The sequence below is a fragment of the Triticum urartu genome, chromosome 4, assembly GCF_003073215.2.
Source record: "Triticum urartu cultivar G1812 chromosome 4, Tu2.1, whole genome shotgun sequence".
In the NCBI taxonomy this organism is placed as follows: domain Eukaryota; kingdom Viridiplantae; phylum Streptophyta; class Magnoliopsida; order Poales; family Poaceae; genus Triticum; species Triticum urartu.
In genome coordinates this window covers 610884183-610954216 of record NC_053025.1, presented here as the reverse complement: position 1 = coordinate 610954216, position 70034 = coordinate 610884183, and the positions used below count along the sequence as shown (strand labels likewise).

General features: G+C 44.8%; 7 protein-coding genes and 2 pseudogenes across 9 annotated transcripts; 7 read left to right on the top strand and 2 right to left on the bottom strand.

Annotated features, from left to right (window-relative positions):
* The first annotated feature begins 18970 nt into the window (after positions 1-18970).
* On the top strand, positions 18971-24782 carry LOC125553203 (U5 small nuclear ribonucleoprotein 40 kDa protein). The gene is made up of 7 exons (XM_048717000.1): positions 18971-19312; positions 19398-19755; positions 19864-20020; positions 20472-20516; positions 22497-22659; positions 23485-23846; positions 24050-24782. The coding sequence occupies exons 1-7, from the start codon at positions 19091-19093 to the stop codon at positions 24363-24365; spliced, it is 1623 nt and encodes a 540-aa protein (XP_048572957.1). The 5' UTR covers positions 18971-19090; the 3' UTR covers positions 24366-24782.
* Positions 24783-26932: 2150 nt separating this feature from the next.
* On the top strand, positions 26933-29129 carry LOC125553202 (ankyrin repeat domain-containing protein 2A-like). The gene is made up of 5 exons (XM_048716999.1): positions 26933-27153; positions 27274-27554; positions 27724-28109; positions 28212-28622; positions 28748-29129. Exons 1-5 carry the CDS (start codon positions 27138-27140, stop codon positions 28845-28847), a joined length of 1194 nt encoding a protein of 397 aa, XP_048572956.1. The 5' UTR covers positions 26933-27137; the 3' UTR covers positions 28848-29129.
* A 3284-nt stretch (positions 29130-32413) lies between these two features.
* Positions 32414-36029, top strand: LOC125553201 (pentatricopeptide repeat-containing protein At2g35030, mitochondrial-like). The gene is made up of 2 exons (XM_048716998.1): positions 32414-35357; positions 35443-36029. The coding sequence occupies exon 1, from the start codon at positions 32461-32463 to the stop codon at positions 34075-34077; it is 1617 nt and encodes a 538-aa protein (XP_048572955.1). The 5' UTR covers positions 32414-32460; the 3' UTR covers positions 34078-35357; positions 35443-36029.
* A 1082-nt stretch (positions 36030-37111) lies between these two features.
* Positions 37112-39914, top strand: LOC125553198 (pentatricopeptide repeat-containing protein At2g35030, mitochondrial-like). 3 transcript variants are annotated; one of them, XM_048716995.1, is made up of 3 exons: positions 37112-39556; positions 39656-39786; positions 39861-39914. In XM_048716995.1, the coding sequence occupies exon 1, from the start codon at positions 37211-37213 to the stop codon at positions 39113-39115; it is 1905 nt and encodes a 634-aa protein (XP_048572952.1). In that variant the 5' UTR covers positions 37112-37210; the 3' UTR covers positions 39116-39556; positions 39656-39786; positions 39861-39914. The 3 variants fall into 3 exon arrangements, with proteins under 3 accessions (XP_048572952.1, XP_048572951.1, XP_048572950.1); XM_048716994.1 differs by having other exon boundaries at positions 39652-39786; XM_048716993.1 differs by having other exon boundaries at positions 39648-39786.
* Positions 39915-40987: 1073 nt separating this feature from the next.
* Positions 40988-43844, top strand: LOC125553200 (pantoate--beta-alanine ligase). The gene is made up of 4 exons (XM_048716997.1): positions 40988-41682; positions 42266-42379; positions 42795-42929; positions 43567-43844. The coding sequence occupies exons 1-4, from the start codon at positions 41101-41103 to the stop codon at positions 43687-43689; spliced, it is 954 nt and encodes a 317-aa protein (XP_048572954.1). The 5' UTR covers positions 40988-41100; the 3' UTR covers positions 43690-43844.
* Positions 43845-44102: 258 nt separating this feature from the next.
* Positions 44103-49384, top strand: LOC125553199 (aspartyl protease family protein At5g10770-like). Its single transcript, XM_048716996.1, has one exon. The coding sequence runs from the start codon at positions 44274-44276 to the stop codon at positions 45510-45512; it is 1239 nt and encodes a 412-aa protein (XP_048572953.1). The 5' UTR covers positions 44103-44273; the 3' UTR covers positions 45513-49384.
* A 1891-nt stretch (positions 49385-51275) lies between these two features.
* LOC125554423 lies at positions 51276-52507 on the top strand (annotated as a pseudogene).
* Positions 52508-54278: 1771 nt separating this feature from the next.
* LOC125554422 (tropinone reductase homolog At2g29290-like) lies at positions 54279-56206 on the bottom strand. Its single transcript, XM_048717984.1, has 5 exons — positions 56121-56206; positions 55796-56003; positions 55374-55599; positions 55093-55208; positions 54279-54454 (listed from the first exon to the last, which is right to left on the bottom strand). The coding sequence occupies exons 1-5, from the start codon at positions 56204-56206 to the stop codon at positions 54290-54292; spliced, it is 801 nt and encodes a 266-aa protein (XP_048573941.1). The 3' UTR covers positions 54279-54289.
* A 4616-nt stretch (positions 56207-60822) lies between these two features.
* On the bottom strand, positions 60823-62884 carry LOC125554421 (annotated as a pseudogene).
* Positions 62885-70034: the final 7150 nt, after the last annotated feature.

Here is a 70034-nt window from a genome sequence, read left to right as displayed (position 1 = left end):
GCTTCTCTATATAGCAGGCTTCTGGGCCTAATTAACTAGGGCGCGCTGCCCTGTGAGCCTGCTGGCCCTTTTAGGCCTGCATTTGCACACCCTAGGTCTGGCAGGCCCACTGAGCAGCGCGTCAACAAATTTTTTATATAGTTTTTTTCTTTTCTGCATTATTTATTTTCTTCTATTTATTTTTGAGTAGTTTTTTATATAGTTTTTTCTTTTCTGCATTATTTATTTTCTTTTATTTATTTTTGAGTAATTTTTTTGTATAGTTTTTTCTTTTTTGCATTATTTATTTTCTTTTATTTATTTTTGAGTAATTTTTTTGTATAGTTTTTTTATTTTTTGCATTATTTATTTTCTTCTATTTATTTTTGAGTAATTTTTTTGTATAGTTTTTTTATTTTCTGCATGATTTCTTTTTTCTATTTATTGTCTTCTGGAAATTGAATGCTGCATACTGAACACAAAAAAAGTCCGGAGTTTAAATAAGTTTAAAAAACATTGAAGTGGCCATGTAACAGATGAGTTCTCGTCCGAAACCCTGATACTCCGAAAGAGTTTGTCCAGTTTGTACACGAAGTGCGTCCAGTTTTTGCCGTGACCCTCTCTACTCTTTCACGCATGCTATGCGGGTGATATGATGATACCATGCCAAGTTTCAACATTTTCAGGATTCATTTTGTAGTGATTTTCAATTTTACGGTCATTTAGCTCTCTAAACAATTAGGTAAATGACCGAAAAACAACAAATGATGTCAAAACATGTTGGAAATTGATGACATGGCTTTGAATGCTGCATACTGAACACAAAAGAAGTCCGGAGTTCAAATAATTTTAAAAAACATTGAAGTGGCCATGTAACAGATGAGTTCTCGTCCGAAACCCTGATACTCCGAAAGAGTTTGTCCAGTTTGTACACGAAGTGCGTCCAGTTTTTGCCGTGACCCTCTCTACTCTTTCGCGCATGGTATGCGGGTGATATGATGATACCATGCCAAGTTTTCAACATTTTCAGGATTCATTTTGTAGTGATTTTCAATTTCACGGTCATTTAGCTCTCTAAACAATTAGGTAAATGACCGAAAAACAACAAATGATGTCAGAACATGTTGGAAATTGATGGCATCGCTTTGAATGCTGCATATTGAACACAAAAGAAGTCCGGAGTTCAAATAAGTTTAAAAAATATTGAAGTGGTCGTGTAACAGATGAGTTCTCGTCTGAAACCCTGATACTCCGAAAGAGTTTGTCCAGTTTGTACACGAAGTGTGTCCAGTTTTTGCCGTGACCCTCTCTACTCTTTCTCGCATGCTATGCGGGTGATATGATGATACCATGCCAAGTTTCAACATTTTCAGGATTCATTTTGTAGTGATTTTCAATTTCACAGTCATTTAGCTCTCTAAACAATTAGGTAAATGACCGAAAAACAACAAATAATGTCAAAACATGTTGGAAATTGATGATGTCGCTTTGAATGCTGCATACTGAACACAAAAGAAGTCCGGAGTTCAAATAAGTTTTAAAAAACATTGAAGTGGCCGTGTAACAGATGAGTTCTCGTCCAAAACCCTGATACTCCGAAAGAGTTTGTCCAGTTTGTACACGAAGTGCGTCTAGTTTTTGCCGTGACCCTCTCTACTCTTTCGCGCATGCTATGCGGGTGATATGATGATACCATGCCAAGTTTTCAACATTTTCAGGATTCATTTTGTAGTGATTGTCAATTTCACGGTCATTTAGCTCTCTAAACAATTAGGTAAATGACCGAAAAACAACAAATGATGTCAGAACATGTTGGAAATTGATGGCGTCGCTTTGAATGCTGCATACTGAACACAAAAGAAGTCCGGAGTTCAAATAAGTTATTAAAAATAAAAAAGAGGTGCAATGCTGGTTAATTTGCTTCAAGCCATTCGGAATAGTGTAGACTGCACTGCACATAGCTCAGTGCAATCTATGCTATTCCGCAAGGCTTGAAGCTAATCAACATGTAGATGAGCATTGCAACTCTTCGTCATTGTCTGTGCACTCACGGCTTATAAACCGCTCATATTGCCTCTCTCTTGGCGAGGTGGGACTAAAAATCAGCTTACAAAGAAACTCTAGTACCAGTTCATGGCATGAACCGGTACTAAAGGTCTTCGTGGGCCCCCAGCCTGACCATAGCCTGATACAGCCTCATTAGTACCGGTTCGTGGCATGAACCGGTACTAAAGGTTGCCCATGAACCGGTACGAATGATGCCCACCCGCCTAGTCGTTGGAACTGGCACTAATGGTCACATTAGTGCCGGCTCAAATTCAAACCGGCACTAATGTGCTTCACATTTGACCCTTTTTCTACTAGTGAGTGTTTGTTGGGTTGGCACGAATCGAGACTGGGATTTTTCACTCCGTGTAACGGAGAGGTATCTCTAGGCCCACTCGGTAGGACATCATCATAATGTGCACAATGTGACCAAGGAGTTGATCATGGGATGATGTGTTACAGAACGAGTAAAGAGACATGCCGGTAACGAGATTGAACAAGGTATCGGGATACCGACGATCGAATCTCGGGCAAGTATCACACCAGTAGACAAAGGGAATTGTATACGGGATTGATTGAATCCTTGACATCGTGGTTCATCCGATGAGATTATCGTGGAACATGTGGGAGCCAACATGGGTATCCAGATCCCGCTGTTGGTTATTGACCAGAGAGATGTCTCGGTCATGTCTGCATGATTCCCGAACCCGTAGGGTCTACACACTTAAGGTTCGATGACGCTAGGGTTATAGGGAAAGTATGTATGCGGTTACTGAATGTTGTTCAGAGTCCCGGATGAGATCCCGGACGTCACGAGGAGTTCCGGAATGGTCTGGAGGTAAAGATTGACATATAGGAAGTGTGGATTTGGCCACCGGAAGTGTTCCGGGCATCACCGGTAATGTACCGGGACCACCGAAAGGGTTCCGAGGGTCCACCGGGAGGTGCCACCAGCCCCGGAGGCTTTCGTGGGCCAAGAGTGGGAAGGGACCAGCCCCTAGGTGGGCTGGGGCGCCTCCCACCAAGGCCCAAGGCGCCCTTAAGAGGAGAGGGGGCAAACCCTAGGGGCAGATGGGCCCTAAGGCCCACCCTAGGTGCGCCCCCCCTCTCTCCCCCTTGGCCGCCACCCAGATGGGATCTGGGGGCTGCCGCCACCCCTAGGTAGGGAACCCTAGGTGGGGGCGCAGCCCCTCCCCTCCCCCTATATATAATGGAGGTTTTGGGGCTGCCCAACACACGAGTCTCTCTCTCCCAAGGCGCAGCCCTACCTCTCTCCCTCCTTGTCTCTCGTAGTGCTTGGTGAAGCCCTGCTGGAGTACCGCGCTCCTCCACCACCACCACGTCGTCGTGTTGCTGCTGGACGGAGTCTTCCCCAACCTCTCCCTCTCTCCTTGCTGGATCAAGGCATGGGAGACGTCACCGGGCTGCACGTGTGTTGAACGTGGAGGCGCCGTTGTTCGGCGCTTAGATCGGAATCGACCGCGTTCTGAATCGCCACGAGTACGACTACCTCATCCGCGTTCTTGCAACGCTTCCGCTTAGCGATCTACAAGGGTATGTAGATGCACTCCCCTTCCCTTCGTTGCTAGATTACTCCATAGATTGATCTTGGTGATGCGTAGAAAATTTTAAATTTCTGCTACGATCCCCAACAGTGGTATCAGAGCTAGGTCCATGCGTAGTTTCTATGCACGAGTAGAACACAAGTTGTTGTGGGCATCGATTTTGTCAATTTACTTGCCGTTACTAGTCTTATCTTGATTCGACGATATCGTGGGATGAAGCGGCCCGGACCGACCTTACTCGTACTCTTACGTGAGATAGGTTCCACCGACTGACATGCACCAGTTGCATAAGGTGGCTAGCAGGTGTCTGTCTCTCCCACTTTAGTCGGATCAGATTCGATGAAAAGGGTCCTTATGAAGGGTAAATAGAAATTGGCATATCACGTTGTGGTTTTGGCATAGGTAAGAAACGTTCTTGCTAAGAAACCTATAGCAGCCACGTAAAATTTGCAACAACAATTAGAGGATGTCTAACTTGTTTTTGCAGCATATGTCGTGTGATGTGATATGGCCAAAAGGATGTGATGAATGATATATGTGATGTATGAGATTGATCATGTTCTTGTAATAGGAATCACGACTTGCATGTCGATGAGTATGACAACCGGCAGGAGCCATAGGAGTTGTCTTAATTTATTTATGACCTGCGTGTCAACATAAACGTCATGTAATTACTTTACTTTATTGCTAACCGTTAGCCGTAGTAGTAGAAGTAATAGTTGGCAAGACAACTTCACGAAGACACGATGATGGAGATCATGGTGTCATGCCGGTGACGATGATGATCATGGCGCCCCAAAGATGGAGATCAAAAGGAGCAAAATGATATTGGCCATATCATGTCACTATTTGATTGCATGTGATGTTTATCATGTTTTACATCTTATTTGCTTAGAACGACGGTAGCTTAAATAAGATGATCCATCGCAATAATTTCAAGAAAGTGTTCCCCCTAACTATGCACTGTTGTGAAGGTTCGTTGTTTTGAAGCATCACGTGAAGATCGGGTGTGATAGATTCTAACGTTCGAATACAACGGGTGTAAGCCAGATTTACATGCGCAATACACTTAGGTTGACTTGACGAGCCTAGCATGTATAGACATGGCCTCGGAACACGGAAGACCGAAAGGTCGAACATGAGTCGTATAGAAGATACGATCAACATGAAGATGTTCACCGATGATGACTAGTCCGTCTCACGTGATGATCGGACACGGCCTAGTTGACTCGGATCATGTATCACTTAGATGACTAGAGGGATGTCTATCTGAGTGGGAGTTCATTAAATAATTTGATTAGATGAACTTATTTATCATGAACAATAGTCTAAGTTGTCTTTGCAAAAAGGGTTGTAGATCAATAGCTCGCGTTGTAGCTCCCTGTTTCAATACGTTCCTAGAGAAAGATTAAGTTGAAAGATATTGTAAGCAATGATGCGGACTAGGTCTGTTGCCATATGGTTGTCGCTTTATTGTATGCAATGCAATCGCGATGTAATGCTTTACTTTATCACTAAGCGGTAGCGATAGTCGTGGAAGCATAAGATTGGCGAGACGACAACGATGCTACGATGGAGATCAAGGTGTCGCGCCGGTGACGATGGTGATCACGACGGTGCTTCACAGATGGATATCACAAAGCACAAGATGATGATGGCCGTATCATATCACTTATATTGATTGCATGTGATGTTTATCTTTTATGCATCTTATCTTGCTTTGATTGACGGTAGCATTATAAGATGATCTCTCACTAATTATCAAGAAGTGTTCTCCCTGAGTATGCACCGTTGCGAAAGTTCTTCGTGCTGAGACACCACGTGATGATCGGGTGTGATAGGTTCTACATTCAAATACAACGGGTGCAAAACAGTTGCACATGCGGAATACTCAGGTTATACTTGACGAGCCAAGCATATACAGATATGGCCTCGGAACACGGAGACCGAAAGGTCGAGCGTGAATCATATAGTCGATATGATCAACATAGTGATGTTCACCAATGAAACTACTCCATCTCACGTGATGATCGGACATGGTTTAGTTGATTTGGATCACGTGATCACTTAGAGGATTAGAGGGATGTCTATCTAAGTGGGAGTTCCTAAGTAATATGATTAAACTGAACTTAAATTTATCATGAACTTAGTCCTGGTAGTATTTTGCAAATTATGTTGTAGATCAATAGCTCGCGTTGTTGCTTCCCTGTGTTTATTTTGATATGTTCCTAGAGAAAATTGTGTTGAAAGATGTTAGTAGCAATGATGCAGATTGGATCCGTGATCTGAGGTTTATCCTCATTGCTGCACAGAAAAATTATGTCCTTGATGCACCGCTAGGTGACAGACCTATTGCAGGAGAAGATGCAGACGTTATGAACGTTTGGCTAGCTCAATATGATGACTACTTGATAATTTAGTGCACCATGCTTAATGGCTTAGAATCGGGACTTCAAAGACATTTTTGAACGTCATGGACCATATGAGATGTTCCAGGAGTTGAAGTTAATATTTCAAGCAAATACCCGAGTTGAGAGATATGAAGTCTCCAACAAGTTCTATAGCTAAAAGATGGAGGAGAATCGCTCAACTAGTGAGCATGTGTTCAGATTGTCTGGGTACTACAATCGCTTGAATCAAGTGGGAGTTAATCTTCCAGATAAGATAGTGATTGACAGAATTCTCTAGACACCATCACCAAGTTAGTAGAACTTCGTGATGAATTATAATATGTAAGGGATAACAGAAACAACTCCCAAGCTCTTCGTGATGCTGAAATCAACGAAGGTAGAAATCAAGAAAAACATCAAGTGTTGATGGTTGAAAAGACCACTAGTTTCAAGAAAAGGGCAGAGGGAAGAAGGGGAACTTCAAGAAGAATAGCAAGCAAGTTGCTGCTCAAGTGAAGAAGCCCAAGTCTGGTCCTAAGCCTGAGACTAAGTGCTTCTACTGCAAAGGGACTGGTCACTGGAAGCGGAACTACCCCAAGTGATTGGCGGATAAGAAGGATGGCAAAGTGAACATAAGTATATTTGATATACATGTTATTGGTGTGTACTTTACTAGTGTTTATAGCAAACCCTCAGTATTTGATACTAGTTCAGTTGCTAAGATTAGTAACTCGAAACGGGAGTTGCAGAATAAATAGAAACTAGTTAAGGGTGAAGTGACGATGTATGTTGGAAATGGTTCCAAGATTGATATGATCATCATCGCACACTCCCTATAATTTCGGGATTAGTGTTGAACCTAAATAAGTGTTATTTAGTGTTTGCATTGAGCATGAATATGATTTGATCATGTTTATTGTAATACGGTTATTCATTTAAGTAAGAGAATAAATTGTTGTTCTGTTTACATGAATAAAACCTTATATGGTTACACACCCAATGAAAATAGTTCGTTAGGATCTCGATCATAGTGATACACATAATCATAATATTGAAACCAAAGGATGCAAAGTTAATAATGATAGTGCAATTTATTTGTAGCACTGCCGTTTAGGTCATATTGGTGTAAAGTGCATAAAGAAACTCCATGCTGATGGGCTTTTGCAATCACTTGATTATGAATCAGTTGATGCTTGCGAACCATGCCTCATGGGCAAGATGACTAAAACTCTATTCTTCGGAACAATGGAGCGAGCAACAGATTTGTTGGAAATCATACATACTGATGTATGTGGTCCGATGAATATTGAGGCTCGCGACAGGTATCATTATTTTCTGATCTTCACAGATGATTTGAGCAGATATGAGTATATCTACTTGGTGAAAACATAAGTCTGAAACATTTGAAAAGTTCAAAGAATTTCAGAGTGAAGTGGAGAATCATCGTAACAAAAATGAAAGTTTCTACGATATGATCGCAGAAGTAAAATATTTGAGTTGCGAGTTTGGTCTTCAGTTAAAACAATGTGGAATAGTTTCACAAACTCATGCCACATGGAACACCACAGCATAATGGTGTGTCCGAACGTCATAACCGTACTTTATTGGATATAGTGCGATCTATGATGTATCTTACCGATCTACCACAATCGTTTTGGGGTTATGCATTAGAGACAGCTGCATTCACGTTAAAAGGGCACCATCTAAATCCGTTGAGACGACGCCTTGTGAACTGTGGTTTGGCAAGAAACCAAAGTTGTCGTTTCTTAAAGTTTTTGGTTGTGATGCTTATGTAATAAAAAGTTTCATCTTGATAAGCTCAAACCCAAATCGGAGAAATATGTCTTCATAGGATACCCAAAGGAGACTGTTGGGTACACCTTCTATCACAGATCCGAAGGCAAGACATTCGTTGCTAAGAATGGATCCTTTCTAGAGAAGGAGTTTCTCTCGAAAGAAGTGAGCGGGAGGAAAGTAGAAAACTTGATAAGGTAATTGTACCTTCTCCCTTATTGGAAAGTAATTCATCACAGAAATCTGTTCTTGTGACTACTACACCAATTAGTGAGAAAGCTAATGATGATGATCATGTAACTTCAGATCAAGTTACTACTGAATCTCGTAGGTAAACCAGAGTAAGATCCGCACCAGAGTGGTACGGTAATCCTGTTCTGGAAGTCATGTTACTAGACCATGACGAACTTGCGAACTATGAGGAAGCGATGATGAGCCCAGATTCCGCGAAATGGTTTGAGGCCATAAAATCTGAGATATGATCCATGTATGAGAACAAGGTATGGAGTTTGATGGATTTGCCCGATGATCAGCAAGCCATAGAAAATAAATGGATCTTCAAGAGGAAGACGGACGCTGATAGTAGTGTTACTATCTACAAAGCTAGAATTGTCGCAAAAAGGTTTTCGACAAGTTCAAGGTGTTGACTACGATGAGAGTTTCTCACTCGTATCTATGCTTGAGTCTGTCCGAATCATGTTAGTAATTGCCGCATTTTATGAAATCTGGCAAATGGATAAACAAAACTGCATTCCTTAATGGATTTATTAAAGAAGAGTTGTATATGATGCAACCAGAAGGTTTTGTCAATCCGAAAGGTGCTAACAAAATGAGCAAACTCTAGCGATCCATCTGTGGACTGTTGCAAGCATCTCGAAGTTGGAATATACGCTTTGATGAGTTGATCAAAGCATATAGTTTTATACAGACTTGCGGTGAAGCCTGTATTTACGAGAAAGTGAGTGGGAGCACTACAACATTTCTGATAAGTATATGTGAATGACATATTGTTGATCGGAAATAATGTAGAATTATTCTGTAAAGCATAAAGGAGTGTTTGAAAGGAGATTTTTCAAAGAAAGACTTTGGTGAAGCTGCTTACATATTGAGCTTCAAGATCTATAGAGATAGATCAAGACGCTTGATAAGTTTTTTCAATGAGTACATACCTTGACAAGATTTTGAAGTAGTTCAAAAATGGAGCAGTCAAAGAAAGAGTTATTGCCTGTATTACAAGGTGTGAAGTTGAGTAAGACTCAAAGCCCGACCACGGCAGAAGATAGAAAGAGAATGAAAGTCATTCCCTATGCCTCAGTCATAGGTTCTATAAAGTATGTCATGCTGTGTACCAGATCTATTGTATACCCTGCACTAATTTGGCAAGGGAGTACAATAGTGATCTAGGAGTAGATCACTGGACAGCGGTCAAAATTATCCTTAGTAGAATAAGGAAATATTTCTCGATTATGGAGGTGACAAAAGGTTCGTCGTAAAAAGTTACGTCGATGCAAGTTTTGACACGGATCTGGATGACTCTAAGTCTCGATCTAGATACATATTGAAAGTGGGAGCAATTAGCTAGAGTAGCTCCATGCAGAGCATTGTAGACATAAAAAATGCAAAATACATAATGGATCTGAATGTGAAAGACCGTTGACTAAGATTCTCTCACAAGCAAAACATGATCACACCTTAGTACTCTTTGGGTGTTAATCACATAGCGATGTGAACTAGATTACTGAATCTAGTAAACCCTTTGGGTGTTGGTCACATGACGATGTGAACTATGGGTGTTAATCACATGATGATGTGAACTATCGATGTTAATCACATGGTGATGTGATCTAGATTATTGACTCTAGTGCAAGTGGGAGACTGAAGGAAATATGCCCTAGAGGCAATAATAAAATTATTATTTATTTCCTTACATCATGATAAATGTTTATTATTCATGCTAGAATTGTATTAACCGGAAACATAATACATGTGTGAATACATAGACAAACAGAGTGTCACTAGTATGCCTCTACTTGACTAGCTCGTTAATCAAAGATGGTTATGTTTCCTAACCATGGACAAAAGAGTTGTTATTTGATTAACGAGATCACATCATTAGTTGAATGATCTGATTGACATGACCCATTCCATTAGCTTAGCACCCGATCGTTTAGTATGTTGCTATTGCTTTCTTCATGACTTATACATGTTCCTATGACTATGAGATTATGCAACTCCCGTTTGCCGGAGGAACACTTTGGGTGCTACCAAACGTCACAACGTAACTGGGTGATTATAAAGGAGCACTACAGGTGTCTCCAAAGGTACATGTTGGGTTGGCGTATTTCGAGATTAGGATTTGTCACTCCGATTGTCGGAGAGGTATCTCTGGGCCCTCTCGGTAATGCACATCACATAAGCCTTGCAAGCATTACAACTAATATGTTAGTTGTGAGATGATGTATTACGGAACGAGTAAAGAGACTTGCCGGTAACGAGATTGAACTAGGTATTGGATACCGACGATCGAATCTCGGGCAAGTAGCATACCGATGACAAAGGGAACAACGTATACTGTTATGCGGTCTGACCGATAAAGATCTTCGTAGAATATGTAGGAGCCAATATGGGCATCCAGGTCCCGCTATTGGTTATTGACCGGAGACGTGTCTCGGTCATGTCTACATTGTTCTCGAACCGTAGGGTCCGCACGCTTAAGGTTTCGATGACAGTTATATTATGAGTTTATGAGTTTTGATGTACCGAAGAAGTTCAGAGTCCCGTATGAGATCGGGGACATGACGAGGAGTCTCGAAATGGTCGAGACGTAAAAATCGATATATTGGACGACTATATTCGGATATCGGAAAGGTTCCGAGTGATTCGAGTATTTTTCGGAGTACCGGGTAGTTACGGGAGAAGCAATGGGCCTTGATGGGCTTTAGTGGGAAGAGGAGAAAGGGCCAAGGGGCTGCTGCGCCCCCCCTCCCCTTTGGTCCGAATTGGACTAGGGAAAAGGGGGCCGGCCACCTCTCCTTCTCCTCCACTTCCTTCTCCCTTCCTCCCCTCTTGGTGGACTCCTACTAGGACTTGGAGTCCTAGTAGGACTCCACATCCTAGCCGCACCAAGTGCCTTGGCCGGCCTCCCCCCTTGCTCCTTTATATACGGGGGCAGGGGGGCACCCTAGGACACACAAGTTGATCTTCGTGATCGTTCTTTAGCCGTGTGCGGTGCCCCCCTCCACCATATTCCACCTCGGTCATATCGTTGTAGTGCTTAGGCGAAGCCCTGCGTCGGTAGAACATCATCATCGTCACCACGCCGTTGTGCTGACGGAACTCATCCCCGAAGCTTTGCTGGATCGGAGCCCGGGGAGTGTCATCGAGCTGTCCGTGTGCTAAGAACTCGGAGGTGCCGAAGTAACGGTGCTTGGATCGGTCGGATCAGGAAGATGTAGGACTACTTCCTCTACGTTGTGTCAACGCTTCCGTTGCGATCTACAAGGGTACGTAGATCATACTCTCCCCTCTCGTTGCTATGCATCACCATGATCTTGCGTGTGCGTAGGAAATTTTTTGAAATTACTACGTTCCCCAACAATAAGATAGTGATCGATAGAGTTCTCTAGTCACTATCACTGAGCTACTAGATCTTCGTGATGAACTATGACATGCAAGGGATGGAGATGATCCCGGAGCTGTTCGCGGTGCTTAAGACCGCAAAAGGTAGAAATCAAGAAGGAGCATCAAGTGTTGATGGTTTAACAAGACCACTGGTTTCAAGAAGGGCAAGGGCTAGAAGGGAAACTTCATGAATGGCAAACCAGTTGCCGCTCCAGTAAAGGAACCCAAGGTTGAACCCAAACCCGAGACTAAGTGCTTCTATTGTAAGGGGAACGGTCACTGGTAGCGGTATTACCCCAAATGCATGGTAGATAAGAAGGCTGGCAACTTCAACAAAGTATATATGTGTTATTAATGTGTACCTTACTAGTACTCCTGGTAGCACCTGGGTATTGGATACCGGTTCAGTTGCTATTATTGGTGACTTGAAGCAAAAGCTACGGACTAAACGGAGACTGGCTAAGGGCGAGGTGACGATGTATGTTGGAAGTGTTTCCAAAGTTGATGAGATCACCATCGCACGCTCCATCTGCCTTCGGGATTAGTATTGAACCTAGATAAATGTTATCAGGTGTCTACGTTGAGCATGAACATGATTAGATCATGTTCATTGCAATATGGTTATTTATTTAAGTTAGAGAATAATGGTTATTCTGTTTACATGAATAATACCTTTCAAGGTCATGCACCCTATGTGAATGGTTCATTGAATCTCGGTCGTGGTAATACACATGTTCACGCCAAAAGATGTAGAGTTAATAATGATAGTACCACTTTCTTGTGGCACTGCCGCTTAGGTCATATTGGCGTAAGATGCATGAAGAAACTCCATGTCGATGGATGTTTGGAGTCACTTGATTTTGAATCGCTTGACACATGCGAGCCATGCTTCATGGGCAGGATGACTAAGACCCCATTTTCAGGAACAATGAAACGGGCAAGTGACTTGTTGGAAATCATACATGCTGATGTGTGTGATCCAATAAGAATTGAGGTGTGTGGTGGACATCGCTATTTTCTCATCTTCGCTGACGATTTGAGTAGGTATGGGTGTATTTACTTAATGAAGCACAAGTCTGAAACGTTTGAAAAGTTCAAGCAATTTCAGAGTGAAGTTAAGAACCATCATAACAAGAAGATCAAATTCCTACGATCTGATCGATGGAGAATTTCTGAGTTATGAGTTTGGCAATCACTTAACACATTGTGAAATTGTTTCACAGTTGACACCACCTGGAATACCACAACGTAATGGTGTGTCCGGACGTCGTAATCGAACCTTATGAGATATGATGTGATCTATGATGTCTCTTACCGATCTACCGCTATCATTTTGAGGTTATGCGTTAGAGACAACTGCATTCACTTTAGATAGGGCACCATCTAAGTCCGTTGAGACGACGTCGTATGAACATTGGTTTGTCAAGAAACCAAAGTTGTCGTTTCTTAATATTTGGTGCTGCGATGCTTAAGGCTTCAGCCGAAAAAGCTCGAACCCAAAGCGGACAAATACATCTTCATAGGATACCCAAAGGTAATAGTTGGGTATACCTTCTATCTCAGATCCGAGGGCAAAGTGTTTGTCGCTAAGAACGGGTCCTTTCTCGAGAAGGAGTTTCTCTCGAAAGAATTGAGTGGGAGGAAGATATAACTTGATGAGGTTGTTAAACCTCTACTTCAACCAGAAAGTGGTGCAACACAGAAAGATGTTTCTATGGCACCTACGTCGGTTGAAGAGGAAGTTAATGATAGCGATCATGAAGCTTCGGATCAAGTTGCTATCGAACCTCGTAGGTCGACAAGGATATGTACTACTCCTGAGTGGTACGGTGATCCTGTCTTAGATATCATGTCGGACAACAATGAACCTACGAGCTATGGAGAAGCGATGGTGGGCCCATATTCCGACAAATGGTTAGAAGCCATGAAATCTGAGATAGGATCCATGTATCAGAACAAAGCATGGGCTTTGGTGGACTTGCCCGTTGATCGGCAAGCCATTGAGATAAATGGGTCTTTAAGAAGAAGACGGACATGGACGGTAATGTTACCGTCTATGAAGCTCGACTTGTGGCAAAAAGTTTTTCACAAGTTCAAGGAGTTGACTACGATGAGATTTTCTCACCCGTAGCGACGTTTAAGTCCGTCGGAATCATGTTAGCATTAGCTGTATTTTTCGATTATGAAATCTAATAGATGGATGTCAAAACAAGTTTTCTTACCAGTTTTCGTAAGAAAAAGTTGTATGTGATACAATAAAAGGTTTTGTCGATCCTAAGGATGCTAAAAGGTATGCTGGCTCCAGCGATCCTTCTATGGACTAGAGCAAGCATCTCGGAGTCGGAATGTATGCTTTGATGGAGTGATCAAAGCTTTTAGGTTTATACAATGTTTGCTAGAAACTTGTATTTACAAGAAAGTGAGTGGGAGCACTACAACATTTCTGATAAGTATATGTGGATGACATATTGTTGATTTGAAATAATGTAGAATTTCTGGAAAGCATAAACGGTTGTTTGAAGAGTGATTTTCAAAGAAAGACCTGGATAAAGCTGCTTACATATTGGGCATCAAGATCTATAGAGATAGATCAAAACGCCTGATGATACTTTCAAAGAACGCACACCTTGACATGATTTTGAAGGAGTTCAAAATAGATCAGTCAAAGAAGGGATTCTTACCTAAGTTGTAAGGTGTGAAGTTGAATAAGACTCAAAGCTTGACCACGGCAGAAGAAAGAGGAAGGACGAAGGTCGCCCGCTATGCTTTTGTCATAGGCTCTATACGGTATGCCATGTTGAGTGGCGCACCTGATTTGTGCCTTGCCACATGTCTGGCAAGAGGGTACATAGGTGATCCAGGAGTGGATCACTGGACAGTCGTCAAAATTATCCTTAGAGGAATAAGGAAATATTTCTCGGTTATGGAGGTGATAAAGAGTTCGACGTTAAGAGTTACGTCGATGCAAGCTTTAACACCTATCCGAATGACTATGAGTAGAAAAACCGGATATGTATAATGGAGCAACCATTTGGAATAGCTCCAAGTGGAACGTGGTAGCAGCATCTACGATATGACATAAAGTTTTGCAAAATACATGCGGATCTGATTGTTGCAGACCCGTTGACTATAACATCTCTCACAAGCATAACATGATCAAACCCAGAACTCATTGAGTGTTGATCACATGGTAATGTGAACTAGATAGTTGACTCTAGTAAACTCTTTGGGTGTTAGTCACATGGCGATGTGACCTTGAGTGTTAATCACGTAGCGATGTGAACTGGAGTATTGACTCTAGTGCAAGTGGCAGACTGTTGGAAATATGCCCTAGAGGCAATAATAAATTAGTTATTATTATATTTCCTTGTTCACGATAATCGTTTATTATCCATGCTAGAATTGTATTGATAGGAAACTCAGATACATGTGTGGATACATAGACAACACCATGTCCCTAGTAAGCCTCTAGTTGACTAGCTCGTTGATCAATAGATGGTTACGGTTTCCTGACCATGGACACTGGATGTCGTTGATAACGGGATCACATCATTAGGAGAATGATGTGATGGACAAGACCCAATCCTAAGCCTAGCACAAGATCGTGTAGTTCGTATGCTAAAGCTTTTTCTAATGTCAAGTATCATTTCCTTGGACCATGAGATTGTGCAACTCTTGGATACCGTAGGAATGCTTTGGGTGTACCAAATGTCACAACGTAACTGGGTGGCTATAAAGGTGCACTACGGGTATCTCCGAAAGTGTCTGTTGGGTTGGCACGAATCGAGGCTGGGATTTGTCACTCCGTGTAACAGAGAGGTATCTCTAGGCCCACTCGGTAGGACATCATCATAATGTGCACAATGTGACCAAGGAGTTGATCACGGGATGATGTGTTACGGAACGAGTAAAGAGACTTGCCGGTAACGAGATTGAACAAGGTATGGGGATACCGACGATCGAATCTTGGGCAAGTATCATACCAGTAGACAAAGGGAATTGTATACGGGATTGATTGAATCATTGACATCGTGGTTCATCCGATGAGATCATCGTGGAACATGTGGGAGCCAACATGGGTATCCAGATCCCGCTGTTGGTTATTGACCAGAGAGATGTCTCGGTCATGTCTGCATGATTCCCGAACCCGTAGGGTCTACACACTTAAGGTTCGATGACGCTAGGGTTATAGGGAAAGTATGTATGCGGTTACTGAATGTTGTTCAGACTCCTGGATGAGATCCCGGACGTCACGAGGAGTTTCAGAATGGTCCGGAGGTAAAGATTGACATATAGGAAGTGTGGATTTGGCCACCGGAAGTGTCCCGGGCATCACCGGTAATGTACCGGGACCACCGGAAGGGTTACGGGGGTCCATCGGGAGGTGCCACCAGCCCCGGAGGCTTTCGTGGGCCAAGAGTGGGAAGGGACCGGCCCCTAGGTGGGCTAGGGCGCCTCCCACCAAGGCCCAAGGCGCCCTCAAGAGGAGAGGGGGCAAACCCTAGGGGCAGATGGGCCCTAAGGCCCACCCTAGGTGCGCCTCCCTCTCTCCCCCTTGGCCGCCACCCAGATGGGATCTGGGGGCTGCCGCCACCCCTAGGGAGGGAAACCTAGGTGGGGGCGCAGCCCCTCCCCTCCCCCTATATATAGTGGAGGTTTTGGGGCTGCCTAACACACGAGTCTCTCTCTCCCAAGGCGCAGCCCTACCTCTCTCCCTCCTCGTCTCTCGTAGTGCTTGGCGAAGCCCTGCTGGAGTACCGCGCTCCTCCACCACCACCACGCCGTCGTACTGCTGCTGGACGGAGTCTTCCCCAACCTCTCCCTCTCTCCTTGCTGGATTAAGGCATGGGAGACGTCACTGGGCTGCACGTGTGTTGAACGCGGAGGCGCCGTTGTTCGGCGCTTAGATCGGAATCGACCGCGATCTGAATTGCCACGAGTACGACTACCTCATCCGCGTTCTTGCAACGCTTCCGCTTAGCGATCTACAAGGGTATGTAGATGCACTCCCCTTCCCTTCGTTGCTAGATTGCTCCATAGATTGATCTTGGTGATGCGTAGAAAATTTTAAATTTCTGCTACGATCCCCAACATCTAATTCAATTTGGCCTAGTCAAATCACTACGAAACTAAAACCCTAGCGATGCAAATCAAACCGGGAGGGGATGAACTCACCGATAATTTTGTAGAAAGCAAAAGAAGGTGGAGGGGATGAACTCACCGATGATTTGTAGTCAATGTTGTGGAGTGGATGAAGGTGGAGGGGGGTGAACCCTAGCAATCGGTCATTTCTGCTGACGCCGTCGCTGAAACCCTAGTGATGCAAATCAAAATCAAATCAAATCAAATGGCAACGACCGACGAGAGAGAGAGGGAGGGAGGGAGGGAGGGAGGAAGAGAGAGAGAGAGAGAGAGAGAGAGAGAGGGAGAGAAAGATTAGTTGTTACCTCACCACCGGAATCGGAGTGTTGACGTCGACAGAAGAAAGGGGAACGAGAAAGAGAACATGCGCGGGGCAGAGAGAGAGAGGGGGGGAGTGAGGTGGCCGTTGCCCCCTTGATTTTGACCCCCACTGTCTCCTAATAATTGTCGGCTGGGCTCAATATGCAAAAAAGGCAAATTTAGCCAAGCATAAATATTACTTACTTTAATAAAAACAATATAGTTTCTATTTTACTTAAAAAATAAAAGACTAAAAATAATAATAGTACTTTAATAAAATTCAGAACAATATTCTTAATTTAATAAAACAATTAAAATACCAAATATTTTATTAAATGTTATAATTTCCAATTAAAATAATATAAATTTAATAAAATGATCACCACCTACCAACAAATAAAAAGGAAAAAAATGATGTCTCAAAATATAGTATAATAATGTTCACATTGGCAAAATAATATTATTAAACACATTTCAATCAATTAAGAATAAATAGTTGCAAATAAAAGTAATTTCAAAAATAAAAGTAAACTACAATATAATATAAAAATGATCACCACCTAAAAAATAGAAAGGAAAAAAAATTGAAGTCTCAAAATATGATATAAGAATGTTTACATTGACAAAATAATAATGTTGTTGTTCCATGCTAATCAATTAGCAATAAATAAATTATAAATAAAAATAATTCCAAACATTACACCCCACCTCAGATAGTGCAGACATGGCAACCCATGGCACACCACAACTAAACATAACTGTGCCGGCGTTCCATGTTATAGCACAGCAACACTATATTACGCCTTCTACTATCTATGGGACCTATATACCTGTGACGTTCAACTATATTCCAACGCCACCACTATGCCCTAGTAATATCGTACCAAATAAGCCAACACCACCACTATTTGAAAAAAAAAATAGTCTTGGCGTTGGTTGAAAATGGCGCGCCACTAACGAAAGTTATGACTAGCACTTTTTCCACTAATGCGGGCGTCTAGATCTCTGCCACGGAGGTGTCTGATACTCTAGACCCAGCCAAACCCAAGGCAAAGCCCACACATTTGGGCATTCACACCACTTCTTCAGGTGAAAGCCCGCCCGTTCGCACTCTCTCCCTGCCCTGCTCGCCGCGATCCCACCCCCTAATTCCTGCCCATTTCACAGTCCACCATTGCGTTGGAGCTGGAGACGGTCACCGTCATGCAGGAGGAGTCGGGTGTGGTGGACATTTGCAAGTGAAACACGACACAACATTTAAATGATATTAAATTACATAAAAATATATTCAAATGACTTTCAAATGTCAACAAATTCATCTCAAAATTAAATTGTATTTCATATGACTTGAGAGATTTGTTCATGTTTATTAAAAAAATGTTTACGCCACTCTTCATGTAAAAAAACAGTTTGTGTTGTATGTAATTTTTGTTCCATACTAATGTATATTGAAAATTTCAAAACAATCATTCCTCGCTATCATTAAAAATCCTTATATTTTGTTAAATACATGAACGTCTAGTTTGCTACATATGGAAGTCCTTTTTCGCATCCACTCAGATCACATTTTGACACATGAACATTATTTTTACAAAACCTACTTATATTTTAGTTTCCAGTTATTAGTTTGGTTTCCTTTTTGAAAAATACATGAATATGTTTCCACGATACACAAACAATTTACTTGGAAACAAATATATATATTTTTATTTCCATGCCATAAACAAGTTTATTTTCTAAATACTATATGGACATCTCTTCTCACATACATGAACATCCCTTTGTTTTGTGTTAGAAATATCTGAACATCTTTGTTCCAATACACAAACATTTCCTTCCCGATGCATGGGCGCTTGTTTTGGTACACATGAATACTTACATTTTCAGGGCATGCCTTTTTTTCTATGTTAAAAAAATCTATGCAGTACTAATTTAGCATGCAGTAAATATGAATTCTCATACTAATATATATTTTTAGTGAAGATCAGTTTTATATACATACAGTTGTATAAAAAGAAGAAGAAATGGTGACTGTGCGAGCCGTGCATTGCTCGGTCCATGTACCGAAATAAAGTGTTGTTTGCGGTTGGTGCCCAGCCCGCCAGGAGGTCAGGATAGTACTACTCCACCACTCTCGCGGTCGCGGCTGCGGCCCACGAACACACGGAGGAGACAGAGAGAGGGAGAGACGGAGGTAGGCGGCGCGCGTGCACCCTCCCCCATCCCCTCGTCCCCTCCGCCGGCGCCGGCGCGATGGGAGGCGACGCGCCGCCGATGAAGAGGCCCAAACTGGAGAAGGACGACGGCTGGTCCCGCCACCCCTCCCCCGCCAACGGCTCCGCGCCCAGACCCCCCGCCAGCGCCAGCCGGGCGCCGCCGCCGGACGGGGAGGACGACGACGGCGAGCTCCCGGAGGAGGCCGTGCTCGCGCTCATCGCCCACCACGAGCGCGAGGTCGAGCGCTACAAGCTCAAGGTACGCCCGTCCCCTCCCCGCTCCTTCGTCCAGTCCCTCCCCCCTTTGGTTCTTGGTGATGAAAGATCGATCCTCGCGTCCGCAGCTGGAAGCCGCTGAGAAGAAGCTGGCCGAGACGCGGTCGAGGCTCGCCCGGCACCGAGGCCGCGCCCCCGATCGGAACCACCCGCCTCCGCCGCCGCCGCCGCCCGTCCAGAAGGCCGCCGTGCCGGATCGCAGGACGCCGCCTCCGAGCCAGAGGGAGCCCCCCAAGCCGTCGGTGCAGAGCCAGAAGCCCCCCGCACCGCAGGCGAGGCCGCAGCTCGTCATCCCGGGGGCAGGCCACAGCCGTCCAGCCCCGCGGCCCACTTTGCCCGTACCGAAGAAGTCCCCATCGTCATCGTCGCCGTCTTTGGTGCAGGCGCCGCAGAGGAAGGCCGAGAAGAAGCCCAAGCGAGAGATCGGTACTTCCCGCCGCTCGTCCGTTCTAGGGCAGCAGTTTACCTAATAGAATTCGATCTCCGTCGATATGCATGATGATGCAAGCCTGGTTCTGTTTTCCTGGTTTGCAGTGCAGAGAGAACATCAGAACTTGGTTCAGAGCGTCAAGAAGTCATCTGCGCCGACGACGCTTAAGTTCTACGGCGGAACTCTGGTTTCCAGCCAGCACAAGAGGAAGCTTAGATGTCTTGAGCTGTGCCCTGCTGATGACCAGCTTGTCGTTACAAGGTACTAGTATGCTTGACTGGCTATAATAAATACAATACCGATTACCTAACATTAATGCACTGGCGGACAAAACTAAATTTGTCGAGTTCTGCCTCATTTGCTGAACAATCTTTGTCAAAAAGTTGCCTGACTTGAAAACTGATGAATGGGAGTGGTGCAGGCTAGTAACCACATAACACCAATAAGTCCTGATCTTTTTAAATGTCTTGGTGTCTAATGTTAGGCAACATATAGTCATAAACTGGGGAAAAGTGTACAAGGGTGAAACCGCTGTTGACATGGCTACACTTATTTGCTTAGGGAAATGGTTGATTTTTGGTCAATAATTCATCTCCACTTATATGTTGCGGAGTAAACTATGTAACGACATATAAGAACTGTAACATCTGTTAAATTTCCTTAACTTCTGCTCGAAGTAGAAACTTTGGTCTCATTTTTCCTTGTGATGCAGTGCATTGGATGGAATGGTGACTCTGTGGCAAGTACAGTCAAGTGGGTAAGCCTCATATTACCTCGTTTCTCTTAATGATATATGTCACTTTTATTTCTGTGAATTGTTACTTGACTCCCAAAACATATTGGAGATAGGGTTACTTGTTTCAACTTCTAGTGGAAAATAAAGTTAGAATAAGTATGTGACACCATTATAGTCATAATGAAGTCAAGAAAAGTACTATGTCTGCTTGGAGGTAGAAGATGCATTTGCTAAAATTAAAATCCATAATTTCTATGTCTTCATGCAGACTAGGCAGTAGTTAGTGAAATTTTGCCACATAATATTGCATTTGCTGCCAACAAGAGCCATAGGTTATATTGATGCTAAGCTAACATAAATACATGCCAGTGACTGTATTGTGTATGCGGATTCTGTATCTTAGTTATGGAGTTCGCATGCTAAGTTTTCATGAAGCTCAGATGCTTTTATTGCAAAATTTAGCAATTTAGCATCTGTTTGCGTGTTTTGTTCATCGGTACAAAAGCCAGGTACGCTGGCTGATGCTCTGCTGCATTGTCTGTGTCCTGCCTCACCTCATACACTTCCACTACACCGAAATATTAAACCCAACATCTTAGGTTTGTTGCTGGTTGGCTGGCTGCCAAGAATGTGTCAACATTTTTACCAAGTGACATAAGAAATACCTACATGACATTATGGCCAAATTTCCCCGTCACTCCTTTAACAGGCCAATGAAATGGCGTCATATATATTGGATTTAACTCCAACGTGGCATGGATGTTCACGTGACACACAACCGTAGCTAATGTCATAGGTTGTCCCACTTGCCAGCCCACAACGATAAGTGGAAAACTTTGTCAACTGCTGAAACTGTAACAAAAGGGTGGTCCTGAACTAATGAGACCCCTGGTACCATGTCACTTGTTCCAGCAACAGAGCGCGTACATAGAAAACTGACACATGGATAAGGCTATGAACTGCATACATGGCTAACTACAAGGGTTCCGTAGACATGAGGCATGACGGCATTATTATAGTCATAATGAAGTCAATAAAAGTACTATGTTTGCCTGGAGATAGAAGATGCATTTGCTAAAATTAAAAGCCATAATTTCTAAATGCCTTCATGCAGACTAGGCAGTAGTTAGTGAAAGATTCGCCATATAATACTACATTTGCTGCCAACTTGAGCTGTAGGCAATGGTTTGCACTCCCCACATTGTCATATTAATGCTAAGCCAATACATGCTAGTGATTGTATTGTTTATGCAGATTCTGTATTTTATTTACGAAGCTCACATGCTAAGTTTTATGAAGTAAACATGCTTTTATTGCAAAATTTAGCCATTTAGCATCTGTTTGCGTGTTTTATTCCTCGGTACAAAAGCCAGGTAGATTGGCTGGTGCTCTCCTGCATTGTTCGTGCCCTGCCTCACTTCATACACTTTCACAACACCGGGATATTAAACCCAGTATCTTAGGTTTGTATCCTAAGATGCAGCCAGTGGGCTGTGTTAACATTTTTACCAAGTGACATAAGAAACACCTACATGGCATTACAGCCAAATTTCCCCATCACTCCTTCAACATGCCCTGAAGCGGTCTCCTATATATTAGATTTAACTCCAACATGGTATGTAATTTATTCACATGACAGATTCATATACTATTGGTATCATGAAATAATAATATTTTGAGTCCATGTACCTCATATAGTATTAATTTTATGTGTCAATGGGGAAAAGATAACTATCAATTGATAATGTTTTGTTGTAGCAATATGAAATTAGCAAGCTTCTGATTTTTATTGTATGCATTGCCTACTTATGCATTGCCTTCTGCAGTAGCAGTATTTTCGCGGAAGATGACACACTATGATGTTCATCACTTGAAACATTGCATGGGAAGCTGGTGCATGCAACCTCTTATAGTCTGGAGAATTAATTCATATGGCTCTGGAGCTGCATGTTTTTTTGTTTTATTTAAGCATGCTTTGAATTAGAATATTTGTACTTGCAGGCCATCCATCTCTTTGCTTAGCACTACAAATTGCTTTTCTTCAAAGCAAAGGTGGCCTGAGGATGTAGCTTGGCATCCAGATGGTGACACAATTTTTGCCGTATATACTGCTGATGGTGGTGACACCCAGGTTTCAATGATGAATCTTAACACATCAGGACAAGTAAGAACTCTGTTTAAACCTTGAAGTAGCACAACGCATTCCATCTATTATCATCCATTACAAGGTTTTGTGGTTATAAAATAACACTGTTACAGTGAACTGGATTGGTTTCATGGGCAGTTCAGATCCATCAAATATCATTTTAGCTAGAAACACTCACATGTGAAGGAGTGTTTTAATACCAGAATTTATATCTGTGCATTTTGAATCAGAATATTTTTTTATTTTAAATTAAATCAGGTTAGATAGGAATTGGTAGGTGCCCTTTTAAGTTATTCCTGTTTTCATATCCACCAAATACCCTGAATTTCTACCTCTCCTTTGTGCAATAATAATTGCTGCTGACACAGCAGTACATCGAATTTATAACCATTGCTCTCAAATTAGGTACGGCAATACATTGGATACATCGAATTTATAACCATTGCAATAATAAATAATTCCGTTAGTGTGATTATGCGGCTATGTTTATTTTACTCTGCCATTTATATGTGGATGCATCAGTGACCCAATGTGATCTGTTGTTATGTCATGTACTCCCTCCGTTCCTAAATATAAGTCTTTTTAGAGATTTCAATGCGGACTACATACGGATGTATATAGATGTATTTTAGAGTATAGATTCACTCATTTTGCTCCGTATGTAGTTCATATTGGAATCTCTAAAAAGACTTGTATTTAGGAACGGAGGGAGTAAAAGCTTTCAAGAACCCATGCAGTCATTTGTACCACGCAATTATGCTTTCATGTTGTTTCTTTTGGATAACAGATGAGTTACTTTCAACATTACTAAAATGTTCTTTCATGATCTTTCCCATGAAACAGAAGAAAGTTACTTTCCTGCAAGCGAAGCCTCATACCAAGGGAATCATAAACAACATAAATTTCATGCCCTGGTCTGATACATGCTTTATGACTGGTGGAAGTGACCATGCTGTCATGCTCTGGCAAGAGAAAGACGATTCATGGAACCACAAGAAAGTGCACAGGGATCTGCATTCTTCTGCTGTCATGGGTGTTGCCGGATTGCAACAGAGAAAAACAATAATATCAGTCGGAATGGACAAGAGGATAATATCATATGATGTCTCAGCTGAAAGGGCAGAGTACAAGAACCTGATTGATAGCAAATGCTTGAGCGTGTTACTAAATCCAACTGATTTCAACCTATACATGGTACAAACAGGGTAAGTGGGCTTCTAATGTTGCTTCTGATTATTGGGTTCCATTTCACACCTAAAACCTCACTGCATAAGATCCTTTGTATGTTTCTCATTTGCAGTCCTGGGTGCAATTGTATGTTTCTCATTTGCAGTCCTGGGTGCAATCTGTTCCCTCTGTGCCTTTTGGATGTTGGTGCTGCAAACTAAATCTCTCTTGTTTCTAACAGGTCGCCAGGCAGGCAGCTCCGCTTGTTTGACATCAGGCTGAGGCAGACCGAGGTTCACGCGATCGGTTGGAAGCAAACGAGCAGCGAGTCCCAGTCAGCCCTGATAAACCAGTCGTGGTCTCCGGACGGCTGGTACTTATCATCTGGGTCAGCAGACCCTGTGATCCATATCTTCGACATAAGGTACCAAGGCCAGAAGCCCTGCCAGTCGGTGCAGGCTCATCAGAAGCGGGTCTTCAAGGCCGTTTGGCACCAGACCTTCCCAGTTTTGACCTCCATCTCATCGGACCTCAACGTCGCGATACACAAATACTGATGGAAACAGCCAACACGTGGATTCTTGGCACAGCGGATCAATCGCCATTTTTGTTGCGAGCTCGCGAAACACGGGCGCATCAGGTTCTATGAAGTTTCTTTGTTCACACACATGGGATGCATCAACGGAGAGTTCCAGAGGAGGCCTCAGCAACATCTGCACTTTTTGATGCATCTACAGGTCTCCCTAGTTTGAATGTTTTGCCCTTGCTCTGTGGAGAAGTACACGAGAAATCTCACGTACGTCGAAAACTGTTACCGAATGGTTTCCTTTCCTCTCCTTAGCATTTTTTGTTTGTTGGCAATGCAAGTGTCTTGGTTCTGTTGGTACATTTGAAAGTACAAAGCATCTGGAGACATAAGGTCCAAGTGAGAGTCTCAGATGAAAGAAACCTCCACCTGCTCTCAAGCCCAAAAAGCTTGTGTTGTGTGGTCTGAATCTCAAACTCTCAGTTACTCCCTCCATTCCAAAATATAGTGTGCCCGCGCTTCCTGAGGTCCAACTTTGACAATATATTTAATCAACGAGACCAACTGTGGCGGGAGAAAAAATTATATAACTGGAAATTTCTTTTGAATACGAATTTACTGGTATAACTTTTGCTCCCACCGCAGTCGGTCTTGTTGGTTAAATTTATGATCAAAGTTGATGCACGGGAATAGAGGAAGCACTATATTTTGGAACGGAGGAAGTACTTATTAGTTGTCCAGTGGAACTTGACAGGTGGCATATTGCATAATTCAGTTGGTTACTCCAGCTCCCCAGATGTGCCAACCTGTCCGCCGATAAAAGGACACGTCACACGCTGTGATTCTGTCTGATGTGTCACGTCGGCGGTCTCTTCTGCTTTCCATTTTGATTTTGTGAGTTTATTTTATTGTTGGCCTCGCAGTGTTGAGATTGCTAAATAACAATCTCTTAAGCAAATTGCTAAATGATTTAATTTCCAGACAAACTACTCGGATCCGTTAATTTGTGATTCCGCAGAAATTGCGGGAATGTCTCGACGACTAGAATGTTCCTCTGAAGATGAATAATATCATTGTCGACGCGGTGTGAAAACCGTGTATGAATGTACTCGTTTCGTTCCAAAATAGATGACTCAACTTTGTACTAATTTTTGGAACGGAGGGAGTATCTTGTAGCGATAGCAATGGTTTCTAAGAGAGGCTATTGCATCCGCACATTTGTTATCGGCATCCATCCCCTGTCTGTCGATCCTTCTCTGTAGCTGGTTGGTTGGATTCGCATGGGGTGCAAGCATGGCTCCTCCTGGTCGCCCCCACCACCATAAACAAAGTTGTTGCTAAAGGTACCATGCACGGATGCACCACACAGCAAGCAACCAAAATTCTAGAGGCTTCTACAACATGGCATCTAAATTCAACACTTAATTTAAACTAAGATTAGTACAAAAGATGACTATATTCCGTGTAAAATGGGATGTTTTTCTTCTGAATGCAGCTCAATCTTATTGGTGTAGCTTAACTTAAATCAACCTCCTCGATCGGCTTATAAGATCGAGCCCATGTATATTTTCCAGGAGTGACTAGGGCTTAATCGACTTGAAAATTTCATATTCATCATACCGGAAACTCCTTATCCTTTTTATCCATTTTATATTGTCTTTATTTTTCATGAATACCCAGATCTATTATCAAAGTTCAAGGAAAGTACAAAGTACCTCAAATATAATAAAAATTGCACCGAGGTCTCTGGACTACCGAGTGACCACTACTGTCAATAAAACGAGCCGCAGACTATACCGGAGCCAGCTGAACTTGTTGATGACAACCGGGAAGCAGTGGCGAATCAACTGGGTGGGCTTTAATAGGCTTGAGCCTGCCCTCCAGCAATGCAAAAAAGAAATTAGTAGTTAATAGTATACGTTCCCAGTAGTATTATGGCAATTCTAACCTTCTTTCAACAAAAGAATTGAGGGTTGGCGGTTTTGTTTTCACACCGTTAACTTTGAGCTTGTCCTTGATTTTCCTTCAAGATTCGCCACTGCGGAGAAGTCTTGATGCACGTGGCCCTAAGGGCCAACGCTCTAGAGAGGTAGTCGCCGCCATTGAATCATTCTATAGTGCCTAAACCAGCTCTCGCTGCCGCGCACATATGGCGAGACACCCTAACCCAGCCGCCAATGGAGCTATGAGGGGAGGAGAATCCAGGAGGTGGCCAATGGAGCTATGAGGGGAGAACTTTGCCGTAGCCCCCTTAGCTCGAGGGAAAGGAAAATCCCATTTCGTGTTGTCTTGTTTGCCATAATTTTTAAATACCTTCTTTATAAACTTCTATAAGACATTTTTAGGTCATGAGGTTTTTCCGAGTCGCTTGAGAAATAAGAAAGCAATTCGTTTTCGACTCGGCAATATGAAAGCCCGGTTTGGTTTATGCGGCAATATGAAAGCATGATTTTCTTTATAATCTCATGGAATGCATAGAAATAAGTTCTTTTCTTGTGGTAAGTAAACATTCTTGCCTTTGAGGTCTCACACCTGGCACTTCTAGAAAGATCTACTGTTGTTGTAAATCAAAGTGATGTGTCCAAACATTAGTCGGCCAAGCGTTCCTATATAAACCGCCGGGCGAAAAATACACCGGGAAAAGGAGACCGGCTGGTTGGCTTTGGTTGGTTGGTCGCACTCTCTCCTCTCCATCCATCACCACCACCTTATCATCTTCCCCATCATCGTCATCCTCTCCACCACCGTCTGCGTGAGCACAGTGCCAACGCCGGCGTCGTCTCCACTGCCGCCGTCGCTCGACATGGCCACCACTCAAGGTCAGGAGCCACATGTTTTCCAGCTTCCTTCTTGCGTGATTACTCGGTCGGTTTCTTGTGGCGGGAAGAATTGGGGGGATGATGGAGAAATTAAGCTTTGCTTGTGGATTGTTTGGGCAGAGGAGCAGAAGACGAGCGTCGTCGAGGCCGTGGAGCAGCCTTCCCCCGTGGCGGCGGCGGCGCCGGCGGAGGAGAAGACAAGCGTTAAGGCCGTGGAGGAGCCTTCCCCGGCGGCTGCGGCGCCGGCAGAGGAGAAAACAAGCGTTAAGGCCGAGGAGGAGCCTTCCCCGGCGGCTGCGGCGGCGGAGGGGCAGCGGCGGCCGCCTGCGGCTACGGCGGCGCGCCGGGCGGGTGCTCCGGCCAGCCCCTTCGACTTCTCCACCATGATGAACTTGCTCAACGTAATCAAAGCTACACTGAAGCATTTTACAGTTTCTGCAGAATTTGCAATACTCTGTTTTGCTCTGCTCATTTCAAGCATGAGATACAAATTTGAATCGGTTGCTAATTTGCTTCGATTTCACGGAGCAAATTTGAATCCTGAATTTTGTGGCATGGCGTGCACTGCAGGACCCGAGCATCAAGGAGATGGCGGAGCAGATCGCCAAGGACCCGTCATTCAGCGAGATGGCGGAGCAGCTGCAGAAGACGGTGGCGCCGGCGCCGGCGGCGTCGGCGTCCGCGCGGTCGCCGCAGGAGGTGGCGGCGGCGCTGGACCCGCAGAAGTACGTGTCGACGATGCAGCAGCTGATGCAGAACCCGCAGTTCGTGGCCATGGCGGAGCGGCTGGGCAGCGCGCTGATGCAGGACCCGGCCATGTCCTCCGTCCTGGGCGGCCTCACCAACCCCGCCCAGAAGGAGCAGCTCGAGGCCCGCGTCGCCCGCATGAAGGACGACCCCTCCCTCAAGCCCATCCTCGACGAGATCGAGTCCGGCGGCCCCGCCGCCATGATGAAGTAACCGTCTCCTTCTCGCCGCTCCCCGGCCGCCTCAACATTCCTTCCGCGGCATCGTCAATGGCGGTCGACCAATCTTGATATCGTCTGGTATTCTGTCAGGTACTGGAACGACCCGGAGGCGCTGCAGAAGTTCGGCCGGGCAATGGGGGTGGGCCCGTCTGGCGCCGCCACCGGAGCTGAAGCCGAGGCAGAGGAGGAAGAGGTTGCTGCCGGCGAGGAAGGGGAGTACGAGGAGGAATCTATCATCCACCAGACGGCGAGCGTGGGCGACGTGGAGGGGCTGAAGAAGGCGCTGGCCGACGGCGTGGACAAGGACGAGGAGGACTCGGAGGGGCGGCGGGGGCTGCACTTCGCGTGCGGCTACGGCGAGCTCGGGTGCGCGCAGGCGCTGCTGGAGGCCGGCGCCGCCGCGGACGCCGTGGACAAGAACAAGAACACCGCGCTCCACTACGCCGCCGGCTACGGCCGCAAGGAGTGCGTGGCGCTGCTCGTCGACCACGGCGCCTCCGTGTGAGTAGCCGTCGATCTCATCTCCCGCGCCGCCGCCATGCATGATCACATCACCTGCTTCTGCTTGCTCGCTGACATAGTAATCTAAGTACTGACGATGGAGCTCGATCATGGTGGAAATGCAGGACGCTGCAGAACCTGGACGGGAAGACGGCCATCGACGTGGCGAGGCTCAACAGCCAGGAGGAGGTGCTCAAGCTGCTGGAGAAGCACGCCTACGTCTAGACGCCGTCGCCTCTCTGCATACGCCATGCCATCATCAGTCGATCTTGCCTTCAGTTTGCTTAATTTTATTATTATTTCAGATTATGCTTATTACAATATTTTCCATGGAAGAAAAAAAGGGTCTCTCTTCGGCTGTAATTCATATTTCATCCATCTGTATCTATTGAGTGTGGGTAGAATTTATCTGGTTTCTGGATTATTTATTATCGATTTTGCATTTTGCTGGTCGTTTCAAAGTTTTGCTTCGTGAATAAAGAAATAAAATTCATGTTTCATAGTTTATCTTGGGCTACATAGTTTTTGTGCTTGCATTTTTACCTTTTGTTTTCGTTACATTTTTAATTTATTTAGCAATCTTGGTGCCTGTGAAACCACTATCTGACGTGTCATCTAATATATCATCCAGATGGTTTATGTGGCGATACGATTACCGCGATCTTTGTATCTTTTGACTGCGTTGCTTAATAATATAAAGCGAGACAAAAACCTATTTCATAAAAAATCTGTACGATTGTACACGACGTCTTTTAAAGTTCAATAACCACATCTGAACTATGGTAATAGTCGAGTACATGTCCTTATATAGGATGCACAACCCGGTTATGAGATGTAGCTTGCACTTGTAGCTGTCTGCTTAATTTGAGAATTTTGGGACCAAGATGCCTGGATTCAAGCTTGTGGTGCAAAAAGCTTGGAATGAAGCTTCCACCCAACCTGGTCCTTGCCAGCTTCTTTTTCACAAGCTCAAGAAGACTAGCCAGCGGCTTCGCGCTTGGAGCAAAACCATCTTCTCCAACACTAGTGCAGCTGCGCATGGCTCTTGAGGTCATCCTTCACCTCGATATGGCCCAACAGAAAAAAAAAGAGTGCTTTTATATGGATGAGCGGGATCTCAAGAAAAGACTCGAAAGAAGAGTGCTTGGTTTAGCCATTTTTAAGAGTGCTTGCAATGGGCAATGCTTCAGAATTATTAATCTGAAGAAGGGCGACGCAAACACTAAACATTTCGACCTCTGAATCAATCATAGAAGTAGAAGAAAAAGTATACACCGTTCAAGCATGGCCCTAGGTGGGTTACTATCCATGAGCACAAGAAGGTTATTGTCTAGAGGCATGTCTCAACCGTCATGAAAAAAGGAGTGCCTAGGCAAAACGATTTAATTGGGGTTGTATTCCCGAGCCTCGGAGGAGGTAGTTAAGTCTGTTGTTTTTTTACCTTTCAGGAGACAAGGCATCGGGCTCCGATGGATTCATTGGTGCGTTGTTTAAGGTCTTATTGTCAAACCGAAAATCCTCATGGTTGTCAACCGCTTCTCAAACTTGCATGTGATCAGTTTTCATTGGCTCAATTCTGTCAATCTGCTCACATCCCCAAAAAAGACGGTGTTGAAGATATCTCTGTTAGAATAAATCCGAGGCATATCGTTGATCATCCGAGGACCAAGCAATCACACGAGCACGACACCGAGATTTGTTAATGAGGTTCACTGATATGGCTACATCCCCGGGGTCTGACTATGGGCGCTCCTTCCATGCATGACACCGCTACAATACCGCATCCGGTCGCCCTGGACACCGGCACATACCGCCGGCTTTCCCTGCGTTCCGGTGCTATTATTTTGGCATAGGTCACATCGTGTGTCTACCCCCGCTATATATGAGAGGCCTAGGATACAAGTGTCCTATTAGGACACGACTCCATATCCTATCTAAACACAATACAACTCAGAGTCCAGCTGTAACCTAACTTGTACACACTATTCGACACAACTCTAACAATCTCGGTACAGATCAAAAAGCATCATTCATGACATTACTAAAATCATTGCCAAGATGTTAGTCTCTCACCTCTCCCCCCCCCCCCCCCCCCCCCCCCACACACACACATGAATAACTTCATCTACTCAGCTCTTAGTGCTTAGTGCATTCATCAAGAAAGAGAAGTATACATGATAAATTTGTGTACGTTAGGAACCTCGACAGGCGGCTGCATTGCAACAAATCACCAACCTTGCCCTTCAAGCTTGACATCAAGAAAAAGGTTGACTCGGTGAGATGGGATTTCCTCATTGACATGTTGCGTCACAATGGCTTCCCTTCCCTAGTCGCTTTCGAGATTGGGTTTCGACACTCCTCTCCTCGTCCTCTTAGGGTGTTGCTAAATGGGTTTACTGGGGAGCCGATTGGAGGAAGAACCCCTCTCCCCCAGCTTTTTGTCCTTGCCATCGACCCGCTCCACCACATCCTCAGCAAGGCAACGACACAAGGGAAGCTGCACCTTATTGGAGGAAGAACCCCCCTACTAACCCTGTTGATGAAGTGGCGATTGCCCCGGTCAAGGATGAAATTCAGATTCTCGCTTTCACCCTGCTTTCTTTCGGCGAGGACACTGGTTTGATTACGTACTATCAAAAAAGTAGTGTCTTGCCAATCAATTGTGGGGGTGTAGACCTTGATGACATCCTTCAGTCCTTCCCAACCAATAGAGCAGTCTTCCCTGTGAAATATCTTGGGCTAACTCTTTCGGTGACTCATCTTAAAGTTGTCCATTTCCAACACCTGAAAGACAAAGCTGCCAGTAAGCTCACTTTATGGCCCGGGAAGCGTGCCGCTTCTGCTGGTCGTGCTATTTTGGTCGAATCGGTCCTCACTACAATCCCCATCAATCACATGGCGCTGCTTGAGTTTCCTGCCGAGATCTGGGAATATATTGACAAGCTCTGTTGTGCCTACCTTTGGGTTGGTTGTGACAAGGTGTCAAGAGGCAAATGTAACATGAATTGGGAACGAGTGTGTAATCCTAAACTTCTCGGTGGCCTCGGCATCCTCAATCTTGAGAAGTTTGCTTTCGCCCTTATGCTGCAATGGCTTTGGTTTGCTTCGACTGAGCCAACAAAACCATGGATTGGGCTTGGATCACCCTGCAACGAGCGGGACAAGGATCTTTTTGTTGGTGCCACGCCCGTATCCATTGGTAATGGCGCGGCCGCCTTTTTATAAGAGTTCTCTTGGCTCCATGGTTTGCGACCCAAAGACATCACCCTCAAGATTTTTGACTGCTCCAAAAAGAAGAATTTCCTGGTTCAAAAGGCGTCGGCTAGTTCAATATGTGTGTTGGCCATGCGGACACCGATGCTACAACTGACAACGTACGATGCTTCAATCAGCGACGCGAGGTGCTAAAACCAAGATCCATCAATGCTGCAATCGGACCATTCCGACACGTGATGCTACAACCGGTGAGACGACAAGATGCAACAGCCAAGCGACATGCTTCAAGCTGGCTATGGCTACTGCGAGTGTGGCGAGCCAAGGAACATGCTGCACAAGCACAGCCGGACGAGGGCGCACAAGCACAGCCGGACGAGGGCGCACAAGCACAGCATGGGAAGGGCTTCGCGGTGCGAGGCACGCGAGAGGAGGAGAAGAGTGGATGAGGGAGTGATGCTGATCCAACAGCTGGGTGCGAGACCATCTAACGGCCCACAAGGGAACCGATCCGACGCTCCTGCCGGTCGACCGGCGCTGAGCGTTGGCCATTTTTCTAAACGTGCATAAAATTCCGGTGTCATCTGCAAAACAAACCGTCGCCATTAGAGGTTCGCCTTACAGCATGATCCTCGGTCGCGTCTTCCAGCCGCTTCGCCGGCGGCGCCGGCCGCCGCTCCTCCAGACCACATTCCTCCGCCTCCACGGCGCCCTGGCAAACCACCCCAGCCCGTACACAGCCCTTCCCGCCCACCGCGGCCGCCGCTCTGCCCGCGCGGTGTTCGACGAAACGCCGCACGAGGACGCCGTCGCCTACGCCAACCTGATCGAACTCCACCTGAGCTGCGGAGACCTCCCGCGCGCGGAGGCGCTCTTCCGCGCGGCGCCCACGGCCGCCCGCGGCCTCCGTCTCGACACCGTGATGCTTGACGGGTACTACAAGGCCGGCCGCGTCGACCACGCCCGCAGGCTGTTCGACGGAATGGCGGTCAAGAGCGTCGGCGCGTGGACCCGCATGGTCTCAGGGTACTGCCGCGCCGGGCGCGTCGACGAGGCGCGCCGTCTGTTTGAGGTGATGCCGGCCCGCGACGTCGTCTCGTGGACGGCGATGTTGCAGGGGTACGTGCGCAGCGGGATGATGAGGGAGGCGCGCAGGCTGTTCGACGCGATGCCGGCCCGCGACTTCGTCTCATGGACGGCGATGTTACAGGGGTACGTGCGCAGCGGGATGCTGAGGGAGGCGAGGGAGCTGTTCGACCAGATGCCGGAGAGGAACGTGATCACATGGACGGTCATGGTTAGGGCCTATGCCGACCATGGCCACTTTCAGGAAGCCATGGAGCTGTTCGACAGGATGCCTCAGAGGACCGTGTATTCCTGGAACATAATGATCTCTGGTTTCTTCCGTGCTGGGAACGTGGACGAGGCGGTTCGGCTGTTCGAGAGGATGCCAGATAGGAATGCTGTTTCTTGGACAACGATGGTCACAGGCTTAGCGCAGAACGGCCGTGTTTCGATGGCACGAGAGTTCTTTGACAGAATGCCGGAAAACAGGGACGCCACGGCATGGAATGCGATGATCACTGCTTATGCCAACGCTGGCCAGATGTACAAGGCTCAGAGATTGTTCCATTCTATGCCCGCAAAGGACCTGGTGAGCTGGAATGCCATAATCCATGGCTATGCCAATAACAAGCACAAGAGCGAGGTCATGCGTTTATTTCTTCTCATGCTCGGGTCAGCAGTATCCCCTGACAGATTTACATTGATCAGTGTCTTGCTTACATCCGAGAGCACAGTTGAAGTTGGGCAAATCCATGGCTTGGCTACCACACGAGGTCTCCTGTCAGACACCTCCTTAGGAAACGCTCTGCTCACCATGTATTCAAGGAGCGGTGACCTGCACTCTGCCTGGCAAGTTTTCAACATGTTACAAGAGAAGGATCCCGTCACATGGACATCGATGATGCGGGCCTTCGCCAACCATGGCCGTGCCTCCTACGCGCTGCAGGCCTGTGCTCAGATGTTGCAACATGGATACAAGCCCAGCTCGACCACCTTCATCGCCGCGTTATCAGCCTGCAGCCACGCCAGTGTCGTCGACAAAGGCCGTGCCTCCAGGGCGCATTGCCGCGTAAGCGTCCAAGGTGGGACGCTTTATGAACAATGGTGGGGGAAGCTCTTCCAAAGTCTGACGGTCCCTCTGGTTCGGGTTTGGGAGGCTACTACACGGTTCTGGTGAGTGTGTTTGCGTCAGGTGGGATGTGGGAGGAGATGGCAGGGGCGTATAAGGCCATGAAGGGGAGCCAGGTATGGAGGACACCCGGGGTTAGCCAGATAATGGTGGATGCAAAGGACCCGCATGTTCTTCTCAAGGATCAGATGCATCCGCGGTGGGAAGCGATGTACGAGATGCTGGACGACACGCTTGTCCCCCAGATGATGAAGTAGGATTGTAACAGTGTGAGCTGGTTGATGCAGTTGCAAACTTGCATCAGCTGATTGATCTATTTGATTTTTTAGGGTAATCGGATCTCTTTGATGTCAAGCTTATTTCGTCCTACACACAATGCTTTGACACGCAGTACAGATATATGAGATGCTGGACGACACGCTTGTCCCTCCGGTGAAGGTGAATTTAACAAAATACCATATTCTACTTTCCTTATACTCCCCCCCGTTCCTAAATACAAATCCTTTTAGATATTTCTATATGGATTACATACGGATGTATATAGACGTATTTTAGAGTGTAGATTCACTCATTTTGCTCCGTATGTAGTCCATGTTGGAATCTCTAAGAAGACTTATATTTTGGAACGGAGGGAGTAGAAAAAAGGAACGCCAACCTGTGTTCATGAGTTTCTTTAGCTACTGAACTCCTGAACCTCAAGAAATTTGGAACTGTCTTCCAGAATTTGTTGATGGCTATCTCTAGTGGCTCTGGATCTTTACTGTCTTGCATATTGAATGGTGGGGGTGCAATGCCATGAAACTTGCTGATGGTAAGAAGTTTCTCGACACTCTTAAAAATATATACACCATCCGTATCCTCCAATTATCCATTTGGGGAGGCATGCTTGGTGCTGGAAACACTTTTGGTGAATGGAGGTGCTGGAGACCTCACTGTGCTTTGTTGGCAATCAATGAATTCACAGACAAAGCATGAGAAAGTCTATCTCATTATCCACACACACCCTAACTATTTACCTTTTCTCATCGGAGAGGTTTAGGGCTGCTTATCAAGGAGAGATAGAGCCACTGACATGTAGGTCCAAGAGTGGAAACCACCAGTGAAGAAGACTCGCATGGGCAACGAGAATAAGATTCAAAATGTGTAATTGGCCCTGTCCAATCAATGGAGTTAAAAAGAAGGCACTCAAACCTCTCTATCAGTTACTGTTGTATGTAATTTCACTAGTATTTGTGATGTGGTGTTCACAGCAAAAGGAAGAGTAAGAAGAAGTTGCTGCTGCTCACTGTGGCAACGCTGCAAGCCATCCCAGTGCCTGTGACTAGAAGGTAAAAAAATATAAATCGCCACCATTTTACTCCATTGAATCTTATTTTTAATCTTCCTAAGTAATCCAAGTGTTTATATTTGCAGGCAAATGGCTTTGGCAATTCAAGAAGGGCAAAGTATCCGGTGAAAACTGAAATTCAGGGCAAATCAGAAAGCTTCCACCGTGGCCCATTAGATGGATATACTGGACGGCAGAGATCAAAAGTGGAATTACCAGCAAGCCACTTAAAATTCTGTTCACATACCCCCTTATCTTAGCATGGGCGACTCGGCGCCCGCAGCAGCTGCTCCCGACGTGACGGTGACTTGGTGGCCGCGACGGAGGTTCAGCGGCCGTCGTGCTGCTGTCATGCGACGGTGATTCGCGGTCGGGGTGCTGCTCATCGCACCTGTAGTCTGAATTTTGAAGCTCCGTCTGAATGTCCAACTTTTTTCTGCTGTTGAAGTTTGAGGCAGGCAACCGAAGCTTGATTTTGTAGTCTCATTTCGTTTCTCATGCAGGCAGCCTGTAATCTTTGGATCTATGATCCTGAGAAACATTTGAAATGTTATCAAGCAAATCAGTGCATGGATTTTTGTATTCTCTTCATCTTGACTCGGCGATGTGATTCACTTGCATAAATCCGACGAGCCGAGCTATTTTCCTCTACTGAAAGTGATGTGTTACGGGGCATGTTTGCTTGCATACTTTTGCTGGGCTGATTTTTTTTTTACATCCTTGATTGGACAGAATAGTACAGTAGGTATTTGGAAGCTCTGCCCAACATTATGTTTGCGGAGCTGGACTAGTGAGCTCTTTTCTTTTCCTCTGAAGAAGTCACAGGCACTCAATGTGAATCATCTTGTATCCTTGAAAGCTGCCTCTGTTGTACAGAATCTAGGCAAAGCTTTGTTCTACTCCCTCCGTTCCTAAATATTTATTTTTTAGGGATTTCAAATGGTATATAGACATATTTTAGAGTATAGATTCACTCATTTTGCTCCGTATGTAGTCAGTTGTTGAAATCTCTAGAAAGACAAATATTTAGGAACTAGAAAGACAAATATTTAGGAACGGAGGGAGTAGTACTGAACATGCAATTCTGAAAAATGTTACAGCGAGACATTGCTCTTCGTGAGTTCACACGGCCACCCTCGCTAGGTTCTAGAGCCGCATTATATGCATTATTTTTTTTAATTTATTTGTTGGATTTTTTCTCTCCTAATATTTGGTTTCATTCAGGGAAAACTTGTGAAGGAGCAGCTACGTAAAGCTCGGCTTGGAATGTGTTGTATCACACCACCAGAAACTAAATCAATGCTTCCTTATGTCCACATAAGCGCCTGCTTAATTGAGTACTCCCTCCGTCTGGAAAAGCTTGTCACTCAAATGGATGTATCTAGTACCAAGATATATCTACTTGAAAGACAAGTTTGAGACAAACTTTTTCGAACGGAAGAAATACCAGGTATCCTGTAGGAGGCAAATATTGTGTAGCACGGAGCTTCTTTCCCTCTGTTGCACAAACATGTGAATCTTGGATGTCCTAGGAAGCCAATATGGCGGCAGATTTGTTGGCTAGTAAGCCGGAGGACTCACGAAGGGTTCTCTGCCAGTCCGATGTTTTATCAAACGATGTAACCCTGTTTACACATGAATATAACAAACCGCCACGATGGCATTTCCCTAGAAAGAAAAAAACACATGTGAATTTTTCTGTGTAGAGGGCAAACGTGCAGAGATTCAGAAACAACTTCAGACGCCAGATACTGCAGAAATCGAGCCGTTGCCACTCTACCTACTTTTCTCCCGTCGCAACATTCAAAAAACAAACAAAAAAAACTTTTCTCCCGTCAGACGGCGGAGCCGAGCATGTCCCGCGCCTTTCCTCGCCGGAGGCGCCGGCGGCTGCTCCTCCGTCCCTCGCTCCACGCCGTCTTTTCCCGCCTCCATGGCGCCTTCGCAAACCGCGCCGATCAGTATCCACGAGCCCCCGCCCGCCGCGACCTCCACACCGCCGATGACCAGGTCCGCGCGGTGCTCGACGAAAGGCCGCGCCGGGACGCCGTGGCCTACGCCGCCACGATCGGCCTCCACCTGAGGTCCCGCGACCTCCCGCGCGCGCAGGCGCCCGCGTCCGCCCGCGGCCCCCATCCGGACACCGTCACGCTCGACGGGCACCTCAAGGCCGGCCGCGTCGACCGCGCCCGCAGGCTGTTCGACGGAATGGCGGTCAAGAGCGTGGCGGCGTGGACCTCCATGGTATCCGGGTACTGCCGCGCCGGGCGTGTCGACGAGGCGCGCAAGCTGTTCGACGCGATGCCGGCCCGCAACGTCGTCTCCTGGACGGCGATGGCGCAGGGGTACGCGCGCAGCGGGATGCTGAGGGAGGCGAGGGAGCTGTTCGACCAGATGCCGGAGAGGAACGTGGTCACCTGGACGGTCATGGTGAAGGCCTACGCCGACCACGGCCACTTCCAGGAGGCCATGGAGCTGTTCGACAGGATGCCCCAGAGGAACCCGTATTCTTGGAGCGCCATGATCTCCGGTTTCCTCCGTGCTGGGAAAGTGGACGAGGCGGTCCGGCTGTTCGAGAGGATGCCGGGTAGGAATGTGGTTTCTTGGACCACGATGGTCACTGGCTTAGCGCAGAACGGTCGCGTTTCGATGGCGAGAGAGTTCTTCGACAGAATGCCGAGAAACAAGGACATTGCGGCATGGAATGCGATGGTCACTGCTTATGCCAACGACGGCCAGATGAACGAGGCTCGGAGATTGTTTGATTCGATGCCCGCAAAGAACCTGGTGAGCTGGAATGCCCTGATCCATGGCTATGCCAAGGACGAGCGTAAGGACGAAGTGATTGGTTTATTTCTTCTCATGCTCCGGTCAGCAGTATCTCCTGACATCACCACATTGATCAGTGTCTTGGTTACATCCAACAGCACAGTTGAAGTTGAGCAAATCCATGGTTTCGCTACCACACGAGGTCTCCTGTCAGATACCTCCTTAGGAAACGCTCTGATCACCATGTACTCAAGGAGTGGGGACCTGCGCTCTGCCTGGCAAGCTTTCAAGATGTTACAAGAGAAGGATGCCATCACATGGACATCGATGATGCAAGCCTTCGCCAACCATGGCCGTGCCTCCTACGCGCTGCAGGCCTTCGCTCAGATGCTGCGACATGGATACAAAACCAGCTCAACCACCTTCACCGCAGTGCTGTCAGCCTGCAGCCATGCCGGTCTTGTCGACAAAGGCCGGGCAATCTTCGCATCAGTTCGCCGCTACGGGCTCGAGCCAACAATCGAGCACCACACCTGCCTTGTTGACATCCTCGGCCGTGCAGGGCATGTGAGGGAAGCAATGAAGATCGTCGCCGCCATGCCATTGGATATGCGCGACGACGCTGTCCTGAGGACGCTGCTGGGGGCCTGCATGATGCATAATGAGGTGGATGCAGCAAGGGAAGTGGGGGAGGCTCTTGCCAAGTCTGACGGCCCCCCTGGTTCAGATTCAGATGGCTACTACAAGGTTCTGGCCAATGTGTTTGGGTCAGGTGGGAGGTGGGAGGAGATGGCAGGTGTGTGGAAGGCTATGAAGGGGAGCAACGTGAGGAGGACGCCCGGGGTTAGCCAGATCGTGGTGGATGCGAGGACCCACATGTTCTTCTCCAGGGATCAGGGGCATCCACAGTGTGCAGAGATATATGAGATGCTGGACGACGCGCTTGTCCCCCAGATGATGAAGAAGGATCGACCGACTGAAACAGTGTGAGCTGTCGATGCAGTTGCAAGCTTGCACCAGCTGATCAATCTCTTTGAATTTTTTCCAGGGTGATCGATCTCTTTGATGAACAAGCTTATTTTATTCCACGAACAATGCTTTGACACACAATACAGATATATGAGATGCTGGACGACACGCTTGTCCCTCCGGTGAAGGTTAATGTGATAAAATACCACATTCTAATTTCCTGACAGAAAAGAGGAATGCCAACCTAGAGCCCTGTGTGCACCAAACTCCTGAACTCCTGAACCCCAGGAAATCTGGAGCTGTGTTTCAGAATGTATTGGTGCTGATATATACACCCATCAGTGTCCTCTTCTTGTCCATTTGGGAGGCATGTTTGGTGCTGTCAATGCTCTTGGTGGAGGTGCTGAAGATCTCACTGGGATTTGTTGGCAATCAGTTGATTCAGAGATAAGGCATGAGAAGGTCTCAAAAAATGGCATTCAAACCTGTTTTTTCAGATACTGTTCTATACCTGTATGTAAATTTACTAACATTTGTGATCTGTTGTTCACAGGAAGAAAGGAAGAGCAAGAAGACATCTCTGAAAGATGGTCGATTGGCTAGACGAACCTGCATGTGTAGAAGCTGCTGCTGCTGTTCATTACCGCAAGTGCGGCAACATTGAAAGCCAGCCCAGGGCCTGTGACTAGAAGGTAATTTTTACCTTTCTGCTCTACTAAATCTTACTTTTAATCTTCCTAAGAAATACAAGTGTTTATATATGCAGGCAACTAGCTGCAGCATCTCAGAGCCAGGCAGCTGTTTCTCTACAAAGAAATGTGGTGAAAAAGATGGCCCCAAAGAAGATGTTGCCGTTGGGCTGAAGTGTTGTTACATAATCTGCGAAGCACAGAACCAGGTGAGTTTATTATGTAACTAGTCACTCACTTTATGCTTTAGTTAAATGTGGATCTGGATTGTTGAACTATATGATGATGATTATGTGCTGTTTGCTGTCATAGACAACTACAGTAGTAGTCATCATGTGTGTTCTAGTGATGCTTTTGCTGCAATTTCCTGTCGAATTCGTGCTATTTGGTGCCCCGAAATGAGGCAAGGTTATGCCAATTTCTTGCAGCCAAAATAGCAATGGGATAACTAGTACTAGCAATTAAGGTGTGATAATAACATCAGGGTGGTAATTGGTAAATAACATGTACTGTAGTACTAGGAATTATTCAGCACGAGCCGATGAACATCTTGAATGCCCCCCTTTGCTTGCTGCTGCCCTGGCTAGTTCTCCTCCGACTCGTCGTCGGTGACCTCCTCTTCGTCCTCGGCGTAGCCCCTGGCCACGTACTGGTTGACGAGGGCCCGCTGGTAGGCCGCGACCTTGTCGGCTCGATCCATGGCTGTGGCGTAGAACTCGCGGTAGTACCTGGGACGCTTGGCCAGCTCGTCGTCGGGGATGGGCATGGGCCTGTAGGGGCTCGCCATCATTTGCTTGATGAGCGCCTGCGGTAGCCTCGTCTTGACCACCTTCTTCCTTTTCTTCTTCCCGGCTCTGGCCGGCTCCGTCGCGGGCTTCGTGCCCGGTGAAAGATCCGTGGCCGCCATCGCCTCCATCATCTCCTTTTTCCTCCTCAGGATCTCTCCCCCCTCCGACGCCTCCCTCTCGAGCAGACCGGCCTCCGGCGCGCTCGCCTGCTCCCTCCTGCTGTTGCGGCGGCGACGGCCCACCATCGCCCGCGGTCGCTCGAGCCCTAACCGGAGGCGAGGAAGACCCGGCGATCAGGTGCAGCATTGGCATCGACCGGCGGAACGGAAGCAACGTGACGGTTCGCCAAAACCAGACCCGTCGCTGTCTTGTTTTTGAATAAAAAACGCTTCTTTCGCTCTCGCCTCCCGATTCGATTCCCCCACAAGGCCGCCGCAATCTTGTCATCTTCCCCGTCGCCTCCGAAACTTTGACTTCTTTCTCCGCTCCCCGCTTGGACTCATCTGACGACTGCCCTGCTCCTAATCCCATGGCGGCGGTGGCGGGCGAGCCGGAGGTGATCCGGGACAAGGCGGCGATGCGGGCGTGGTCGCGGCGCCAACGCGCCGAGGGCAAGACGGTGGTGCTCGTGCCCACCATGGGCTTCCTGCACGAGGGCCACCTCTCGCTCGTCTCCGCCGCGGCGGCCGTGCCCGGCCCCGTCGCCGTCGTCGTCTCCATCTACGTCAACCCCAGCCAGTTCGCCCCCAGCGAGGACCTCGCCACCTACCCCTCCGACCTCGCCGGCGACCTCCGCAAGCTCGCCTCCACCGGCGCCGTCCACGCCGTCTTCAACCCCCCAGACCTGTACTACCGCGGCGCCGCTGTATCTGGCCGCCCCGCCGAGGCTCCGGGAGGCGCTGCGGCCTCTTCCTGCCTGGAGGCGGGTGGGGACGGGCACGAGACGTGGATCCGGGTGGAGCGGCTGGAGAAGGGGCTGTGTGGGGCCAGCCGGCCAGTGTTCTTCCGTGGGGTGGCCACCGTCGTCGCCAAGCTGTTCAACGTCGTCGAGCCTGACGTCGCCATGTTCGGGAAGAAGGATTATCAGCAATGGCGTCTCATCTGCCGAATGGTGAGTAACAGAATTTGACAATTACTTGGGGAGTTACAGATCCCCTAGATGGACAGTTTTGATAACCTGATAAGTACATTCTTCTGGGCAGTGCATACAAATGTTTTTTTCGGGAGCAGTTTTGCCTCCATTTCAGTAACCACTTAGGGCCTCTTTGATTCGCTGGATTGTAAAAACATGGGAATAGGAAAAACATAGGATTGAAATGTCATGCTCATCTCAATCCTATAGAAGTTTAGGTTGTTTGATTGCATCATAGGAAAAACGAAGGATTCTTTCAAAGAGGTTTGACTGGATGCTAGAAGTCCTATGGAAAGTAGTACAAAAAATTCCTTAGGAAAAAATCCTATAGGATTCAATCCTATGAATCAAACAATCAATATAGGAAAAATTCCTAAGGATTCTAATCCTCCAAAATTCCTATGCAAATCCTTTGAATCAAAGGAACCCTTAGAATTGATGCTCTGACGGATACCATGTCTGCTTCTGTTTTGATGCTTCGGGCCCTCGGTTACATTAATTCTGTTAGCTCAGAGTATTTTCAGTTGCTTCAGTTACAGAGATATGCTCATGCTGTTTTCAGGTTCGCGACCTTGATTTTGCCGTAGAGATATTAGGATCAGAAATAGTGCGAGAAGCAGATGGTCTTGCCATGAGCTCTCGCAACGTCCGCCTATCGCCTGAGGAAAGGGAGAAGGTTCGTCTTCTGCACAAACTGACACTGTTTTTGCACACTTGTATTCTGACTTTTGAAGGGTGCGTTTACAAAAGACAGCAAAATTTTAAATCGAAAGTGCTCTGCACACGATTGACTGCTGGACGATTTGTGCCTGACGGGAGCAGGAGCCACACAGATTAAAACCCCCAGCTGATCCTACGATGTACCTGACTTGTCGTCTGTGGATCGTGCGTCCATACGTCGTGTGTATAGCAGTGCTCATTTTAAATTTCTCACAATGCCTTATCATTTATGATTGTCTTTGTATTATTATTGTTTTGGGTAGTCCACAAAGACAAGATTAAGAAGCTGATACATGTCATGGAACAAACAATTATGATACTCCTACATATGATGAAATATAATCTGTCTTTGATAATTGTTTTTTTTGTAGGCATTATCCATTAGTAGATCACTGGTAAATGCTAGAACTGCTGCGTTGAATAATAGCAACAGTGCTAGCGAACATATAAAGGATCAGATAGTGCAGACGCTGACTGAAGCTGGCGGTCGGGTTGATTATGTTGAGGTAATATTGAAACCTTTTTTATATTCAAGTGTCCTTAGTGTTTTCTGTAAAGCAATTTATCTAGTGATTGAGTTCTGAAATAGACATTATCATAGTGTCAAAAAACGCCTTACATTTTGAGACAGAGGGAGTAGCCTACTGTGATTCACTTTCCTGTTGTAATACTGATGCTGGTTGTGTCCTAGAGAACCTTTGAAATCTCCATGATGTTAGCTTTAGTTTGCATTTTGCAGCATCAGAGATCCTAATATCAGCATAATAATTTATACATTTCTTCTGGAACAATGTACCACTGTTTAGATAAACTGACGAGTTTTGGTTATTTTGAAAACAAATAATGCCATACTGAGCATCTCAAGTACTCCTAACTTTGTATGGTCCCTTTTTGTTGTAACACTGGTGCTGGTTGTTTCCTGGAGAACCTTTGAAATCAATATGGTATACTTGTATAATTTGTAGGACCAGACAGCCCAATTCAGCATAATTAGCTATTTTATTTCTTATTAGAACAGCATACTGCTGATTTTGATAAAAAGAATAAAACCACGCGGGGCATCTCAGCTTCTCAAGCAACATGTTTATACTGATCATAATAAACTTTTGATTTATATTGAATAAATCTGTGATGCCAACGCAGATTGTGGAGCAGGAAAGTTTGGTACCTGTGGAGATGATCGACCGCCCTGTTGTCATTTGTGTCGCCGCATGGTTTGGAAAGGTTAGATTGATCGACAATATCGAAATTCATATGCAATCCTGAGGATTTTGCTGTCGCCTTGTATACGAATCTCATGAAGTATCACCAATCTGTATTTCTGTCAAAAATAAGAATGATGTTGTACAATGTAAGTCTGTTACAACCACATACAGAGAACTTGAAAAATCTTAGATAAATGTCTAAATTTATTGTTTCAATGATAGATATGTTGCTATGCCAAAAACATATTAAATGTTTGGACCAGCAGAAGGCATTCTAGCTTTATAAATGAATGGAATCCATTGTCAGGATACCCAATTCCTTTAGAACAGTATTCAAGTGTTGAAGAGGCAGTGATACTCAAGTGTACCGGCATTTATTGTTTGGATGATAAATGTGTTGTTTAAATTGAAGTCACTAATTCCTGCCTTCCTGCTATTCCAAAGAACTATTAAATGTTTGGGCCAACAGAAAGGATTCTAGTCTAGCTTATAAATGAAAGGAACCCATTGGAAGGATACCCAAATCCTTTAGATTAGATCAGTTTCATGTCAATCAATGGCAGCCATCTTCAAGAATACCTGGTATATATATACAAGAACAAGAAGCATAGAGCCGCTAGTATATGCTTGAATTCCTGAGCCACCATGTTCAAGTTACTTGCAGTTCTCCCGGTACTCTTCTTGAGTTTTGCAATGGCATGGGCGCAGCCAGCCAATGTGACTGGCACGAGCTTCCAGCTTGTTGCCCTTAGTCGGGTACCTGATGGGGACGCTGGCAATGGCTCTTCCTACACCGTCAAGGACCTGCGCCCGTTGGCCTTGGCGCCGTCCGACTATGTGCATGGCGTGTTCGTGTCGATCGGCACCGGACAAGGCGGCAGGCGGAAGGTCCTTGCGCTTGACACCTCCACCAGCACGTCATGGGTGATGTGTGAGCCGTGTCGTCCACCGTTGCATCAAGTCGGCAGACTCTTCTCGCCGGCTGCGTCACCCACGTTCCATGGTGTCCACAGCAATGACCCTGTCTGCGTCCCACCTTACCACCGCCTCCACTCGGCCAACGGGTGCTCCTTCGCCTTCCCTTCCGCCACCGGGTACCTCGCACGCGACACCTTCCACCTGCGTCATAGCGGGCGAAGTGCTGTGAAGTCAATTTCTGGTGTGGCGTTTGGTTGCGCGCACGCCACCACTGGGTTCTACAACGAGGACATCCTCGGCGGGGTGCTCTCCCTCAGCCCCTCGCCACTCTCGTTCCTGACGCAGTTTGGTTCGCGCGCCGGCGGGAGGTTCTCCTATTGCCTACCCGATCCCACCACCTCGCGCAACCCCGGTGGCTTCATCCAGTTTGGCATAGAAGTCCCAAGCCTGCCGCGGGACGCCCACACGACCACCCTCACCGCGAGTGCCTCGGGCTACCACCTCAGCCTCATCGGCATCAGCCTAGGGAACAAGCGCCTTGACATCGACAGACATGTCTTCACCAGGCACGGCTGCAGCATCAACCCCGCTGAGACCATCACCAAGATAGTGGAGCCAGCGTACCTTGTCGTGGCGAGAGAGCTGGTGGCACAGATGAATGAGCTAGGATCAAAGCAGGTGAAGGGGCCACCCGGCGGCCCGCTCGTCTTCAACAAGATTTCCAGGACGGTGCGGACGCGGCTCCCCAGCATGGTGTTCCACTTCGCGGATGGCGGTGACATGTGGTTCACGGCGGGGAAGCTGTTTCAGGTGATTGGCACGACATCACGGTTCTTGGTCGAGGGCCATGGGTCCCACCGGACGGTGATCGGCGCTGCGCAGCAGGTGAATGCACGGTTCATCTTCAACGTTGCTGCGGGGAGGCTGACCTTCGCGGAGGAGCTGTGCAGTAGGGATGCAGCGTAGGTCTGTTCATGTTGTATTCTGGAAAATAATTGCCAATTCACATTCATAGAGTCAATGAAAACGACATCTATCAAAAAAAATTCAGAACTTCCAAAATTGGATGAGAAGGGATGCATCTTCCAAAATGCTCCCCACACCCTGTCTGCAGTAATTTCCAAGGTAGTTGAGGTGACAGGGCCAGCTTCTTGCATCCTGCCATACAAACAAAAATGTCGCACTTGACTTGAGACCTGGCTAAGTTGCGTTCAATGACGAATGCTACCTGTTGCCTTTCAGCTTATAGATCTTAACTTGCATATTGTTTGCTCTTGCACTCCTCACACTACGACGGCATTAACCTCCATGGAAATCTTTTTTCATCTCTTCCACTGGAGATGTGTATGTAGTACAGTAGCTTTTACTGGAACGATTCTCTGCTGAAACCTGAAATGAGATCCATGATAATATTTGCTGTCATTGAACCTCGATTGGGACACAGTAACCACTTCTTGCATTAGTTTTCCTAGTATCAAATATGTAGTATTGATTTCGTCTGGTGTGTGGCCGTCTGATACCGGCGTGCTGTCCTATTTAGGCATGCTTATGTTTTTCTTACTTTTGGTTCGTCTTAGTTGATCTGGTCTTTCCTTATTTGTCTGTTGAGATGGTGTGTGAGAAATTGCATGAAGTGTCTTCTTGTTTGGTGATCTTACTGGTCTTTGTAGTTCTTTTGGCATCGGTTTTTACCTGCTTTACTTTGCTGTTTATCGTGCTCAGATTAATTTTCATGTTAGATCTGAGGGTGCCGAGGGTTTAGTGTTGTAGAGATTCCTGATATGTCTAGAGGCTATCCATATTGATAATCTGTATATGTAATTTGCAAGTGATGTATAATGTATGCTGCATATAAAATTTTCACAAGTAACTGCAATTTCAGGGCAATGCCAAGATTTGTTTTCTCAGAAGAGCATATATTTCTATGATGCATGCACGCTTGTATATGATGTGCTATATGCCGAATTTTCTCCTGTTGCTTGCATACAAACGAAATATGATCCTGTTACTTGCATACAAACGAAATATGATCCTGTTGCTTGCATACAAATGAAATATGATCCTGTTGCCTGGATATATATGATCTCTTTTGACAACATGATCTGCAACTTTGACCACCACACATTGCAGATTTTGAAACAGTACACCATTGGCTTGATACCATTGCTGGTTACTCCCTCTGTTCATTTTTATAAGACGTTTCAGACAGCAGACATTGTACTGTTTTGACTGCTGTCTGAAATGGCTACAGCATCTTATAAAAGTGAGCAAGAGGGAGTAGATGACAACTAGTATGTGAGATATGCAAAGTATAGAAAATAAAGCCCCAAGTTGTCAGTTTTTTATGTGTTATTTTACATGCAAATGAATTGATTATTGCTGGTTTCACTGGCACATATCTGAGCTGACCTACCGCTGTCGCAACCAGCACAGCCGATTGATTGATTGATGATGCCTTTTGTTATTGAATTGCTCATGTTTCCTGGTCTGCTTATGTGTGTTAGAATCCTTTCTTTCACCGTCTCACACTAGGATAGCCCTTCCTGTCATAATTGATAGGGCTTGTGTGCTACGCAATACATGGCAATTAGGTGCTTCACCTCTTAGTTATAGTGAATGCTCTGTTTCCTGTGAGGCTGAGATGTGCACATGAAACTGCACATAGACCACCCTATACTCTATTGCTGGACAATCACTCTTTATACGGCCATTTCGGCTGTTGTTGATATTCTCCTTCCAAATGCTGTTTTTTCTTTTGCGAGGGCCTTTGAAATGTTCTTTACATGCCTTTGAAATGCTCTGTTGTCTACTAGCAGAGATGAAGACTTTATAAGACCGACATGATAGCTATCATATTGCCATTCAGTATGAAATTACAACCTGTAGGTACCGGCTCGGAATACGTGTAATTACAGTTTTACATGACTGGGGGATTGTTATTACAGTTCAGTAATATGGTTAGAAAAATCATGCATCAGTATTAAGCAAGTGTGAAGGAGATGTTTATGCAAATCATAAATTCAAGTACCATAAATCTATTAAGCAACATGTTTATCTCCAGAGCATGTGCAGGAGATCACAGTTTTACAACTGAAATGCTTGATGTGTGACTAGCAAGCTATTATGCATGTATTGTATGCTGCCTGTAGAATTTGTGCTCTCACCTGAGCATCTTGGTTGCACTTGCATCTAATATAACGATCTGCATCAAGAGTGCCACTTGTTAGCACAATAGATCTGAACCTGCATATTGTTTGCTCCTGCACTCCTCAAATTGCAAAGTTACTTTCCTCCACACATCTCTTCCGCTAGATGAACTGTACTTAGCAACTCTTACTGGAATTATTGGTCTGCTGAAACCTGGAGTGAAATCCATGAGAACATTGCTGTCAATACTGAACCTCAATTGGGACACCGTAACATCTCCTTGCATTACTTCTCTTATTATATCTATATGCACTATGATCTTGTCTGGTGCACGGCCATCTGCTACCGGTGTCCCCCACCGGGCATATCTGCTATGGTGTCCTATTTGTTCAGGCATGCTCGAGTTTGGCAGAAGACATACTTGTTTGGTCATCTTGCTGCTGTTCATATTTGCTTGGTATTGGTTTTTCCCCCTTGCCATGTTCAGATTATTTTTCTGTTCTTTTTTCCCTTTTGTGTTAGGTCTTAGGTGCCGAGGGTTTAATGTCGGAGAGGTTCCTGATGTGTCTAGAGGCTATCCATACCGATAATCTGTATATGCAATTTGCAAGTGATGTAAGATGTATGCTGCATATAAGTTTTGCTCAAGTAACTATGCAGTTTCATGTCAAGGCCAAACATCTTTTCTCAAGAGAGCACATAATATTTCTCAGATGCACGCCTACTTGTATATGATCTGCAATATGCTGAATTCGCTCCTGTCGCTTGCATACATATGAAATATGATCCTGTTGCTTGCATATGTATGATCCCTTTTGACGACATGATCTGCTAGATGTGAACTTTGGAACGCCATCCACCACCAGTCCACGATTCAGTGAAGATATTGAAACAGCACACCGTTAACCTGATACCACTGCTGGTTAGATGACAGGTAGGTGGAAACCAAGTTGTCATTTTTTTTATGTAGTGTTATTCCACAGGGGAATAACTTGGTCATTGCTGGTTTCACTGGCACATATCTGAGTTGACAATCACAACCAGCACAGGCGGTTGACTGATTGATGTTGCTTTTTGTTGCTGAATTGCTCATGTTCCTTGTTGGTTAATTGCTTCACCATCTCACGCTTTCATAGCCCTTCCTGTCATAATTGATAGGGTTCGTGTGGTAAGCAACAGTACTCCCTCTGTAAACAAATATACGAGTGTTTAGATCACTATTTTAGTGATCTAAATGCTCTTATATTTCTTTACGGAGGGAGTACATGACAATTATTTGCTCACTTCTTAGTTATAGTGGATGCTCTGTTTCTTGTGAGGCTGAGATGTGCACATAAAACTACACATAGACCACTATATACTCTACTGCCGGACAATCTCTTTATAGGGCCATTTCGCCTATTGTTGATATTGCCCTTTCAAATGCATTTTTTTGCGAGTGCCTTTGAGGTGCTGTATACATGCATCACCCCAGGCCTGAATAGCTCTGCCCTAAATAGCTAAAGGTAAAAATACAACCAAGCTCAGTGTCTCAGTGATGAGATGAAGTGCATTGACAACCGTAGCAAAAGGCCATATTTCAGGAGAATTACAAATTAAATATTTTGCAAACCAAAATTAAGTTTCTAAAAATTATGTGGTCTAATACTCTGAACTTGTCAGCCCATCATGAACTTTCATTTCTCATGAAATGCACACCAACAATCCCAATCATATAGGTACTAGACCTACTTATTTCCAGCCTGTCTTAACATCTACTCCTGTTTACCCAATGTTAAATAATTCGCAACAATAAACATCTATTAAATAGCATGTTTGGTGTTTATCTCTAGAGCATGTTTTCCTTTTTCTGAACTAGTATGTCTAAGCATGTGAAGGAAATATTGGTATAAGATCATGGGCTATCTCCTTGGCCCAATTTGTCGACCCTGTTTACCTCTGTTCACAGGAGGTATGTCTCGCCTATTGTGCGAGACGGTAGCTCATCTCGCCTCTGGCGCGAGCATGGGCTGGCCCATAACATGTGTTCCATAACTTACGGGAGCAGTTTCGGAACCGGTTCGGACCGGTTTTATAAGCTTCCACGTGGTTTTTTTTCCTTTTGCTTTCCTGTATTGGTTTCGTTGTATTTTTTCACAATTTTCTTTTTTTCTGCTCGTTTTTTTATTTTCATTTTTCAAATACATGCATACACTTTTAGAAAACATGGTGTGCATTTTTTTACACACATTTTCATAAATGCCATGAACATTTTTTTAAAACGTTCAAACATTTGTTAAGTGTTATTATACTCCCTCCGATACAAAAAAATGTCATGGCTTTAGTTTAAATTCGAACTAAAGCTGAACTAAAACCACAACACTTTTTTTGGACTGCAGGGAGTAGATTATATATTTTAAATTTCACAATTTTTTTAAATGGTAAGAGATATTCTTTTTAAAGTACATGGTTTCTAAAATATTGTATAACGTTTTTGTAAATGTATCAAACATTGTTTTGAAACTTGTGAACGTCTTTTTCGTTATGAACACATTTTAGGTTGCATGATTCTTTTTTTATTTGTACAAACATTTTTCGAAAACAGAGAGAACAAAATGTTAACACTCCCAGACATATTTTTATAAAAAGTTGTAAACATTTTAGAGCTTTTTCCATATACATATCTATATTTAGAGCATTTTAGGAATTTAAATATAATTTAGAATATAAGAAAAGAAAAAACCTCGCACTTAAATAAAAAAAGAAAAAAGGCTGTAGTGGGCCAACCCACTAGGAGGTTTGTCCGTCTTGCACAATCTCAAGATGATATGCCGGCTCAGTCTCTCGGAGGTGCTCATAGGGGTAGGATGTGCGTGTGTGCGTTCATAGGGGTGAGTGTATGCGCGTGTATATGAGCGCTTGTGTCTGTACTGATGCTCAAAAAAAAAAGATGACGCGCCCCTCTGTTTGCTCTGCACATGTGCTGGGGTAAATAAAAAACATAAAACATAATATCAGTTTCCCATTAAATATAATCTCAGTTTCACGCTAAAAAATATAATATCAGTTCAAACCCTAATCTCAAATCAATCACTAAAAAGCTCGGAATAGGAGTCACTCTGTGCACTTTAAGACTGGAACACACAGCGAACCGATATCCTTGAGGAATGCCTTTTTTGTTGTTGTTGGAGATGATAGATATATGTTTTGGATTAAAGTCACTAGTTATTTCTTGGATATCATTCCATTAATGCGAAGATCACATTATATTTGTAGACCAACAAAAGGCTCATAAATGAAACGAATCCATATTCAGGAATGTGAAGATAACATTAAATTTATAGACCAACAAAAGGCGTTCTAGCCCATAGATGAAACAAATCCATATTCAGGAATGCGAAGATCACATTAAATTTATAGACCGACAAAAGGCATTCTAGCCCATAAATTAAAAAATCCATGTTGAGGATACTAACAAAATCCTTTAGAACAACTTTGTCCCATTTAATGAAGTGGCATCCAAGAAGAAAGTCTATACAAGAACATCCAATATAAAAGGGTGCCAGATCCATCGAGGAATAAGAAGCACACAAATAAGCAACCATGTTCAAATTACTCTCAACACTTGTTCTCCCAGTTTTCTTCCTGAGCTTTGCCATCGGGCGAATCCGAGCAACACGACGGGCCTAAGCTTCCAGCTAGTCGCCCTTAGTCGGGCGGTCCCCGACGGGCATGCCAGCAATGGCTCGGCCTACACCACCGAGGACCTGCTTCTGCCGATTTCAACATCGGCCCGGTATGCTTACGGCGTGTTTGTGTCGCTCGGCACCGGGGAAGGCACTAGGCTGAAGGTCCTCGGCCTCGACACCGAAATCAGCACATCGTGGGTGATGTGCGAGCCGTGCCACCCGTCGCCGCCACAGGTCGGCAACGTCTTCTCACCAAGCGCGTCGCCCACATTCCACGGCGTCCACAACAACGATCCTGTTTGCACCACACCCTACCGGAAGACGGCTCACGGCTGCTCCTTCCACTTCTCTTCGGTCACCGGGTACCTCTCGCGCGACACCTTCCACCTCCGCACCGGCCGATCGGGCGCGATCAGGGAGTCTATTCCTCGTGTTGTGTTTGGTTGCGCACACTCGTCCACCGGGTTCCACAATGACAACACCCTTGGTGGGGTGCTCTCCTTGAGCCACCTGCCGCTCTCGCTCCTGACACAACTTGGTGGGCACGCCGGCGGGAGGTTCTCCTACTGCCTCCCCATGCCTACCGTGCACAATCCCCATGGCTCCCTCTTGCTCGGCGCGGACGTCCCAAGCCCTCCACCGCATGCCCATACGACCAACCTCGTCATACATCCCGGCGTCTCGGGCTACCACCTCAACCTCGTCGGCATCACCCTAGGGTACAAGCGTCTCAAGATCGACAAGCGCGTCTTTGTCGGCCACAGCTGCAGCATCAACCCAGCGGAGACCATCACGCATTTCGCGGAGCCGATATACCTTGTCGTGGAAAAAGCATTGGTGGCGCGCATGAAGGAGCTAGGGTCGGACCCGGTGAAGGGGCCACCGGGCGGCCCGCTTTGGTTTGACCGGATGTACAAATCGGTGAAAGAGCAGCTCCCCAACATGGCGTTTCACTTTGAGGGCGGCGCCGAGCTGTGGTTCACGTCCGATCGGCTGTTTGAGGTGCATGGCATGAATGCACGGTTCATGGTCGCGGGCCGTGGGTACCGCCGGACGGTGATTGGCGCCGCGCAGCAGGTGAACACGCGGTTCACGTTCGACGTCCCCCGGGGGAAGCTGTCCTTCGTGTCGGAGGTGTGCGACTGAGATGTGGCAGGCAGCCTCTAGCTTTGTTCTTGCTGTATTTCAGAAAATAATTGCCAATTTGAGTTCATGTTTCTTCTTCCCGTCTCCATACTAATACTACTATCGGCCTTCTCGGCTTCTTCTTCCCGTCCGACCAATGGCAACGGCTGTGACATCCACCTCGCCGCGCTGTTGGCTCACCGATCCTCTTGGGAGTCCTTGCTGCCAACTGGACCACCGGCACGTCTTTCTGCCGATAGATCGGTGTCTCGTGCAGCCGGAGCAGGCAACGCGTAGCTGCTCCAACTTTGCAGGACAGACATCTCGTTGGATCTGTCGCACCTCATGCTGGTAACTTTTCTTTTTCTCTCCGTCCTCAACCTCACATGTATCAATCTCAGGGGCTCCATTCTGGCCGAACTTTGCAGGCTACCGCATGTCAAATGACATGCCTACTTCCCTAGGGAAGGGCCAGATTCCAGTTGATATGCTCTTGCGTATGTGCAACATTTTCTTTTTTGCCAGGAAACTTTCAGTCTATTCATCAACTGTTAAGGTAGTACAAAAAACGCTAGAAGTAAAAAAAATACATTCAGACCCATAGACCATCTAACGACGACTACAAGCATTGGAGCGAGCCGAAGGCACACCGTTGTCATCGCCCCTCCATCATCAAAACCGGGCAGACCTTATTGTAGTAGATAGTCGGGAAGTCGTCGTGCTAAGACCCCATATGACTTGCTAAACCGTAGGGATGTAAACCAGGTCCCATTTAATCCCTTCTAAACCCGCTTATGATCTAATAGTTCAATAATTTATTTATTTTTAGAGGAAATAAACTATGGAGATAGTTTTTTTTTTGCGAACGATAGTTAAAGCTAACTAAACGGGACTTGCGGACGCCATTTATTTGCCATTTACTTTCTAGTAAACCGTTGGCTTTGCTGAAAATAACATTGATAAGAAACTATGCTTAGATTCCATTTATGTTTTCGTTGAGGATCCGCGGCTCAAATTAAAGCCCTGAAACAAGCAGCCGCAAATCATAATTGAAACTAGCTCGATTCACAAGAGTTACAAGACTTTGCACAATTCACCTCTGCTCTCGATAAACAAGACATAGTCAATTGGCAATGGGTCGACAATTAAGGGAATTGCTTAAATAATCCCAGGCAATCCTGTCCCAGGGGAAGAGCAGATAACAACTATTTATAGCGGAAAAAGGATAACTTGATTCGTTAGAAATTGAACAGGTAAATAAATTAATGATGAATGTCGTAAACACCTAAAAGATGTTAAAACTCAATTCCAGGACATTATATCTTCTAGTGAGACATTCACAGAGCAAGCATAAATCCTTTTGAAGGGGCTTTAAGCTAAGGATCAACCTTTGGCGTGTGGTATATGCTGCCCGTGCATTGGGTGGTTCAATTCGGGCACGAAAAAAATATTGGGTGGTCGAATTGCTCATTAGAATATTATGACCCTTTCAAGTTTTCAAGCGAAGGATGCTCTCATCTTAACAAGCTTATAATAGTCTATTCTACAACTCTAACTGAATAGTAGTCCTCCATCCATCTTCATATCAAAACCAGCATGACTCATATATTCAGTAAACATGAGGCCCAAATTGCACATTCATACGTACGCTGTTCCGTGAAATGTGCCAAGGTATCCACAATGATGCCACTTGTTAGTTGGCATAATTTACTTAGTTTTTGTTTATTTATTGCTCCACTCTCCTACGCATATATTTTCCAAGAAATCAAGAGCTTATGAAGCGGTCTTCAGTGGAATTGATAGTTAAGAACTAATAGTTCGACCACCATCGATGCAAATGACTTGGCCGGTGATAAAAGAAGCTGCCGGCATGCATAGGAATGACACTGCTGTGGCGATCTCCACGGGCTTGCCGCTCCGTCCCAACGGGGTCTTCAAGTGCTCTTGCTTCATAAACTCGGTATCAATCTATGAATCGACAATAACCAATTGTCATCCACATTTAATTTAAAAAACGTGAAAATTGCTAGCAGTTTGAGAAAAAAAAGGCTTCTAATTTCTTGGTTGGAGAGACTAGAGAACAGGCTATGCTATACAGATTTTTTGTCCATGAACTAGTGACTGGAATATCGACCCGACAAGCTCTTAATCTTGTATCATAGTGAAAACAGCGCTAGGAATATGGCTATTTCGGTCTATTAAGAGATGGCTATTTTGGTGCAAATAATACATCGTTTGGAATATTACAATTTTCCTTCCCAATATAAAGGGACTTATTATCTCATAAAATATCTATGAAATATGGTTTAAATGTCATATATTGTTGTTTAAACAAGGAACAAGCTATGCTATACAGATTTTTTGTCCATGAACTAGTGATTGGAATATCGATCCGACAAGCTCTTAATCTTGTATCATAGTGAAAACAGCGCTAGCACTTGCTTCGGTCTATTAAGAGATGGCTATTTTGGTGCAAATAATAGATCGTTTGGAATATTATAATTTTCCTTCCCAATATAAAGTGACTTATTATCTCATAAAGTATATATGAAATATGGTTTAAATTTCACATATTGTTGTTTAAACAAGGAAAATGCATGCTAGGCGCTACTTACATCTTTAATCATATCGGTTGTGATAAAACCTGGGGCGATGGCATTCACACGAATCTTGTCGGGGCCCCACTCGGTGGCCAAACTCCTCGTAAGCTGGTGTATTGCACCTAAATAGTAAAGGAGAAATACAACCATCGGAAAAAAAATTCCACTTAATTTTAGGTACCAAATAATATTCTAAAATTCATAAAACGATGAACGCACTTTTGTTTGGATGATAGAAACAAATGTCATTATTGTATATTTTGGCAATGAAGTGCACATGTAGATACCTTTTGTGGTAGCATAAATTGTGTAGCCTGCAAAGCCGATTGAGCCTCCAATAGAGGACATGTTGATGATGCTGCCGCCTCCTGCAATAGAAGCGTGTAGGAGAAGAGGGTGTGCGAGTTGGCTGAGATGGAAGGTTGACTCCAAGTTGGTGGTCATCAGGTTCGAGTATTCCTCCGCTGTACATCCAACAGTGGGCTTGTAGAACAATTGTGCCGCATTGTTCACCTATGTTATTTGGATGAAGGGAGATTTTACTAACTCATCATAACGTTGCGTTGAGGCGTCAAACATATAACTTACTTCCTCAATCCCACAATATAAGATCGTTTTGCAAGCTGTTTTAGCTTGCAAAACGATCTTATATTATGGGACGGAGTGAGTACATGGCATGTTTAACTTCCATATATAGAGCGTAACTTACTAGTATGTCGAGCTTGGAGTCGAAGGTTTGTCGGACCGTTTCCATAAGCTTCTCCCTGTCGGCACCTATGGACACATCACAGACTGAGACAGTGACCTGGAGGTTCTTCTCCTCCCACCGCCGGCGGCACTCCTCCAGCTCCGCCGCGTTCCGGGAGCAGGTGTGCACCCTCGCCCCAAACCTAACAAGCTCCTCCACGATGGCATATCTATTCGAGGACAACTTAAGATGAGGGCCGTAGTAACGTGTAAAGAAGACTACTAACTGCGTTTGTAGAATGAAGAGCAGAAGAGAGGCATGTGTGAACTGTGAACATATGATATACCCTATCCCTTTGCTGCCGCCGGTGACGAGCGCGGTGGCGCCGGCCAGGCTCCACATTTCCTCCCTGCTCCCGCAGTCAGCAGCCATCTCGTCCGGCCCCTAGCTCTGTCGCTCGCTCAAATGAGTGAATTGTCTGTTGGTTGTTGCCACGGACAGCTAGCTAGATCCATTTTATAGCTAGGACAGGAACCCAAGGCACGCACAAGAACTCAACAAATTAAGCTGTCAACGTCTCCACAAGCTGGAGAAGGCAGGCACACATGACATGGCCGCTTCGTGCATCCCGAGGATGAATATGCTTCACCGCTTCTGGCCAACGATACGACCGGCCGCCGCTATTGTGACATGCCGCTACGCCTACTTAATTTGCAGGTGATAACATTGTATATACGCCGAATGAGGAACCAGCTCTGCAGGCGACACCATTAACTATATATTTACGGGGAGTGACGAACCAACAGTGAAAGATGGAGACCATTATCATAGTGACTTGGTCGGTTTGGAATTTTCAAGGGCATCAAGCCTAACCTATTTTTAGGGCCGGCAACGAGGAAGGCATACACAGGCTTCTGTGGTGTGTGATACTATCAAATAATCTCATTCTCCACGTGCTCGATCTTGTCATGGGCAATGTTTCCAAGCTTTATCGAGGCCCCAAAGGAGCTCATGACATCATCGCTCTCGATCGTGATCAACAACTGGAATCCCCCCTCATCGGGCCATGGAAGGATGCGCGGTCGCCAATTCCAATGACCGTGCCTTTCATCTACATCATCAACACTCTTGGAGGCAAACCTCTAAGCGATCACTCTTGCAAAAAAAGAAGCTCTAAGCAATCGCTCAGAAAAGGTCTATTCATCCATCCGGACGTTTGGGCGCACCATAGTGTTACGTCGATGTCCCTTCCATGGTGCATATATGAAATTTTACTTTTGTCCTTGGGTGCCTCACACCGACTCTATCCATCAGAGATATGAGGGTCACTTTTAGTTTATCTATGTTTTTCACACCCCCCCCCCCTCACACACACACACACACTCCTCCCCCCCCCCCCCCGCGTGCACACACACACACTCACGCTGATCCCTGTGTGTGTGGGGGGGGGGGGGGGGGGGGGGTGGGGGGGGGGGGGGGGGGGGGGTGGGGGGGGGGGGGGGGGGGGGGCTTTGTTCGGATACAACTTCTGAATGATTTGATTCGGAGTGATGGTATACTAGATATCATCTTCATCGTCACTTACATTGTGAGTTGACCTACCAGACTCCCCAAAGGAGTCCTCCTATTTGACACCATGCTCTTTATATGGGCAGCCAAACAATGGCCCATTAACTTTTGATTCCTTAAATTTTAGAAAAAAACTGTTTAATAGGTTGAAGGAAATATTTTCAAAAGTCAGTATTAAAAAAGGTATAAGCTATTATGAGGAAAATGAAGAATATTTCGCATATGCTACACATATATATGTTCGGAATTGTGACATAAAATGTTCAACATTATAAAAAAATGGGCCCATACTAAAATAGAAATTTAATTTATTTAAAGTTCATGTATCTTTTTAGAGTAAGTTCCCTGTTTTTTGAAGTTCACATATGTACAGATATGCTCATATGTGCCCAATAAAATGTTCATCGCATATTTGAAAATATTCCTATCCTCAAAGAATTAAATATGTATTAAACATATCATAGATATTAAAAAAATATTCATGCACATGTGGATATATATTCATATAATATGAAATATGTTTAATCCAAAATAAACTAAAAGAACATAAACATAAATGAGAAAAGGTAAAAAAAGTTGAGAAAAGGAAGGAAAAGGAATAGAAGAAATAAAAAAAGGAAAATATGAATGAGAAAAAAAACTGAAAATCACAAGAAATAAAAAATGAACTCGAAATTTGGAAAAACACAAAAAAACCCAAAGAAAATTGTTGACAATGGGGTTGAACTCTGACATGGGCTTGGTCCATTTCTCGGCGCAGTGTGCGCATCCTTGCGAAATCACTAATTGATGGGGTACCCCTTGCAAGAGTCGTTTTAATCTCATCCGGTGGCGACGAGTGACACACCAGATGTGCTTCATTTATCGCAATCAGAGAGTTTAATTGGGATTTTTGTGCCACACGCCGGAGGGATGGGTTGGTTTGTTTGTGTTTTTTTAGATCTACTTTTATTAAATGAAATATTTCGTGAGCCGTCATCCAAATTACACACCGTTTTCACCATTCCATTCATCGCGTCGAGACTTTCAAAACTAAATCCCATGTTGATAGATTTTGATAAACATTTTTTCAGGCAAAAATTGATAATGGACTAACATGTGCTTTTAAATTGTATCAACTCGTGCTCCCAAGTGAAACTAACTTGTGCTCCCGTGGGGGTGAAACACAATTGTGCTCCCCACTGGAGCACAACTATGCTTCCCAAGTAAACTAATTGGCACTTCCCATGGTGGGTCAAGCATACCCGTGCTTTCATGTGAAGCACACCCACTTCATGCGGATGCACACAGAAACAAAACAAAACCAAAAAAAGGAAAAAATTAAAAAAAGTAGAAAAAACTTGAAAATGAGAATAAAAAGAACCCAAAAAACCAAACAAAAATCCCAGTGGAGGAAGCGTCCATCGCACAACACATGATGGCAATGGAAACGCTCTCGTCACACTTCCTAGTGACCCCTGGAAAACCCATCCACAAGGTACCTTCTACCTAGTTGCTCCCGCATCCTTGGCATTTTTGGGACTCAAATCTTGGCATCAAGCAGTGGGGTCTCTCGTAAGCGCGTCCAACTTATAGCTTTGGGCTTTGCCTCTCATAAACGCAATACACGTGTTTTTTGTTAAGTCCTGTTGTACAGGGTGTGACTTTGCCTCACCTCCTGCGAGACGCAACACCCCTCGCCACAACGGAAGCCAGTAGTTGTCCAACCTACTCCAAGATTTTTTTTTCCAATGGTAGACTTTTTATATTCCAAAAATGCTCTAGAATAAAGATATACACAAGGATTTTTTAAATGTCCACCACCTATTATAAAAATGTTTTTGCAGTATAAAAAATCTTTTTACATTCAAAAAAACTGTTTGTGCCATTCAAAAAAATGTTCACGCATTTAAAAAATGTTTATACAGTGTAAACAATTTGCTTGCACAAGTTTAAAGTTTTTTTTTGTGCCATTCAAAGAAATTTTTTGTGAAATTTAGAAATGTTCAGAAGTAATAAAAATTTTTTTCATGCATTATATATATATATATTATGTGTATTCAATAAATGTTCAACGTGTATATAAAAATATTTAACACATATTTGAAAAATATTCATCATGATTTAGAAAATTTTAGGGTGTATCTTAAAACTGTTTTACATGTATTAAAAATATATGCAATGCGTATATGGAAAATATGACACACCCAACACATGAAACAAACAAGCACGTCAAAGTTGGTTTCATGACATCTTGCTGTATATATGCGCTCTACTCTTTATCAGATTTCATTATGGGAAGAATATGATGACGAATAATTAAGCACAAAACTGATGCACAATAACGCACAAAGGCAGCTCTCCTGCATGATTCAGAAAAAAAATGAAGCAAGTAATGAATACATTCTTTCACGAAGAAGCTGCCAATCCAAACCATCCCTCAATTACCTTCTTGGACGTGATGGACTAGATGTTTCTTTTTGCATTGATGGAGAAATCAAGGAAAAGGACCAACATCTAATCATACTCAATTGTTAGGAGAGCACATCACTTTTATCCATGACTGTTTCTGGCTTGCGAAGCTCACACGTGATTTTCATTTGGTACGGTTAGGATGATGACAACGGCTGACTGGCTTAGCTTGCTGGGAGAATGTCGTACCAAAGGACTGAAGACTGTTCCTTGTCCTGGAAGATAAGAAGATTACAAATTAATAGAAGCTCAAGCAGGTCCACCCACAAAAGGAGTGATCTCAGTTGCCACTTGCTGCATACATCATGTTTTTCTTTTTTCAGTAGATTGATTGCTTTCGGTAATACTCCTACTAAGACTTAAGTGTGTTTGCATTATGGATAGTTGATGATGATCTCTGTTGAACACTTGTATTGTGTTCCGGTTGATTAACTCTGTACAAGATGTTGCCCCAATTAGCTAATTAAGTACCAAATATAGTCTCACAAAAAAAAGGGTACCAAAATTAGGAGTTTGACAAGTTCTTTTTCTCTCACCTAATCCCAATGTCTAACAAACTTATTTACAAGTAGTAGTGAATAGTAAACATAAACCTTGTCATCAAAAAAGATGGACCAAGCCAGAGGCACTTGCTAAGTTTGATCAAATATCTACATAATCTAGTCTAGTACATCATTGAGAAATCTACAACAGCTGTTAGCTAGTGTCTTGACCTCCACTAGTAGTCCAACACTGAAAATAATGTTCCATCCATCCCTGCTGTAACTTAGGGTAATGTTGTATTATCTGGACTTCCAAAAAATACATGTCACTTGTCACGTCTCAACTTCCCATAGCACCCTATATGTCAAATCAACTGATGAAATGATACCAACCGAACACTTTGTTTAGGACCACTAAGCTATATATGTACTGAGAGTTCGTGTGTGCATACTGATTCAAAGTCAGCTCCAGTGCACATCAGTCTGACGAATAAGAACATATTTCGTATTGTACTGATTCAAAGTCAGCTCCAGTGCACATCAATCTGACAAATAGGAATAAATTTCATATTCACGATGTCAACAATATGAATATTGTTTATACAAGTGGGGTTTTGCGTGCAAGGATACATACCAATGTCACTCAGAAACTATGGTACTGGCCTGAAACCTGAAGACTAACTTTTGTTCACTTATACAATTATTCACCCAAGTAATGATGAAATTATTTAGCGGCGATGAAGCTATTGATGGCTAAGAACTAATGGTTCGACCACCATCAATGCAAATGACTTGGCCGGTGATGTAAGAAGCTGCCGGCATACACAAAAATGACACTGCCGAGGCGATCTCCACTGGCTTGCCACTCCGTCCCAACGGGGTCTTTGAGTTCTCTTGCTTCATGTACTCTGGATCTACCTATCAATCAAAAACAACCACTTGTTATCCACATTTAGTTTGAAAAAAATATATGAAAACTTGCTTGCAGTGTAGCATGCGAAAGTAAAAGTTGATAATTTCTTGGATAAAGAAACCGGCAAACAGATCAAGCTATGCCCTTCCAAAACTTTGGCCATGAATTTGTGATTGAGTATAAGTCTGACAGTCTCTCAATCTCATATCATAGCGAAAAATGCACTAGTGCTTGCTTCAATCAATTAAGATTTAAATATTTTACACATGATTTGAAATGTTGGAATCTTTTGCCTCCCCATGTGAAGTGAACTTATTTATTTCATAAATACCTACCAAATCCGGTTTAAAATTCATGTGCTTTTATTTAAACGGGAAGGAAGTATGCTAGCCGATTACTTACATCTTTAATCATATCAGTTGTGACAAATCCTGGGGCGACACCATTCACACGAATCTTGTTAGGGGCCCACTCGGTGGCCAAATTCCTTGTAAGCTGGCTCAACGCGCCTACATAATAAAGGAGAAAGATAACCATGGAGAGAGAGAGAGAGAGAGAGAGAGAGAGAGACGGATCCCACATAATTTTAGCTAGGTATGAGATAAACTTTCGACATTAATAGATACGGTGGACTGATTTTGATTTTTTGGATGATAAAGGAGTAATAGAAAACATAGTTAAGACTCCATTTCAATCAAACTGTAACTTGTAGCATGTAAAAAATTTAAATTCCATTATATATACTACTCCCTCCGTCTCATAATATAAGAACGTTTTTTAAATTAATGTAGTGTTAAAAGCGTTCTTATATTTTGGGACAGAAGGAGTACTTTCCTAGCTTAGATGCATATTATATATACTACTTTCTCCGTCCGGAAATATGTAGGTACCTTTTGTGATAGCATAAACGGTGGAGCCTGCGAAGGCAATTGAGCCTCCAATGGACACGTTGATGATGCTCCCTCCTCCAGCAATAGAAGCGTGTATGAGAAGAGGGCGTGCAAGTTGACTTAGATGGAAGCTCGCCTCCAAATTGGTGGTCATCAGATTCGAGAAGTCCTCCGCCGTACATTCAGCAGCGGGCTTGAACCAAAATTGCCCTGCATTGTTCACCTGCATTACATATACAAAGCTAGCAACTATTAAAATCCTTCACTTGGTTGATGCTCAATCAAAGCTGAGTATTGGGTGTTGGCACAACTTACTAGTATGTCGAGCTTGCCGTCGAAAGTTTGTCGGACCCGCACACCATAAGCTTCATAAGCTTCTCCCTCTGGGCGCGCACGGAGACATCACAGACAGAGACGGTGACCCGCAGGTTCTTCTCCTCCCACCGCCGGCGGCACTCCTCCAGCTCCGCCGCGTTCCGGGAGCAGGTGTGCACCCTCGCCCCAAACCCAGCAAGCTCCTCCACGATGGCATGTCTAGTCGAGGACGAATTGAGATGACGGATGGCGTACACATATAAATACAATACTAAGTTACTAGCTGCGATCGTAGAACTAAGAGCAAGAGCTTGTGTGGATAAATATACCCTATTCCTTTGCTGCCGCCGGTGACGAGCGCCGTGGTGCCTGCCAGGCTCCACCTCTCCTCCCTGCTACTACAGCCAGCCACTGCCATCTCCCCCCCTCTCTCTCTGCCGCTCGCTCCGATGAGAGAAATGTCTATTGGTTGTTGGCAAAACTTGGTATTGTGCTACACGTATGTGAGTTCCTTTATAGCCGGCCCAAGACATGGAGGCACCCCACAAATTAAAACACAGCAAGTTAAATGAGCCGTTTGATAAAGATAGATCTTGACCATTGACCGTTTCAGTTTCAGGGTGTTAAACGTGGTGTTATCCTCTCTACGTGTTCTGTACATAACGCGGCAGGTTGTAGATAAGGTTTGATCTTGATTGGCTTTTTTTGATTGTTTTGCTTCTTGGTTATCCAGTCCCTGTAACCAACCATGTAGTCTGATTCTCTAATCATATGATGACGCAGCTCCCGTACCGATGGGTACCGCTTACCCTATGATCATCGTATATGATTCCAGTGTTGGAATAAGTAGCAAATTTTCCAATGAATTAATCCAGATTATTATGATGCCAGTAGTACTAGCAGTATTAATCTCATGTTGCGAACTAGTTATACGAATGTGTACTAGACACAAGGCATAAGTACATATCTATGTGTTTCACACGTAGTGCGAATGCATGAACAGTAAAAAGACTAATAGTTGCGAACCAACCTGTGGTTGGGATGGTTAGGTGGACAGTGGTATCCCAGCCCACCAGGGTTCAAATCCTGATGCTCGCATTTATTCTGGATTTATTTCAGGATTTCCGGCGATACACTTTCAGTGGGGTGAGTGTATGCGCGTTTATATAAGCGCTTGCATCTGTACTGTGTTAAAAAAAGACTAATAGTTCATGTTGAGTATTATGGTTATTAGGAAAGATTGGATAGCATAGAATCTTATATCTTACCTTTTTTTTACTTCAAGCTGGTCATTGTACTCCTATATATATGTCCATGAGGCTCAAACAATAAACACTGATTCCACCAATTCCTCTTTATTCCCTTCTTACATGGTATCAGAGTCAAGAGCTCTTGAGTTCAAGACCTAGCTGTCGCAATTAAATTGTAGCCCACTTTCGGTCTAGGTTTAGGCCCGAGGGAGCTACACATGAGTAGAAGTGTTGGCGTATAAATGTATTGCTTAGTCTCTTCCATCAAATCGATCTTTTGGTTGCATTGGGTAGCGCATGCACTTCTACAGTTCATCCCATCCCATCGGGAAGGTTGGCTGATGTGACAGCGGCAACTCTCTTTCTAGCATCCTCATTGTTACTCATGGCGAGGTTGCTGGAGTAATCAAAGTAGTCGGAAGTTGTGGAGGCACATGGTTAGAGATGACCACTGACGCACCGAGAGCTCCCCCGTCGAAACTGCTAAATCATCGACCCTGAGAGAACGTCAGCAACCCCGTGCACCAGAGGTTGACATCAACTACCCACCAGCCAGCAAGGAGGCGACAGATAAGTGGAGCCCACCGCTTAGGCAATCGACGTGTGGCCCCGGAAGCCCAACCCAAAGACTACAAGACAACGTGGGTGTGACTCGGTCCGATAAGAGGAGCACATCGTGTGTGTGTGTGTGTGTGTTTTAGGGTATCATACTTAATATCAAGTTGCTCTAGTTGTGTCTTTCGTACAGAAAGATGGGTGTTTTTATCCAAGCATGTACTGGCATTTAGTCTTGTGGGGCCACCTACCTCCTTTGTTCTTTTCCCCTCCCCAAGAATTCCTGCTTCCTCCTGTTGAATATGTACTCTGGAACTAATATGTTAACAAGAGAAGAGATTTAGATCGTGGTTGTTAACAATTGGTAGTCAGAGCATCACTGAACCTGGCATCGCTCCCCTATTACTTGATCAAGCCGTCCTTCACCATCGGGTCATGAGTGATATTTTTACACTCATCAAATCGTTGTTTAAACTGGACCATCTTAGAAAAACTAAGAAAATTACTCTAACTAATGAATGTGAGAGATTATGAAATCTTCTCTTTATTTTGTTTTCACAGAAAAGAGGTCATACATGGAAAAATCATCATTTAAAAGGGAACAAGCAAAATGAAGAAGAAATGAAGAAAACTGGAGGCGCAACAAGTGATCCTGAGTAGACGACAGTGTCTGGTATGAGCGTGCCCACTCGTACCAGTGGTCGTACCATGTGCCAGCAGCTCCGTGGCATCCATCCCAACAACTTTTATAAAGTGGTAAACATCAGAATCATGAGGGAGCATTGTCGAAAACCATCACCCACAAACCATAAGCCATTCTCCAACCCAAGCCGCCACCATTTTCATCTCATCTCTGTAGCCACCAACATCACCATCATCGCAGCAAACCACCTCCAAGTTAGCCATACTTGTAATCGTATACACTACACGACAACACTGATGTAAAGACACAAAAACTGATAGGTGAAGGCTTTTTAAAGGGCATATCAACTGGCGGGACAACAGTTCTCCCGGTAGAGAGAACCGCCATGAGAACTACCATCGGGGATTACTTGTCTCGGCAGATAAACTTCTCCCGATAGTTTTTCTTCCCTGGCCCATGTATTTGCCGGCAGTCTATTTTCTCCCGGCAGATTAGTCGGGTCAAGTGAAACTACAATCACTGGCAACTTCCTGCACAAGCACATTTAATTACCCGGCAGATATTATGCCAGCAAGTTGATTTCGCTAGCGAAATGTTCTAGGCATCCATATTATGTAATATCCATCCATTATATATGTCTAGGCAATCAGGACATTTCACACAATTTATACATGCAATTCAATAAAACTAACATACAGGCTTCATCGAAAACCTTAAACTTCATTCGAGAAACAAAACAACCATATATAAGGAGGTTGTGCCACAAAAGGAGTACATATATGTTTGCCAGAACCAAAATAAAGTAGTGCCACAAGAGGAGATGTACATATGTTTCTAGATGTGTGCCACACAACCAAAATGAGCTTAACAACCATCAAAATGAGGATATCAAGTCTATAGGTTGAACAAACAAGACACATGACATTATCACTCCAGCTTAATTGTAGGTATTCCAAATCTCCAGCAGCTTGAAGATCTTCCAAACCTTATTGAACTTGTGTACCTCTCGGAAGCCTGATCAGAAGGTGTTACATACAACAGTTGCACTCAGAAGTTAAGGAAGAAGTTACAACAATCGCATACAACAGCTGCATATGTTCTGAAATTAGAGCAATCAGTAACATCTCTAGAGTAATCGCTACTATAGTAGAGAACATGTCCATTTTTTATCATCTTAACAAGTAACAAGCTTATCATGCTTCTCATCAAAATGTAGTGTGCAAAGTCTGTACAAATATTACCAGGAAGATGTTACAACAATCACATACAACAGCTGAATATGTTTAGAAACATAGAACAACTAGTAACATCTCTAGAGTACTCTCTACTCTAGTATAGAACATGTCCATTTTTTATCATATTGACAGTAGCAAGTTTATCTTACTTCTCATCCAAATATAGTGTGCAAAGTCTGTACAAATATTAACAGTAAATAGTTGGTGTACCTATATTGTACAACAGAATTTGGAGCGCACCTCACGCACCAGATTATCTTGCATGCAAAAAATAGGATTTTTAAAAATCATTTTAGTATTTTTTTGTTAATTTTCTCTTCACCGAGTGCAGATGAGTTTGGACTCAAAAATGGATATTCAAGGGGAAAGAAACATAAAAAAAAGAACAAAATGAAAGGAAAAGAAAAAAAAATATTTTGTGCATTAAAAATGGAAGAGTATTAAAAAGCAGACTGTTTGTCGAGTGTTTATTGTTTCCTGCCCGGCCAACTCCCACCGCAGTTTAAAAATAATGCGAAAAATATAAGTCGAGTGTTTATCCTAGGACACTGGCAAAAATCCAAGGTAAGCAGGGACACGTGGCTCGGGAATTGTCAAGCCCTCTATGTCTGTCGAGTGTCTTCTGCTTCCTTTGCGGAGCGCTGTCTATATGGAGAGTTATTTTTTGTGACACCCGGCATAGAACACACATTACTGATTGTATTTTGTTGGCGAGTATTTGTTGAGACACTCAGCAAACCACATATATGATTTATTAATTTTGCGCACACTGGCATTTTGTATCACTCGGGGGCAAAAAGCTCGGTACTAGTAGAATTAAACTGTTGAATATCGGCATTGTTCTAAACTATGAACCTGCCCCTGCATAGGTACTTTATCTACAGAAAAATAGGCGACATGGGGTAGAGAAGTTTCTTCCAAAACCTATATGAAAAGGAACATGGGGTAGAGCCTCAGGCTGTGTTAAATTTGGTGGAATCAAAGGTTACGGATGAGATGAATTCAACCCTAACAAAACCCTTCACTGTGAAAGAAGTGAGTGACTCCTTGTTTCAGATAGGACCTTTGAAAGCTCCAGGCCCGGATAGTTTACCAGCTAGGTTCTATCAGAGAAATTGGGAAGTCATGCGAGAGGATGTGGTCAGAGGCGTTCTCAGTTTCTTCGAGAATGGAGTCATGCCTGAAGGTATCAATGATACTGTGATCGTGCTTATTCCCAAAGGCAAGGACCCCAAGTCACTCAAGGATTATCGACCCATCAGCCTATGCAACGTAATTTACAAGGTGATTTCAAAGTGCCTAGTCAACCGCTTACAACCTTTTTTGGACGGGATTATTTCTGAAACTCAAAGTGCTTTCATTCCCGGTCGCATGATCACGGACAATGCCACTATTGCATTCGAGTGCTTCCATAAGATTCAGCGCAGCAGAAATAAACATGACACATATTGCGCGTACAAGTTGGACTTGGCAAAAGCGTATGACAGGGTTGACTGGAATTTTCTTGAAGGGGTCCTGCTAAAATTGGGTTTCAACCAGAAGTGGACAGCCTGGGTTATGGAGTATGTCCGTTCAGTGAAATATTCAGTCAGATGTAACAGAGAGCTTCTGGACAAATTCATACCATCTAGGGGGACTACATCAGGGTGATCCGCTCAGTCCATATCTTTTCCTTTTCGTAGTTGATGATCTGGTTGCCCTCATGAACAAGAAGCTAAGAGATGGCATGCTGACACCGGTTAAAATTGCAAGGAACAACCCGGGAATATCAAATCTCCTTTTCGCTAACGATAGTTTGATTTTCTTCAAAGCCACAGTGGAGCAGGCACAAACTATGAAAGAGGTGCTAGTTACCTTCCAGAATGGCACATGGCAACTGTTAAGCGAGAGTAAATGCTCCCTACTCTTTAGTGAGCAATGCCCGGAAGGGACTAGGGAGGAAATTAAGAGTGTTCTGGGAGTGATATCTGCTTCTTTTGAGAGTAAGTATTTGGGATTGCCGACGCCGGAAGGAAGAATGAAGGATGAAAACTTCCAACCGATTTTGGATAGATTTGTAAAGAGATGTAGTGACTGGTCAGGGAGGTTCATGGCCTATGCAGCAAAGGAAGTACATGTCAAATCTGTCGTTCAAGCCCGCCATGCTTCACCATGGGTGTTTTCCATCTGTCGAAGGGTTTTTGTGAGAAATATGAGAAGTTGATTCGTGACTTCTGGTGGAGCGACGAAGAGGGCCATCGGAAAGTGCATTGGATGTCGTGGGAGCGTATGACCCGACCAAAGAGAGCGGGTGGAATTGGTTTTAGGGACATGCATCTGTTCAACCTCGCGCTGCTCGCGAAACAGAGTTGGAGGCTCCTTCAGAACCCCGATAGTTTGTGTGCCAGGGTGCTCAAATCTAAATATTTCCCACATGTTAACCTGCTAGGGTGGATTGGAGCTTCTCAAGAAAGGGATTATTTGGCGTGTGGGGGATGGAAAGAGCATTCAAATACAGAGAGACCAATGGATCCCTCGTAAGGAAGGACTGAAGACTGCTGCCTTGGTGAGGAGGTCTAGATTACGCTGGGTAAATCAACTTATGCAACCGTCCAGCAAGGAATGGAATGTTGAGCTTGTGAAACAAATTTTCCATCCCTTCGATGCGGAAGAAATCTGCAAAATTCCCATCCCAAAGTCTAATACAAAAGACCGAGTTGCTTGGCACTATGAGCGGAGTGGAATATTTACTGTCAGGAGTGCGTATAGACTGGCTGCTTCAATCCAAGGACAGTCCCAACAGATCCGGTCGAGCTCTTCCAGTGAACCAAACTCCAGGAGCATTTGGGATCTGATTTGGAAAGCAAAGGTCCCGCCAAAAGTGAGAATCCTTGGGTGGCGCGTTGTGACAAATACGCTGGCCACTAAGAGGAATAAATGGAAGAGGACACTGGAGGTGGATGCAACATGCGGTATATGTGGCTGTGACGAGGAGGATGAATTCCATGCGGTGGTCGCTTGCACTAAGAGTAGAGCACTAAGACATGAAATGAGAAAGGAGTGGGATCTCCCCCCGGAATGCGCCTTCCAGAAAACTGGCCCAGACTGGCTGCAGGTGCTCCTAGATAAAATCCCGGAAGACATGCGTGCAAGGGTGCTCATGCTGTTATGGAGAGGATGGCACCTGCGCGACAACTGTGTCCATGGGAAAGGCAATGCAAGTATGAGGAAGAGTTCCGTCTTGCTCAAACTACACCGGCAGTGCCCGAGTCAGGGAAGAACGTGTGGCCACTAACCGACCTTGGGCCGCGATGAACAGAGCAGGTAACAATGAGGTGGTCCGCCCCGGAACAAGGGACGGTAAAGGTCAATTCTGATGCCGCATACCTGTCGGACAGTGGGCAATGCTGGGCGGAAGCGGTCGCAAGGGATCACAGAGGCCTGGTGTTGGTGTCAGTATGTAAGCAGATTGGTTTTGCAGGAAGTGTGGAAGACGCAGAGGCTCGGGCGGCTTTGGCTGGCTTGGAGGCTTTAGCAGAAGTGTACAGAGGACCAATTGTGCTTGAGATGGATTGCAAGGTGATAGTCAGCGAGTTAAATAGAGAAGAACGGAGTTTATCACCATGCTATGGAGTACTACGGGACACCCTGAATGCCCTAGGGGCTTTTTCCTCCTTCAGTATCAGGCATGTGAGCAGGAAACATAATGTGCTGGCCCATGAGCTTGCAGCGGAGGCAAGGATGCATGGAGATCTTCAGCTCGTTGACAGGGTGCCGGACAGGCTGATTAATTTGATGCAGGATGAATGTACCCCCACCACTTGAGTATTCTGTATACTCGAGTATCTCAAAAAAAAAGAAAAAAGAAAAATAGGCGACATATTAAGAAATCACAGGTGCCAGATTTCGAGCCGTGATCAGAGGCGCCTGCTCTGCTCCGTTAGTTTCGCGTGGATGCTATTCCGGGCGATGGCGGTG

Bases quoted from the DNA above. Each gene is read 5' to 3' on its own strand.
- LOC125553203 (XM_048717000.1), top strand. From the start codon at position 19,091: ATGGGAGGCGACGCGCCGCCGATGAAGAGGCCCAAACTGGAGAAGGAC. The intron at 20,021-20,471 runs GTACTAGTATGC...CTTGTGATGCAG, and splicing joins GACCAGCTTGTCGTTACAAG to TGCATTGGATGGAATGGTGA. The intron at 22,660-23,484 runs GTAAGAACTCTG...CCCATGAAACAG, and splicing joins ATCTTAACACATCAGGACAA to AAGAAAGTTACTTTCCTGCA.
- LOC125554422 (XM_048717984.1), bottom strand. From the start codon at position 56,206: ATGGCTGCTGACTGCGGGAGCAGGGAGGAAATGTGGAGCCTGGCCGGC. The intron at 56,004-56,120 runs GTATATCATATG...GTCCTCGAATAG, and splicing joins GGCGGCAGCAAAGGGATAGG to ATATGCCATCGTGGAGGAGC. The intron at 55,600-55,795 runs GTAAGTTACGCT...CAAATAACATAG, and splicing joins ACTCCAAGCTCGACATACTA to GTGAACAATGCGGCACAATT.
- LOC125553199 (XM_048716996.1), top strand. From the start codon at position 44,274: ATGTTCAAGTTACTTGCAGTTCTCCCGGTACTCTTCTTGAGTTTTGCA.
- LOC125553202 (XM_048716999.1), top strand. The intron at 27,555-27,723 runs GTAATCAAAGCT...CGTGCACTGCAG, and splicing joins CCATGATGAACTTGCTCAAC to GACCCGAGCATCAAGGAGAT. The intron at 28,623-28,747 runs GTGAGTAGCCGT...GTGGAAATGCAG, and splicing joins GTCGACCACGGCGCCTCCGT to GACGCTGCAGAACCTGGACG.
- LOC125553201 (XM_048716998.1), top strand. From the start codon at position 32,461: ATGATCCTCGGTCGCGTCTTCCAGCCGCTTCGCCGGCGGCGCCGGCCG.
- LOC125553198 (XM_048716995.1), top strand. From the start codon at position 37,211: ATGTCCCGCGCCTTTCCTCGCCGGAGGCGCCGGCGGCTGCTCCTCCGT.
- LOC125553200 (XM_048716997.1), top strand. From the start codon at position 41,101: ATGGCGGCGGTGGCGGGCGAGCCGGAGGTGATCCGGGACAAGGCGGCG. The intron at 41,683-42,265 runs GTGAGTAACAGA...TGCTGTTTTCAG, and splicing joins GGCGTCTCATCTGCCGAATG to GTTCGCGACCTTGATTTTGC. The intron at 42,930-43,566 runs GTAATATTGAAA...ATGCCAACGCAG, and splicing joins GTCGGGTTGATTATGTTGAG to ATTGTGGAGCAGGAAAGTTT.